Source organism: Mytilus galloprovincialis, chromosome 4 (assembly GCF_965363235.1).
Source record: "Mytilus galloprovincialis chromosome 4, xbMytGall1.hap1.1, whole genome shotgun sequence".
NCBI classification, from domain to species: Eukaryota; Metazoa; Mollusca; class Bivalvia; order Mytilida; family Mytilidae; genus Mytilus; species Mytilus galloprovincialis.
The window spans coordinates 51,704,005-51,769,455 of NC_134841.1; the positions used below are offsets into that span (position 1 = coordinate 51,704,005).

General features: G+C 33.0%; 1 protein-coding gene across 1 annotated transcript; it reads right to left on the minus strand.

Annotated features, from left to right (window-relative positions):
• Positions 1–32,080: 32,080 nt before the first annotated feature.
• Positions 32,081–60,467, minus strand: LOC143070654 (putative G-protein coupled receptor 139). The gene is made up of 2 exons (XM_076244870.1): positions 60,020–60,467; positions 32,081–34,520 (listed from the first exon to the last, which is right to left on the minus strand). The coding sequence occupies exons 1-2, from the start codon at positions 60,053–60,055 to the stop codon at positions 33,318–33,320; spliced, it is 1,239 nt and encodes a 412-aa protein (XP_076100985.1). The 5' UTR covers positions 60,056–60,467; the 3' UTR covers positions 32,081–33,317.
• Positions 60,468–65,451: the final 4,984 nt, after the last annotated feature.

Below are 65,451 nucleotides of genomic sequence, written 5' to 3' on the forward strand. Positions count from 1 at the left end.
CGAAATCATTGTAAATTGAGCAACTATACCCCTCATATATTTAAAAACTTTTAAAAGTGACATATCATTCATTTATATGTCTCAAGTAAACAAGTAAAAATCATTTCATTTTCAAATGTGTTCTGTGTGTGTATCCGTAAAGTATATTTATGATACGATGTTGACTACCACAAACTAAGTCTATTTATCACCGAAAAGAAGAAAACGAGAAAAGGGATGATCGCTCCTTGTTTCAAAATAACAAGCTTTATAAACAAACCTGTTATAAATTGACATTACAATGTATATAAATAACAGAACTTAATAAACAGCTGCGCCACGAGCGCATGATACGCCCGTCGTCTTGTGTGTGAAGTTTTATGCGATAATCATCAATAGTTTCTGAGATACGGCGCGACATGTGACCCCCCCTTTTTTTTTTACAAAAAACTCAATAACTCTAAAATAAAATTTTGAATCATCACCAAAAAGTATACAGATCTTTATATTAATATAATTCTTTTATCATTTGCAAATTAGGGAATGCGTTGATATGATTGGTCGAGAGGACTTCCGGTAGTTGTTCTTGAAGTTGTTTATTTTTCGATATACGACGTTGACCGAACTTCTTTTCGTAACCAATGTAAACAAGATGGCGGCGATAATAACACAATCCGGATCGACGTTAAAAAAACGTTTTGCGTTAATCGTTAAATTAAATAATAAACACAAAACATTCGTTTGAATGATAATAAGAGTTTTTGCAGTTTGTTTTTTATCAGATAGCAAATTCGGAGTGGCTATTTGTCCGGCTAGCCGGACGAAGAGTGCAAGGGCTATTTGTCCGGCCATTGCAATGCGCATGTCAAAATGTGCTTTCGGAAGTGCGTGTAATATTATCTTCAGTAGCACCAGGGGGTGCGTGTAATCCGATCACTGATTTTCAATTTTGAGATCATGGCTGAAAACCGCTATATCAGTATTTGTGATAATTTTTTCTGTTTTCAGACTTTGACAATGGAATACCTTAGTATGAACTTCAAAGAATGATATAATCTTATAAAAGGGAATCAAAAATAATTGAAATCACAAGGAAAATGGGAAATAAAAGATAAATGATCCAAGGAATTGTATATTTAAATATACAATTCCTTGAATGATCGGAGAACTATAGTTTTACCAAATAATTTGACTCGCTACAACTGTATAAATAGTGGAAAAGATTTTCAAGCAAGGGTAGTTGAGAAAGGCCTTTACAATGGCATGTCTAACTTACTTTGATTATATTCCGAAATATGTTTTGCAAGTAGCCCTCGAAGTGGGATATAGGGATAGGGGACAACAAAGGTGGGATCTTGAGAGAGAAAAAAAATGGGGAAAAAAGCACACCTTCACTGACCTTGTCACCCCGACCCCCTCGCGTAAATAAAATAAAATCCCACCTGGAATTTCTGAATAACATTTTAACAGTGTTGTAAACTCTTTCTTTTTTCTTTGGGGGGGGGGGGGGGGGGGTTGATTATAGAAAAATATCCCACCTCTCACTCGAAATATAGATAACTTTATGTCAAGAGCTCGATCTATAATTTTTTTGGACAGCTACAGACATGTTATTTTGCACCTTTTTCTGCTAGACAAATTCTTAAAATGCACAAGTCAAACACGATCCAAGTTTGATTTACAATCAATTTCTTCTCTCTTCTTACAATGAATAGAATAAAATAGACTATTTTTGTATTTCCCAAATTACAGGCCCATCATGAAGGGCATCAAATCAGATATAATTGATTTAAAGCCATAATAGATGAAGTAATACATATGGAGTACTAGTATATATATGGTTTTCCCTAATTATTCGTTATCCAGAAAACAACATGTTCAATTAGCAGTAACAAGCTTTGGGCCCTATAGCTATCAATAAAGATTACAATCATTTGCTACCCCCTCGTGCTGCTGGAGATAATATTACACGCACACACAAATAGTGCCATGCGCATTACATTGGCCGGACAAATAGCAATTGCCTAGCAAATTTCATGAAGTACGTATTTTTGCGTTAACCAACAAATATATTCATGCGCCAGGCCTATTCACTAACACAAATATACAATTGTCGGACTTTTATGATATGTTTGTGAGTGACTTGGTCCAGTTTATACATCCTTTGGACTTTTATGATATGTTTGTGAGTGACTTGGTCCAGTTTATACATCCTTTGGACTTTTATGATATGTTTGTGAGTGACTTGGTCCAGTTTATACACCAATAAATTCCTTTAAAAAGGCGTTTAATACTATAATAACTAAGAAGTGTGTAAAGCTTTAAGCAATATCATAAATCGTTTTTGAGATACGGCGCGACATGTGAAAAAAAACACACCCCTGTTTTAGTTACAAAGTCCCGTAACTCAAAAAAGTTTTAATCTTATTTTCACCAAAAAGTATACAGATCGTTTGACGATCATAAGAAACAACCATGTTAAGTTTCATGAAATTTGGATGAGTTGTTCTCAAGTTACGTTGCGACATGTTTACGCCGGACAGACGGACGGACGGACGGACGCCGGACATTTGTATACCATTATATGTCCGACGGGTGTATAAAAAGGAGAAAAAAATTACATGCCCATGTTCTTGTTATTGAGATATCATCATTGAAAACTTGGCGGTAAATGATTCTCTCTAGATTTTTCTTAACATTTAACATTGGCACCTTTTCTTACAAAAATTTGGAAAAAATAACAAGGATTTTATGAAATTTTCAAAAATGGCTTTTTTAAAACAATATTTTATACAATTATGAAAAACAAAGTGGAGGTAAGTTGTCAAAATTTTTATTGACGCTACATGGATAAAACTAGAGTATTCCGAATATCTAACAAAAAAGTTAAAAACAAGACTTTCAAACATCCTCAACTACAAACATTTGTTATTTGGTTTCATGGGAAGATGCTTTATCGTGTGACGCGTTTTCAGATTCATTTCTAATCTTATCCCTGCTTTATGAATACTTGTATACTTTATTATATTCATTAACACATATTGGCTAAGTATGAAAATTTCGTCGCATTTTTCGAGAAAACTATTTTCTTATAATTCAGTGGCGAAGCCAGGGTTGAAATGATGTGGATGCCTTCGCCGAGCGTAGCGAGGCTAAATTTTTTTTGGAGTATTTAATGCAGAAAATTATATTTTTTTTCAGACATTGTTCCTGTAAGCACATGTACTCCCCTAGAATTCGACACTGGTTAGATTTTTGTTTAATTTCAAAATACCCACCAATTCATATAATTATATTTCAAACAAAATTTTAATGTTTTCTCGAAATTCTCGAAATTGAATGTAATTCATAATTTAATTATTTATTTGATGTAAAAGTTTCCCACCAATCTTATATTTGACATCTCATTAACTGTCCCATCACAGCGGCACTTAATTCTGTATAAAGGAACTGAAGTGTTCCCCTTTCCTAGCATTTCTCAAAAAACGGCCCCATCACAGCGGGACTTCGGAATATAGGCACTGAAGTGATCCCATTAACGCGTCGCAGGGGACATCGTCGAAATTCCTGGTGTCCGTCCATCCGGTCTTGTTTGCACTCTTATGTGTACAATTCTTGCCAGATTTTTAAATCATCAGAAATGACAATTTCGAAAATAAGTCCTAAGCTTTGACCTTTTGCAATATAAATCATAACGAAAATCCCATTGCATTTTCTCTGAAGCTTTTATTTCTCCATTAAAAATAAAAGGAAAAACATTATTTTTTTATTAGTTATTGCCCTTGTTTCTTGGTTACATACAATATGTGCAATGCAGGGGACATATGAACTTTGTTCTTTTATTGAAAATAAAATTAATATGTGGACCTAGATAGAAACTGGAATTTACCGATAAGCCTAGGAATGATCACACTCTATTATAGATTAGTTTTTTTTTCACGTCGTCTTTCATATCACCGGAAACGATATATCAGGATATGATGGTTTAGTTGTCAGTTATGTTGTTAGTGAGTTGTAGAAACCATCGCTCCGCTAGGCTCAATTTCAGATGAAAGATGTCCGAGGGTCTGTGCATCTTCCTCTGTACTTGCCGTAGCCAACGACGTAACCTGTTTACGAAAAAAAATCGAGAACACTTTTCTGCGATTTATCCATCTTGTTTTATTACATGAACTAAATTATCCTTAATAAAAGACCACGCATACTTCATCGGAAATAATTGGATGTTATCCTCATATCCTAACCCTTGTTACATACGGATACCTCCGAGTTTAACTGCTGCGAATATATCTTTATTTATATTTTTTTCCCTGTCAAAATGATGTGGATGCTTGAGCATCTGAGCATACATGCAAGCTACGCCACTGTAATTTGTTATCAGACCCCATTTGAACATCTTTTACCTTGTGATGCATATTCATAACCATGATTGCTCTTGAACTTCGTGTTTACCGTACATGTAAAGCAAGTATATGTTAGCGAGACAATCATGTATATTTTGCAGTGAGTTCAATAAAGACTGACAAACCACTGCCTGCTTAACTGTGTTATAATGTTGTCTCTTACTCAGAAAATCTGTTTCAATTTCAAGTATGTTTACATTTCTGTACATGTACATTTATGATTGTATAAGAATACATAACTGTGTAGTAATTTTTTTTTTCATATGAAAGCCACTTGCTTTATTGTTCGTACACAAATGTATATTATCATGTCATACTGAACAATTTAATGTGTTAGTGCTAATAAATATTGTCTTTAAAAAATTGTCTTTTTTTTACTTCGATATTATTTCCTGCGTTTTGGCTTTAAGACGAGGTAGACCTTTCATACATATAACAGTATGTATACCATAGGCGAATTCCAGTTTGACTAAAAATCTCATGTAATACCAGTATAGTTTGTATCCTTGAAATCAGCAAAATGCACCAGCTACCAAACAATATTTTGAAACTGAGACAACTATCAGACACGAAACTAACCTTCATTCATAAAATCGAAAGTCGAAGAATGCGAAACATACATGTAGGGATGCTAATTCTTGCGTCGGAGGAGGCGGCGAAAACTATTTGTACAAATCTTCATAGTTCACAAGATAGAAGACCTGGATGACACATACCTCTTTGTATATAAGCCTTATGTCACGTACTTGCCGTCTGTCATATGCCTATGGTCCTTGAACTAATTTTCTTGGGTCTTTAAACTCTAAAAAATGAGGGACATTTTACTGCTTTAAAGTAAGGGTAAAAGGTTAGTTCCTCTGCACTTATAATGTGTAATAGGATAATAGTATTTGCCATTTGGGATAATTGCAAGGTCGCGTCCGTCAAACAGGGTTCATCTGGCCATGACCTCATTTCATGGATCAGTGATTATTGTTAAAGTTACGTGATTCGGTCCGTTTTTGATATAATACATGTATAAGAAGCGGGTCAACTGTATTTTGGTGTGTAATTGTATGATGTACATGTCTATCAAGAAAGATACACCTAACCTTAAACCCAATTTCATGAATCCGGTTGGTCAATGTTAATGTGTTTTTTTTTTCAAATGCTATCAGCAATATATCGACTAATTTTAGGGTATGAAACCGACCAGACGCACATGTTCACCTAATAGTTCGTCTGGTCGGTTTCATCTGACCTTGACCTCATTTTAATAGTACATGGAACAATGTTTTAAGATTTTTGTGTTTTGTCCTGTTTCTCATATACTATAAGCAATAAGTCAACTATATTTTAAACAGAATTATTGTAAGGTTTAGGTTTACATATATGTATCAGTGGTCGTCTCATCTAGATCTCATTTTCACAGACACTGAAATACAGATTTCTGACTTAGGACAGATACAAACAGCATGTGGAGGAGTTAAACATGTTTGCGAGAGCCCAAACCTCCTAACACGTGACAGTGTTCCCCCATCTACATTATTCTGAAATGATAGCTTTCATTACCATTATTATCGCTTGATATCAATGTTCGTTATGACCAAATATGCCATTTATTACCTGGTTGACGAAATAAGCAAAATATACAGGTCAGGGGGTTCAAATTAAAGATTAGCTGCACCAATGACAACGGAAATATTTTATCCTATAAGGAAAAAACCACTGACGAGCTGATGAAGCACCCAGCATCAGAAAGAACACCATTAGCTGGCGATTCGGCACCCAAGAGAGTAAATTTGATTTGCCTCCCTTTGCACAGATGCTTGAGATTCAGAGATACTTTGGAATATGTTTTGATGAAAGAGAAACATTAACGTTTTTTTTAAATATATATTCCAGTTTCATTTCATTACTGCCATTCTAATCTTATTTCTACCCGCATTCAAGAAAAATAAGTAGTCGAGTTTTTGTGCATTTTTGCATTTTTACATTTCATTTTTGCTAAAGTTAATTGCTTTAAATCAATGTATATCCCTTATGCATAGCTCATGCAGATTCTCGGTTGTGGCCATACTTTTTTAAAATCTTTTTTTGGTTATATAAGCTGTTCATGGTCATTGTTTGTGTTGGTTTGGATATTTTTTTTAAATATTTTTACCTCGAGCATCACTGTAGAGACATTATTATCGAAATGAGCACCAGGTACAATGACATTGGTACCGTTAATACCTCTACTGGTACTGGTGGACTGTTATAATGCCCGGTCTACTGGTGGACTGTTGTAATGCCCGGTCTACTGGTGGAGTGTTATAATGCCCGGTCTACTGGTGGACTGTTATAATGCCCGATCTACTGGTGGACTGTTATAATGCCCGGTCTATGGGTGGACTGTTATAATGCCCGGACATTGTTTTAGTTAAATTTGCTGTTTAATTTTTGAAAATCATTTTAAATTGAGGAATGTACCTCCCTCCCTCGTGTATAGCTCTGATTACTTGTCAAGTTGTGGTAATACTTTTGGTCCATTTCGGTTATATACTGGCTTGCTTTTTTATATATTTTTACCTTGAGCATCATTGACGAGACATTAAACTAATGAATTGTCAAAATGAACATCTGTCGCAGTAACACTGGTACCATTTATATTGTAGAGTACGACGACTAGGGTACATGTATTTTATTGTGACGTGTTATAGACATGTAAGATATTTTTGATGTATGTTTTTATTGGTATAAATTAAGCATATACTGTTTAATATTCTGTATTTTTTATGTAAGTTATTATGTCGGAAACAGTGACTGTGTGAAATAACTTGTTTTATACTACTTGTAATGCTTGTAGTCTGGAACATATGACATTTAATAAGTATAGTAAGAACAAATACAATATTATGATTTTTGTAGAAATATTGAATTAGTCATTTGCATATATTTGATAAACAAGTTGAAGTTCATGTTATAATTTACCAGTTCATAGTAATAATCCACTGAATGATCCAACTGTATGTCTTGTATTTTTGTGATGATCCAATTGTAGAAACTGTAGTAAATTCCACGCACCTGTGCTTGAATTTTATGAATGAAATGTATTGACATGCGCAGTAGAATCCATGTGTCACTTGGGACGATTGTTCAATAAAAACACTATTTTTACGTGTTGGCAACTGTTTTCACATACTCCTTGTAATTCCTTTTAGTATTTATAGTCAACGTCTTCAATGTTTTGTAGATGTTAATGCTCACTATCCTTGATATTTATCATTTTGGTCCGCCGGTGACACACATAACTTTTTGCAATGTTGTTTACGTATTGTGACTTCCGGTGGCGCTGTATATATTGTTGTATTTTTAGTTACCATAGAAATTTGTTTAGTACCATGCAAACTTTGTTTATTATATAAAGGTTACTAAAATTGTATATTATTGTGATTTTTGTAATTTATTATAGAATTCAAATATTTGGTTGGACGGCAAGCGCGCGATCCAACAATCCAACAATCCAACGTTTTTCCAACAATCCAACAATCCAACATTGACGTAATTTCGACGCTTGGTCGTCAGTTCTGCTTAAACTTTTGGTTCTTACAGTTAGTATTTTATTTGCTCGTAAATTATTTCAGTAAAAATGGTTAATTTTTCTTAGAAACTTCATTTATTTAAAGGTTAAATTGTAAAAGAAAATAGTAAAGTTAGCGTTTTCAAAGTTTAAAAGGAATATTTCATTTTAACGGACTTTTTGAAGTTTTATTTCTAGTTTATCTTTTAAAGTTAGGATTATTGGAATTGTTCATTGAAGTTCATGTTTACTGTTAACGTTTGTCATTTTGTAATAAATAGGATTAAATAGGAAAACATTTGACAAGTAAGGGATAATTTCCTAAAGGTCTGGAAATTATAATAAACAATACAGTTTATGTATGGTATAAGCTGTATTTCATTGTTAGTTATTCAGGAAAGGTTCTGAATATAACTAATAATAATAAACATGTTTTATGTAACTGGTGAGGTATCAGTTACAACTATATACAAAAATGTCAGAAAGAGGTATTCTGATTAAATTCACTTGAAGTTAGGATTTTCTCTTAGGTAATTTATTTTCTTAGTAAGATAGCAGGACTCAGCCTTTTTATGTATTTTTCTGACACACCAACATATTATCTCTTGAGTGTAGAGATAAGTTAATAAATATCTCTTGAGTTTAGAGATAAGTTAATGAATATCTCTTGAGTGTAGAGATAACTTTGTACATGTATCATACTGAATAGATTCTTGTCATATCATTTAAATCTATAGTTTAAGTATATTACTAGTTTAAATTGTTGTTTATCTTGAATATAAATGAAAATATATGATTCTAGAAATGAATAAAAGATAGAAACTTATTTACGTGACTTTTAGCAAATGCCTATATCATACTGACCAGCTCATATCTTGTCGTACTGACTTTGTTATTTACAAACTACTCATATAATTTGAGTAAAAACTCTTGGGTCGAATCATTTCAAGCCCCTGCCCGCTACAATATTATTGATTGGGTAACATATATTACTACAGGAAGAGTCGAGTGCACTACCATAACATTATAAATCTGGAACACAAACATGGAATGTCGAATGGTTAGGTAAATATTCTTTTGATGGTGCTTACAGAATAGCTAAAAAGAAAAAGGAGAGACCAACTGTTCCATCTGTTTAACTTACTTTGTACCATGATGTAACGAACAAGTGTTGTCGAAATATACAACCTCTGGAAATAGCATACAAAAGATAAAGTCAACAACATTCAAAACCTTTAACGAACATTAATTTATGTTACAATAAACTATGTACTTAATGGGGATAATAAAACCCAAAAAAGACAAAACATTGCACAAGAATTGGGATTCATCTTCAGATTTTTTTTTCTGGTTTCTATTTGATTGGCAAAGCACTCAAAATAACTTTATCTGGTTGGCTCTCAATATTTATTTTGACTAAACGTGTTAAAGTAGAGAACATTATTACGCTTTGTACAGGTCATATGTTAAAGGACAGTTAATTCATTTATTGCAAATTTAACAAAAATATTTACACAGATCAGTTGTTTTTCTCTTTTTCAAATTCTTTCAAGTTCTTTCTTTCTTTAATAATCTTACGAACAGATGCAACTTCTCAAATATAAGTAGTATCTTGTATCAATGAAAGATTTTATTGCCTATATAATTAGCTAATAAATTAACCAAAAATTTAGGTTCAATGATACTATATGTCGATTGTCTGTCTTCATCTAGTCGTTTAGAGTTTTCACTAAGTTACAAAGTAGAGTGAAAATTATTACTTTTTGACAAATGAACGGCAGAAATTATAAGAAAGGGGTTATTTTGATACAGAACAATCTGACAGATACGAGTTACCAATTGAAACTTGCTTAAGCCTCCTGACAGATTCGTAGCCTTTTTTAAAGTAACAGTTTCTTAGTATATTGCACAACATTACCGGATCACTTTCAAGGTATTTCAATGCATATTTTTCTGTCGTAACATTTCAACGTATTTTTACCGATTTGATCTAATCGGCCGCTTTCGTATCTAGTTTTTAACCAAATAAACACTTACTTTTTACGTATGCGTATCGTATGAAAATGTTGAAATAGATCTACATTCAATGTTTATCAACTGGAAAATATTGGTGATACAACGAGACGTAAGACATACTTATTTTTTTATAATTTAAAAACATGTATAAGTGTCACTATAAAAGCAATAAAAGGACATTACTTCTAAACGAAAAAAATAAAAAATCCTTAATATCAAACTTTTATACTCAATTTTTTAAACGCATTCGGCATTTCACAAAAACGATTTACATGACATTTTCAAATCAATCAAGGAACATAACTCCTGAATTGCAAAAGTGGAAATCACGATCATTGATATTTTGTTACAATTATTTGATGCAATGGTTGCACCTATATTGTTATATGGTGCTGAAGTGTAGGGTTACGAAAACAATGATATTATTGAATCTTTGCATATAGAATTTTGCAAGTATATTTTGAAGGTTAAAAAATGTACTCCTAATTGGATTGTTTATGGAGTCGAGACCTTGGTAGAATAGCTATGTCTATTTGTATTAAAGACAGAATGGTTGATTTTTGGCAACGTATTATAAATGGTAAAAAAGAGAAAATATCTCGCACGTTATATGATATGTTATAGACTTGATGAAGGTGATGTGTATCACTCTAAATGGTTATCATGTATCAAAGAAATTTTTACTTGAATGTGGTTATAATCATTGTTGAAATAACCAAACTGTGGAAAGAAATGTTATTCTGTCAAGACAGGTAAAACAGTTTCTTCATGAAAAATTTGTTGAAAATTGGAAAGCATAAATATTTAATTCACCTAAGTGTATTAATTATAGAATTATAAGACTGAATTTAATCTTGAGAAATATCTCTCTGTTCCCCCACCTGATTTGATGTATAATATTATTAAATTTAGATGTGGAAGTCACAAGTTGTCAATTGAGGCTGGTAGATTTTTTTCTATTGATAGATCTGAAAGAATTTGTGATTTATGTGATAAGGAAGAAGTAGGTGATGAGTTTCATTACATATTTAATTGTAATTTGTTTAGTGCTGAAAGACATAAATTTATCATATCTTTAACAACAGTAACATTATTAGTCTGTATGAGCTAATGCATATTCATGATAAGTATACACTTATAGGCTTGGCCAAATTTTGCAAAATTTTTATGTCTGTATCTAAATAATCATATTTGTAATGTTCAACTCCCAGCTGCATACATGAGCTTCATATGTACATGTATATATGTTTGTTCATGCATTAATTATATTTGTTGTTAAATTTATTGTACTATTATGCCTCATGTGAGGCCTGTAGTACGGAGCCCCGCTAGGGACATGCAAAGAAAAAAAAATATATATTGTGCGCACAAAATAATATTTTGTGCGCACAACTTAATTATATTGTGTGCACAAAATAATATATTGTGCGCACAACTTAAATATATTGTGCGCACAACTTAAACATATTGTGTGCTCCCAAAATTAGAACAGTTTTCACTTGACCATGAACTCATTTTATTGATCATTCAACAAGGTTAAATGTTCGTGGTTTAGAAGAAATCTCAGATACCAAATGCAATAGTTTTTCTTTATTTGGTTGTATGAAACGATTTTAATGTCTAAATGTCAACTTGACAGGTGTCACCTGACCTTGACCTCATTTTCAGGACTAAGTGGTCCGGCAAAGTATTTTTTTGTGTTTTGGTGTATTTCTCGGATACTATAAGCATTTGGCTAGATATATTTGGTGTACGGAATGTTTGTATGGTGTAATTGTCTATCTTGCAGTAATATTAATCTGACCTTGATTTTATATTCATGGTTCGTGTTATTTGATTCTTGTTTGGTCTGTTTTTCAGATACTATAAGGAATAAGTGAACTTTATTTGTTTTATGGAATGATTGTAATGTATATATATTTGTCTGACCTTGACTTTATTTTCATGGTTTATTGGTCAATTTTAAATATCTCAGAATTGGTCTATTTTTTAGATACGATAATAAAGGTTTAGTTTAACTGTATTTAATGTACAAAATAATTATAAGGCGCCCATGTTTTATAAGGTTTGTTTCTCAGATACATTTGGTTCTTCAATACAGCAAGAAAATCTCGCATCCAAAGGCGCGCTTCAGCTGGACCATAAACAAAAATATGTACTAGTTCAGCGATAATGGACGTCATACTAAACTTGTTAAGTATTTCTCGTTTTTTATATAGATAAAGCCGTTCGTTTTCCGGTTTGAATGGTTTTACACTAGTAATTTTGGGCCCTTTATAGCTTGTTGTTTGTTGTGAGCCTAAGCTACGTGTTAAAGACGGTACCTTGACCTATAATGGTTTACTTTTATAAATTGTGACTTGGACGGAGAGTTGTCTCATTGGCACTCATACCACATCTTCTTTTATCTATCCAAAATATATAAAAGAAACTAAAATTAAAATTCATAGAAGACCAACACAAAGGCCAGAGGCTCCTGACCTTGGACGGACACAAAAATGCGGCGGAGTTAAACATGTTTTGTGAGATCTCTACCCTCCTTTTGTACCTCTAGCCAATGTAGATAAAAAAAAAACCAGCAATACCGACAGTAAAACTCAGTTTAAAAGAAGTCTGTGTCCGATGTCAAAATAGGTAACAAATGAAACTTAACAAAATGACAATGATACATAAATTAACAAAGCACTACTAGCAGTTACTGACATACCAGCTCCACACCTCAATTAAACTGATTGAAAGATTATGACTGTCTTAATTATTTGAATATCAAGCACAATCCCTCCCATTAGGGGTTGCATATCATACCATCATAAAATATATGAGAAGAATATTACCCGTATTTGTATGAGCTATGGTGTATTTGTATTATGTTGTCTCATTGGTACTCGCATCGATCGCAATCAATCGGGCCGCAAGTTTTTGAATAAATGATGCCCCAAAACGGACCATATTTGGAAAAATTGAATCATAATTGTTTCGTTTGTTTTCAAAATATACCACTGAGGAATACTTTTTCATTGACTATTTCTAAATTGCTTCGTAACATTTCAGTTTCATAATGAATACGAACAATATTCTGTAAAATTGTATATTGAAATCGATCAAAAATAGATACTATCAGTGACCTCTTGCCCTCTCTTCTTTTAATCAGAATCATACTTAATCATGAACAAACATAGTCATGTTTATTACTATACTATATATAAAAATATTAATTTTCGCGAACCATTTAGGTCACGGAAATTCCAAAATATGGCATCAGTAAGGAGAGTTGTACAAACAATGTAAATACACAGAACCCCATCTAAACTTGCTTTAGCTAATAGTATTCATCTTTTTCTATTTTATATGTACTAACAACATTCCATTTTTCTATAATTTCGATTAAAAAATTCCAAAATCTGAGTTAAAATAGGTCGAATGCCCCAAATAAACGTTGCCTGATTGGTTGAAGTACTGTGGCGTCGATGATAAGCATAGAAAGCCTCGATGTAAAGCACACGCTTCACAGGAATAAGGAGAGTTTTACAAATAATGTGAATACACAGATCCTCCATCCTATTTATGTTTTGCTGAAAATGTTGCAGTGTTCATCATTTCTGTTTTGATTCTGCTAACAACATTCCATTTTTTCTATAATTCCGATTTAAAGATGTGGAAACCCGTAATAAAAATAGATGGCCTCAATGATTTAAAAAAGCAACGCAAAAAATTCCGTTATATAAACCAATTCACAAATAAACATGATAAAGATCTCCTTGCGCTCAAATGTAATTCTTAGTGAAGTATACGGGTAAATTCGTTTACGGAAATTTATACACACTTTATCATTAATATATTACCAGGCTTTTGCATATTCACGTTTTTTTATGCTCAACTTTAGTCAAATTCAATTCTATACATTTTTTTTTACTTAAAGCAATAGGAGTAAGAATATTATTTCGCGCTAATTTAACCAGCATCATCACCATCATCAAAATTATTTACCGTTATCTTTGTGAAATTTCAGTTATATAGTTTATTAATTAGAGAAATTTTGGTAAGTTTTACTTATTAATGTTAAGGTTCTACTGATGTGCTTCTCTAGACCTTTTTGACGGTCAGTTTTATCCAATTTACCTCAATATTATCCCCGATGACAGAAATGTCAACCCGACCTGTTCGTGTCAAAAGTGAAAATCGATGAACTAATTTCTTCATAAACTGTACATGCATTATTTCTGTATTATTTGATAACCAATCACATTCACGTTGCATGTTTGCATGATAATGGGTTATGTATTAGTGGATTGTAAGGGCGATGCAACATATGTGAGGTCTGCGCGATCACGTGACATTATTATTTGTAAACAAACATGCTCCCCGTGTAACACGTGTGAATTATCCTTTCAAAGTGTTATGAATCTTTCAATCACTATTTTATGATATATTTTTCTGTTTGTTTTTAGGTTTGCATATCAGTAAGTCAAAGTGAATTAGACATAGTTCTGAGAAGTGTGGTTTTTTTTTAGAATTAGAAGGTAAGTCTACATAACTTCATAATAAAATTGAAAATGGAAATGGGGAATGTGTCAAAGAGACAACAACCAGACCAAAAAAAAAAACAACAGCAGAAGGTCACCAACAGGTCTTCAATGTAGCGAGAAATTCCCGCACCCGGAGGCGTCCTTCAGCTAATCATTATTTAACTGAAGTCTAAAAAGATGACACAACTTTCCCTCCAATTCTCCCTCTATTTTTGAAACCTCCATACCAAATTAAAGGGCATTGGCTCCCCTTGGACACTATTTGGCCCCTTCCCTGTCATTTCCCTTTAAATTTGCTCAAAAGTCATACTTTTAGTCCATTTACAGTAACGACTGATTTGTGATTTTACCATCTTAACTGCAATTTGCATATACACCTTATGGCTATTTGTCCGCCATTACTGGATATCACACAGGTTCCTGTAAAATTTTGACGTCAAAAAACAAAATATCTGACGCCACAATGGAAAAGTGATTGTTGTGTAACCGGAGAGCATGTTTCTACTCTACAAATTAATATCGTCACCACCGGGATTCGAACCTCGGTCGTCTGCGTTAACCCACTGAGCCAAAGAATCGATTCTCTAGCTCAGTTGATTAAGACTGGCTTTATATGTTCTACCTGTACTGAGGGGAAGCAACCCTGCTACACTATTCCCCCACCACAAGAGTCATCATATCTTCATATATGACTCTTAACAACACAAACCCTGGCTATACTCCAGATAACCATCGTGGATTTTTTAGTTGGGCGCCAAATGTAACCGGAGAGCACGTATCTACTCTACAAATTCATATCGTCACCACCGGGATTCGACCCCGGTTGTCTGTGTGACAGTCAGTGCGTTAACCCACTGAGCCAAAGAATCGATTCCCTAGCTCAGTTGATTAAGACTGGCTTTATATGTTCTACCTGTACTGAGGGGAAGCAACCCCGCTACAGTTGTAAGCGTCAAAAGTTCAAACGGCCGGGTCAGCCGGGATTAGCGATAAGGTGTATTGAACACATTTGACCATTCAGTATGAGTTCCCATGTATTTTTGTCTTATATGAAGGAGGTTTTAGGTCATGTTTTCCTAAACACCTTATTGCTATTTGTCTGTCTGGATTGTTAAAACCACAAAATCAAATATCGATAAATATGCAAGTTTTCAACAATCCAGGAGAACTGACATCCACGAAAAATATAGGAATCCACAGTAAGATAACTCCTCTTTAGGTTTTGATAAAATTTTGGATATGACATTAGGAAGTTTTAAAACTTTATTCTTTGAATATGTTTCAAGCACATTACATGCATGCATGCTCAGCACCGCTTTTTATCAGGAATTTTATAATTTATTAGGTCCGAGACCAAACAAAGTGTTGACAGTGGGTTACTTGCCATTAATTTTTATACCCCTTCCAAATTTATTTCTCCATGTTACATGTAAATGCCTCAAATTGCAAGTAGGGGAGGGGGGGGGGGGGCGTCAAATTACACTGTAAAAAAAAATGAGTCCAGAATTTTAAAGGAAAGTAGTGATTTGGTCCAGCTGAAAAAGGTTTAAAATTAGCACTTCAGAAGCTGTCAAAAGATTTCAAGACGCCCTTAACATAAAATTGTTCATAGTTTGAGTTAGAGCCGATGAAGTTTTCTATAATTTTGATATAATTTTGCCCAAGAGTAGTACAACACACTGTAAAAGTTTCTTTGAGAAAGAGCAGGTTGGATTTTTTTTATTTTCATTTATGTTCTAAAAGAAATGCACTACGAAATAATTGTGGTCTCGGACCTTATGTCTTAAAATTCGGGTTTTATCCATTCTAATAGGTGGATTTTCAAGTTAATGAAAAAAATGCTTTGTTCACTAATTCAGCAATGCTTTAACTGTTGTGAATGTGAGCTCCCTTCGGCTATTATTAGAATCTAGATTTACATCATTCATTTTCAATGTAAGAGTTTTCCTTTCATTCAAAAGGTAGATTTCCATGTTTGCTGGTCACTTGACTAGAAACTGCATTCAGTGATATTGTTTGTCTCAATTTATACCTGAATTTCAGATTTTTCCTAATTACCAATTCACAATCACTAAAATAAATGTCATTTAATACGTAATAAATACATGTAGTATTGTATGTTACTATCATATTCATGTTTTTATTTGACATTATCAAAGTACTATTGAGATCCAGGATTCTGACTTGAATAAACAGTGTTTGTAACACACATGGTTTTATCCGTTTCTTTCCCTTCCCTTAAAAGTATCTTTCAGTTTGAAACTACCTGAGAAGTTCACACCTAATTTGAATTAGTTTAATTCACATTTGAAACAGTTTACATTAACAAACACATATAGTTCAAATGCGAATCGAATGCAAGTGAATTGTCTGTCTATCTATGGTCAACATGTTGGGGTATGACTATAAACCACTTTTACTAATTTTAAGAAACATTGTTGAATTTTATTTATGGAAGCTTACTTTTCATTTATATAAATTTAAGATTAATATTTCTGAGATGTAGGTTATGGATTGTCTCTACTTATAAAGGGGGAGGATTCCCAGTTATTTAATAGACAATAGACAATATTTTATTCGCACAAACACATTTACATTAAATGGTTATGGCATACAAAATTAAGACAATAAACTGACAGTAGTTAAATTGATTATAATTATATTAGAGTGACAGTGGTATTCACAGCGAAGAAGAAAAAATTTAATATATTTAATTAAATTGTATTCAGGCGCGTAGCTCCCTATACGCCAACACGCAGTTGCGTGCACATCAATTCAGCATACAAAAAAAAAATGTCAAAATAAAAATTTAAAGGAAACACAAATACCGTATGTTGTTTATAATAAACAAATCATTTAAAAATTGTATGTTTTTGAATATCATAAATACAGTTGTGGTGGACTATTAGTTCCCGAGGGTATCACCAACCCAGTAGCCAGTACTTCGGTACTGGCATGAAAATACGGATTTTTTTGTGTTATTAAAATTTGCTGTTACAAAATGATAGAAATTGTTATAAATTAAGGAATGTAGTTCTCCCTCATGCAAAGCTCACTTTCACTGATTTGGCTATACCTTTTGGACCTTTTGGATTATAGCAAATCCTCCTGCCCCCCCCCCCCAGAATATCAAATGGGCGACCCCTAAGTCTATATAGGATTTTTGTTCTGCAACAAGTGCCTCAAACCATGTATTAAGATTTTGGATAAAGGACCACAATAGGTAAAAGTCCAATTTAAAATTAAATGTTTAAGTTCTTAGACCACATTCATTCTGTGTCAGAAACCTATTCTGTTTTGACTATTTGATCACAATCCAAATTCAGAGCTGTATCAGGCTTTAATGTCGTGTCCATACTTGCCCCAACTGTTCAGGGTTCGACCTCTGCTGTAGTATCAAGCTGCGCCCTGTGGAGCATCTGGTTTATTTGAAGGGTAGATGTTCCCGACCTGTTTATTAGTGGAATTATGAATCAGGCCATTACTCTTCTCAATTGTATTAATGCATACTTTTCAATGTATATATGTTGGGACAGTTTCCCTCATTTTTGAAGGCTGTATGGTTGCCTATAATTGCTTTGTCATTTGAACATTTGTATATGTACTTTAAAATTTTAGTCTTGCATGTTTATAATTATGTGTACGATATATCACTGATTCAGTGGCAATGGTAAATAGACACTGACAAGTCTTAGATAACATTTTATAGTTTTGAATGTTTTTTCATCAGTTGACTAAAATTAGGTGGAGGTGTGTTCTTATTTCCAACAACCTATATCAATTTGTGCATGAAGCAAATTGATAGTTGCTAGATACTGAATGATTATACCACAAAAAAGTTTTAACCTGTGCATATATACTTAAAATACGATAAAAAAATCATGTCTTTTTCAGGACTTCTGATCCAACCATGTAGTATGGCATGTTATTGGGATATGGTTTTGGTCGATGGATGTTCGTGAAGGACCTGTAGTACAAAGTATATCACTGGATTTAGCTCTTTGTCTAAGTGTATTATTAAAGTACTTTGCTTTGAGCTCAGTTCATTGTTATGCAATTCATTCTTTGTGAAATAAAGATTTGACAGACAACTCTCATGTACAAGGATTTGTCAAATAAGTATCACCTTTATGTACAATGTAAGTAATAGGGAGATAAAAGCATTCTATTTCGATTGTTCATTGACCAAATTTAAAAAAAAAGACCAAATTTACCTGACAATACTACTCCCGCTACTAGCAATATGATGCTAGGTTGTTTTAATACATCTGTACTGCCTACTGATGACTTGGTCCTGAGTGTAAATGGTCCTTCAAGTACCCTTACAGAACTGAAATGTTTGCAGCACATCTGCTGCAAACAAAAAGCTTGCAGGAACCCTTAGAATAATGTTTACAGATGGTTTGCAGCTAGCTGCAAACCTCCTGCAAACATTGCAGCTTTTTGCTGCAAGCTTGCGGCAAGTTTGCAGAAACAAATATGTTTGCAGTAAGATTGCAGGAAAAACAAGAATATAAGGGATGTTCGCAGCTAGATTGCAGGAATCTTTGACAATTTTATATGTTTGCAAGAGCATTGCAAGAAACTACATAAAACGACTGAGCATGCCTGTTGGTAACTTCCTGGAAGATAAAGATTTGAAATTTGAAAATGTTGTTGATGTTTGCAATGTGTCATGATATATATTAGTGTTCAGGGATGCATTATAGTTTGGCAATTAACAGATTAGTTTTTTAAGACATTATTTGTAAGTACAAATTCATCGTAGAATGTAAACTTATGAAATTCATTCCCTCCACAGATATCTGCATGAAGGCTAAAATTACATTTTCAAATATGTAACCATGCAATGTACAATACTCCCTCATATGCTTAGAGATTATAACTTACAAAATATGTAAGTCTAGTTGAATTTTGTGACAATTTTAATTTAACTAGCTGTGTATATATATATATTTGAGAACGTTCTTGGAATTAATCTAACTTATTTAACATGTTGAAAGGTATAAACTTATGCTATGATAATTTTTCAAATGATAATGTAATTGAATTTTTTTATGAATGGATGTAACATAACTTTTTTAGAATTTGTTGTGTAATATAGATAAAATGGTGTGTACACAACATCACATTGGTTAATTGTATAACAGATTGATCTGAATAAAAATGTTTGCCACAGGTCTGCAGCAAACACGCAGGAGAAAGATTAATTTGCATAAATATGTTTGCAGCAGGTCTGCGGCAAACACTCATTTGCATATACATGTTTGCAGCAGGTCTGCAGCAAACACGCAGGAGAAAGATTAATTTGCATAAATATGTTTGCAGCAGGTCTGCGGCAAACACTCATTTGCATATACATGTTTGCAGCAGGTCTGCAACAAACACTCATTTGCATATAAATGTTTGCAGCAGGTCTGCAGCAAACACTCATTTGAATGGTAATTGTTTGCAGCAGACCTGCAGCGTATTTGCAGCGTGGTTTACGGACTCTGTGTTCGCTGCAAGTCTGCAGCAAGTTCGCAGCAGACTTGCAGCAAATGTTTGCAGGAGGCTGATTTTTTCAGTAAGGGTATGTTTAAAGGGGCACTAGCTAAGAGATGTATAAAAATCTAAAGTATGATTCGTTTTTGTTCAATCAATTATAAAACTGAAATAGTGAAATAATAATTCGCTTTTAGCAGCCAAAATGGTTCAATTTTGTCAAATTATGTTAAATAATATTGATAATGAAGTATTCACTTGCAAGTGATTAAGTCGACCTCATTAAATCCGTATTCATGTGAACCTCAATTTAACCTGATTTCTAAAACTATATTTTATTGTACATGTTGAACATTTTTCATTCATTTGTTTATTTCTTAATTTGTGTGAATTAACATTGATACAGTAAATGTTAATTACTACACTTTCATACCACAACACATACTGTATTGGTACATGTATCACTTATATTAGTATCCATATAACAGAAAAAAAATGAAAAGAGAATAATTTTGCATAACCTTTTGAATACTACTTCAGGCATTGTCATTACTAAAATCCAATAAATGTATTCTAATATGAGGAACATTTTAACAATTTATACTAATGATACTGATGTTCCACCACAAAATAATATAAATTCAACCATACAAATAGTAAGCAAATACATATAAAAAAAGATGTGGTATGATTGCCAATGAGACAATTCTCCACAAGAGACCAAAATGACACAGAAATTAACAACTACAAGTCACCATATGGCCATCAACAATGAGCAAAGCCAATACCCCATCATCAGCTATAAAAAGCCCCGAAATGACAATATAAAACAATTCAAACGAGAAAACCAACAGCCTTAGTTATGTACCAAAAATTATACAAAAAGCGACTATGTAACACACAAACAAACGACAACCACTGAATTACAGGCTCCTCATGTTATCAAATCTTTATATCATCTCCCATTTAGAAAAAAATGCATGCAAAAATGAACCTATTATGTGTTGCTCTCCTAGCTACAAAGTGAATCAAAAATCAAAGATGTGGAACATATTCGATCATAATCATTTGGTAACTAATGTAATTACTGTCTCTTCCATGCCCATCTTGAACATAAAAACTAAATATTGAATAAACGATACTCCTAATGCTCAGGTTGTTTGTCATCGTGCAACGCCGTTAATAACACCATATAGGAAAACATAGAACTCCCTTTTGTCATAAGTAACTGTCAAACATCAAAACATACTATCCACACTCATCTGTGTCCACACTTGTTAATGATAAAAAAAACTTATGTACGTGTATTCAGTGAATTTGAATTACTCTACACTTTTACAATGGTATGTTTAGAGAAACCACATTATTCATTTAAGTTGATGACACTAAAACTTCATCATTAACTATAACGAAAATATTTACCATAAACAGAGACGGACGGATGAACGGACGTAAAGACTTTTAAATATAATGGCCATCTCTATCGTCGACGGAGCATAACAAAATCAAAGTCGTGAATTGAGGAACATGTCAGTCGTGTGTCAATCAAAACGAAATCTTGAGATTTTCAGAAATAAAGTATAATGCATAAGTGCAAATAGTAGTTGTATATTTGTTACAAGAAAGTCTACATAGATTTGATAGTGTCCTCGCTCTATTGCCAAGTCTGTTTCAAACCGTTCCAATTAACTCTGATATAAAGTGGATGCTTCCGACGCATCTGTTGGTAAACCAAATTTCAGACGAAATAAACGTAATTTATTCAGTATTCATGTCAGGAGTCGATACAAATGCACTGATGATTTTTTGCTAGAGTATTTCCATGTAATCTAGCCCCATTTCAAAAGAAAACCTTATGCATTTCTCCATTCTGTCACTTTAAAAAGGAGACATTGAAGCCCCGTACCATGTGTAAGGTCAAAGAATTTAACGCACACTATATTATGTTGTGCGCACAATATATTTAATTGTGCGCACAATATGTTTAAGTTGTGCGCACAATATATTTAAGTTGTGAGGACAATATATTTAAATTGTGCGTACAAACATTATTTTGTGCGCACAATAAAATTTTTTTTCTTTGCATGTCCCTAGCGGGGCTCCGTACTTTAGTGAAATAAAAAGTTTCAAAGTTTCATTATCTGAGGCCGTGTTCACACCAAACGCCATGTACAGTAAACATGTTTACAATAAGTTTACCGTAATGCACACTGGTTTCACATTAAATTTGTTCACATCTATACACCTTGTTTAATTACCTGTACATAAGATTTGTTCACACTTGTAAACTATATGTCATTTAAATGTTCATAACGTAAAACCAGAGACATATAATACAGTATTATATGTCACTGGTAAAACCGATTACAAATTTCTCGGACAATTTTTCTAGCAGTTAAGAAACGATCATTTGACTTAAAAAAAAAAGGGGGATGGAGTGTTTCCTGAAAAATATTCTTATCCCCAATTTCATATAAAATATTCTGGTCATACAGATGATAAAAGATAGATCTGAATTCAGAGTTCCCCCATACATTATGGTGTTAATTATTGAATTTGTTAGCACCCCCCCCCCCCCCCCCCCAATTTGAAGTTATGTGGTTGCTCCTTTATGAAATCCATTTTGATGATGTGCGGTAGTTTAAAGATACTAAAGATGTCTCGATTACATATTAGAAAATGTAGGCTGCAGTAGCGTGCTTACAAACGAAGAAAAAAAATGTGATGTTTTAAGGATCAATATATTTCTATTTTTTCTTTTTCTTTCAAATGTTATTTCTTCTACGAGGAGTATTTTGCAACAGGGATTAGGCATTTTTTTATTATATTTCTAAGTGTGCTTTAACGGATCTGAGATACTAGACCAAAAAAAAAATTATCTCACACTTTTTTTAGTAATGCATTTAAGAATTGAATGCTTCTTTTTGTAAATTTATTGGGGTGTAAAAGCGTTGACCGAAGTACATTTTGTATGAAGCGCGGAAGCGCTTCATTCTAAAAATGTGCGCACGGTCAACGCTTTTACAACCCTATAAAGTTACAAAAAGAAGCATTCAATACTTATAATTACATTTTTTAGCTATGATCATGAAAACACGAATTTTATATATTTTTTTTATTTAATTCACCTGTGCACTTTATTGTTGGACCACGTGTTATCATGAATGAAAAGTTGTATTGAGCAATGCAACTGCTTACGGAATAACACGTGATGTGCAGTTAGCCAATCAGAATAAAGTATTATAATGAAACATACATCTAATGTAATTATTTATAAATGAATCGTTGTTTGAGTGAAGCTCAGTGGCAAATATTTCTGTGTACACTCAGTCGATTCGGGAAAACCTATTCATTTGCAATGATAATGCTTTGGGTTTTGATAAGGGGTTAATAAAGCTACGTATAGTTTTTTTTATAACAAATAAATGTATCAAGTTAAACAAATATTTCTGTAAAGAACTTTATTAATAATTGTCATAAACATCCAATTTTATTCAAAAATCGTATCTTCCTTAAATATACATGGTAAAATTATTTTTTTCAATACCTAGTTTTGTGTACACTTAACCTACACAAGGCCTACATTGAGTATCGACTGCATGTAGACAAAACATGATTTAAACTACATGTAAACATTGAGTTTTATCAATGGGAACGTAATTGTGTTTAGTGTACGTGTGAGTTACACTAACACAACACCGAGTTTAGGTCAATGTGAACACGGCCTGACTTGACCTTACTTTGATTACCAGTTACAACACATTAGAATAGAAATCTTTGGTTGAACAGTTCTCAAGGTTTTACACGGAAACGACTTAAAGAGTTTTATGAGAAAACACAAAAGGCGCAACATAAGTCTACGAGATTCATTAAAAAAACACGTTTTGTACCTATAATGGTCACATTCCAATATATATTGATATATTTGAAACTGACACTTTGGTGTGTCAGATAGTACATTTAAATAAAAGTTGTTTTTCGCTTGAAGCCGTTAATTTTGATTTTCATTGAATTTTGTTGATTTAATATCACAATTGATCGTGAAAGATCGGGCAACGCATTATCTTGATCGTGAAAGACAAGGCGTGACCAGAAGTACGCAGGACGTTTTCGTTTTTTTTTAACCTGTGAAACTATTGGACATTTGCACTTCAAACACTATGGACATTTCCGCTTTAATCTTTGATACACCTGAACAAAATTGACAAGACATTTGCGCTTTTTACCTATAATATTTTACCTGTAATCTTCAGAAAAATTACCAAGTTCATGGAAAGATGTTCACATATTCTCTGAAAGTTCTTCTAAACAAACGAAAAAAATCAGAAAAAAAAAATATTCGGTTAAACCAGACATCTTATAAAAAAAATAATATACTTTTCTGGGTAAACGATAGAGGAAAAGAAATTTGTATGGATGGAACATTTAAATTTTGACCGAAATTCTTCAATTAGCTTTCTTATAAGTGGATTAAAATTGGAAACTATATTCCTCTTGTGTTTATTCTGTTGCATGAATAGTCCGAGGAACTATACAATCATAGTTTATCTAAGCTTGTTTTAATTTGTGAAGACCGAAATTTTTATTTTTCAATCCACGGTACCTGCTGTACCTTTTGACTTTAGAAAGACTCATGGTTGTTATAAGAAATTTACTCCCATCCACCCTCTTGGATTGGTGTCGTTTTCATCTGACACAAGCATGATGGGGAAAGGTTGATGCTTTTAGCTGTGTATAAATATATGAATGTTTTGTGTGTTTTTTTTTTTTTTTTTTTTTTTTTTTTTTTTATTTCAAATGATTTTTTTATGTTATGTTGATAAAACGCAAATGTCCTATTTGAAAAAAAACACTAATGTCCGCAAATGTCCTAAACATTTAAGCGCAAATGTCCATTAAAAAAAAAGCGCAAGTTTCCTATAAAAAATATTGCAAACATCCCGCGCCGGACCAGACTCAATAACAGAAAACAATATTTTTTTTACCAATTGATTAACTTGCAACTAGTTGAAGCGTGTAATTATATTAATAAGAACGAACATTAATGCTTTCATCTTTTTTCACTTTTTTTCTAATTCAACACTTTTTTTTTTTTATTTCAAATGATTTTTTTATGTTATGTTGATAAAACGCAAATGTCCTATTTGAAAAAACACTAATGTCCGCAAATGTCCATTAAAAAAAAAGCGCAAGTTTCCTATAAAAAATATTGCAAACATCCCGCGCCGGACCAGACTCAATAACAGAAAACAATATTTTTTTTACCAATTGATTAACTTGCAACTAGTTGAAGCGTGTAATTATATTAATAAGAACGAACATTAATGCTTTCATCTTTTTTCACTTTTTTTCTAATTCAACACTTTTCCTAAAAAGTCATCAAAATAATTAAAAACGTGTCTAAATAAGTAGATTTCCAAGATAAAAGGACATACAGGAGCGTACATTTTCGAAAAGTATAAGTATATTATTAGTTACATGGTGTGTTAGTGACCTAATACGATATATATGGGGTCAGTAAGTTCCATATGGGGTGAGAGCGAAGCCATCTTTTTTGTTTTGAAAAGGAAGTAACTCCTTACTAACTCCATATGGTAACTAACCCAACCCCATATTTTTTAGGACACTCTATATCAAATATATAAAGTCACCACGTGTAGTCCTTTAACCAATCATATCCCTATAAATCTATAGGAGGTACGATAAATGTATCTATAATGCTTAATACATCCGCCCCGGAAATATATGCATGTGTACGCATTTTGTTTTGTTTGTTTGTAAAGGTTGTTACTTTCAGTTATATGGGGTGTCGTTCGTGCGTCCATAGTATGACAATATTGGTTAATTTGTTGTTAATGTCGTGGCTGCGCTGACATAAACTAAAAAGGTACCAATATAACGTTATTTTTACTTGATTGTTTGATCAGTCTGTTCACAATAGCTATACGTCATTGTACCAACTCAGTGTGGAAATTACCAATCAGCGTACCTCGCGATCGATTGTGCATGATGCCAAGCTGGAATTGTAATTTAGCCGATTTATAGGTTCTATTCTCAATCTTAATTTGTATAAGAAATCAAAACTTATGAAGGACGGACAAAAACAACTGATATTGCTATAAAGCAACTTGCCGGTGTGGTATTATAAGAAATAACAGATCCAATGGCATTGAACGATTAAAGTCCTATTCACCAACAACAGAGAACCGGAATGAGGCATGCAAATCAAATATTTGCTATACCAATTAAAAATATAAATTATCTTATAATTAAATAATGATATGAACGTTTTCGACGCATCAGATCTTTCACGATCCTTTTCACGATCTTCAAAAAGCGGTACGCAATATTTCACGATCCAAAAAATAAATTTTTTGTAAATACTTCATTTTTTGCCAAATTTCTGATTATGCTAACACAAAAAAACTTGAACCATTTGAACCATTAAAATGGAATGACATGTTTCAAAGAAAAGTTGTTTAGTCATTCGAATTGTGAATACAATCTTGTTTGTTTACATATTTATTGTCATTGAAATGTCGAGGAGCAATCTGCCTTTTGTAGTTTTATAAAAATTGTTTACTTTTAAATCTTAATTTTCCCAGATACTGATCGAAATGTTGAACCATTTTGACAGACAGTTTTATTTTTTTGGTAAATTTGTCCGTATAATTCATTAAATTAGATTAGTAATTGACCTTGCATATGTCTTCTCGATAAGATTTCCTTCACGATCCTTTACCAGAGCTTTCACGATCCAATCGCAATACTTGACCACCGTTAGGTATTCTTTAACGATCGTTTTTCTCGATATACCGAATGACATCCGTATAGTATGTATGTTAAAAACTAACATATCTAGAAATTGACAATGAGTGTTGGTTGCGAACACAACTCTGCGACATAGGAAATGATGATATCAGCTTCCCAATTGTAACTTTCCATTTCTATGCAACAACATTTAAGAAGCACGTGCATATTGAGAATATCTTGCAGTTGTTACGATATTGCAGGTTGCACTTCCTATAGTGATATAATTGCTTCTGTTTACAATGAAGCTATTGTACACATAGTTTCAAGTGGTAACAATTGAAAGTTTTACAGACACCATCAATACTCTGTTGATCGTTATAGAATACCTGTGTCAGAAATGACTACGTCTATGTTTTAATTGTCGCTATCACAATCCCGTCCCCGTTTTCTCGATTATGAAGTCATCAAATGAGACTTTTGAGGAACTGGCGCCGAATTTGATGTAGCTATGAGTTACTTTTCCTGGCCAAAGATGTGATGGTAGAACAGCTACAAGATATGTAGAAATGAGCGTTTCGCCCCTGCCAGCATAAAAGAAGTTTTAACAGATAAGTCTGTTGAAACACCAGGATGTCGACAACAATGTCCTAAAACTGCGGAATAAACCTAAAGCAAAACGATCCTTTGATCCGTTAAGTAGACAGTGCCATGGTATTGACATGATTTAAATCTCTCTCAGGTAACGTTGGCTTTTTGGGGATTTTTTGTTTAAAGACTTCTGTTTTATAACGCTTTTTTGGTTCTAAAGCCAGGTGGGATTCGTTATGCTCAGTCTTTATTTTTCTATATTGTGTTTTGTGTACTGTTGTTTTTCGGTTTGTCTTTTTCTTTTTAGCGTCAGTTTATTTGATATCTTTCGCCTCTCTTTCATTCCAGAAAAAGCGTTGTGTGAACGGAAAACAAATACGTTTTTCATAACTTACTTCCAAGGATCGTTAACCCTGATGACGGACTTTAATCTCCATCGGTTCCATCCGACAAGTAGTCAGTTCTTCGGTTTTTGAAAGATTTTATGACGCATTTAGTCACATTGTGATATTCCTGAATGAGTCTTATCACCGAATATTTTATTGTCACGAACAACATGTCGTGTGCCTCATAGAGCAAAATCTTTCCCGACAAGAAACTAGAGGATGAGAATGCTTTATCTTCTCTCCACGACAAGTATGGTGTTGTTCCAGCAGACAAAGTCTCTTACAATATTTAAAAACTAGAATCTATGACAAAAGTGATAATTTCAACTTCCATATTGTCAACTTTCCATTTCTCAGCAGTAAGATATTATCTGTACCGTCGTATGGTGTTTACATAAGCCAATTGACATGTTACACTCTTTCACGTTCGCAATATACGGAATTAATTAGCAGGAGTGCCCTTCCAACACAAAAACTGTTCCAACAGAGTTATAAGGAAGAACGACTGAAATCGACACTGCATAAGTTATACAGTCAACATGAAGATTGGTTGAGATAAACGATATTTCTATGTCTCAACTCACTAGCGACATATAACGCAGTCTAAGATCTTTTGATTTAAGAATAGTCGTCTAATCTGTAATTTTATCAATTGTTTTCCATTTCCCGAATGTGACAGTTTGGAGTATGAATTCGCATGGCGGATGATGTATGCATAGCAGGAGACGCTTACCCTGGCAATGAAACTTGTCTGTCGGGCAATTTACTCAGTTTGTGTTTGTCACCTTGATTTGTATCTTCCTAATCGATTTATGAGATTTGAACATCGGTAAACAATTGTGCCTTAATTCATCGCTCAGGAGCACATGCGATCACCCCCGGTTTTTGAACGTTCGTGTTCAATGTCTTGAATATTCTTTGTATAGGTGTTAACCTATAAACTGTTTTTTTTTTTCGTTTTTTTGTTTTACAGTGGAGTTATTCGATTTTGTTATCTTCTACCTCTTTATATTTTATTTGTTCTTATTGTAGGAGACCATGCCCGAAGACGTCACACAGATAAAACACATATTTTTTTTTATAGATTATTAAAAAAAGATAGGTTTGTCTACACATGTTCTAAAGCACATTTCTTCACTTTGTTTGCTACTCCCTCAACCAAAGTTGAATATAAAAGGTTTTAACGGCTCAGTTTATGCCTTTGATGCTTTCAGACGTTATATATTTTCGGTTTTTAAATGTCACATATTTTCTGTGCGCAAACGTTACACATTGTCTGCGTTCATGTGTTATACATTTTCTGCTTTCCAACTTTCTACATTTTCTACTTTCCAATCATTGGTCTTGGGTATAACTGGTGACATCTATTCCAGAAATCATATCATATGTTCAATTCAAAGACTTTTTGTATGGTCAACAGGAGGATTATGAGGATAAAAATATCTTGACATCCACTTTTTTTCAGTGTAAGTTGTACCGTTTTCCAGGTGCACCTTATCTGTTTACCTAATTATATAATATATATAGTTTTAAGAATTGTTTCTTATTTCTAATGCATCTCTGGTAAATTTGTATAAATAATTACATTCAGTAATATTTTGTGGATTTAAAAGTTTAGAAACTGAAAAATAATTATTATGTGAATCTTTCAAATCTAAAGCATAAGATTGGAAACAAGTTTGCCTTATATCTTTATATTTATCACAAGATATCAAAAAATATTTTTCTTTCTCTACTTCAGTGCAAAATTTGTAAAAACGTTGTTCTCTTGGAATTTTGGGTTTATTATATCTACCCCGTTCTATATTTAAACACAGAGCACTGATACGCATAGTTGTGTAATTTTACTTTTTATATTTTTGGTAAGATTGGTATATATATTTTAAAGATACTGTATGGAGCTTAGGACTAAAAAAAAACACTATTAAAGTTTCCCCGCTTAAACCAGTCAAAAACCTTTAAGAAAATAACATTATCACGCCTCATAGATAAAGGCAATTTAAAAAAAACAAAACTCTAGTCTGGCATGCATGAGAAGAAATATTCATTTATAATTTTGTCTTTATTAATAAACACACATATAAATGGATATAACGATACACCATCTATTGATAAATGCTGAAGATGAATATGTTTAATAAAGCATGATAGCAGACGATCATGAACAATGACAAATGATCTTTGTCTGAAATGATTAGGTCAATATTTATATAAAAGGATGACATGATTTATCTTACAACATCACGAAGATCATGTCAATGTGTATGTGTCGGTTGTTTGCGTGCAGAAATGATAATTTACAATAACTGACCATTTCACATGAAAAATATTTGTCTAATTTGACCAATGTCGTCAAAGTATAGCCTTCCAAATCTGATATGTATATATGGAATAGCCGAGGTGCAAGTGAAAATGGAATAAGATTTGGTTCAGAGAGTTTTGAATCACAAGATATTAAAACATTTTATTTTTTGAAATTCACAGTGGAAAAATGGACAAATCACGCATTTTGATAGTAGGGCTCTGTAGGGCTGAGACTAAAGATCATTATAGGCTAATAAACACAAAAGACATACTGTGTTTTTTCTTACGCGATATACTGAACATTATGACGCAACGTTAGATATTGCTACTACCACGAAAATAGCGTTAAGTAAATATTTGACGGGATTTTTTTTTACAGAAATGCTGAAATAAATATTTCAAATTATACATGAAAATAAAGATTGATTCTTAAATTTTCACATTATGATAGAGAAAGAATAAAAATATAATATTCATAGGCTAAGGAAGACACAGATTATCCGAAAAACGTTGACTTAGCGTTGTCCCATGTAACAAACTCGAAACATAAAACTCGAACAATTCGCGAAATTTTCACGCAACTCTTCGAAATTTTGCATGAACATTCTATGACATGATATATTTCAGTATTGGTTAACATGGCTGTCTCCATTTAAAATTTGCATACATATTTTCAAAAGAATATGATGTACGGAAATGTCCCATCGGAAATTTAATTTGGAAACTTGAAACATTTCAGTTCAAAAATAAAATTTTGACAGATAATTCATTAAATTGTAAGCACGATCGTTTTGTACTTTAGTGTAAGCTCCCAAAATTCGAATTGTAAAATAAATTGGGCTTCATATTCAAATCAAAACAATAGATTTGCAATGTCTTGCGGAAATGTCCGAGTTAAACTTTCATGCATTCACAAAACTTTTACGGCCAAAAAAACAGAGATTTGATTTCGTGAAGATTATTTTTCGGCTTTGATAACTAGACCAATAAAAAGTACTTTTAAAGTTGAAGTTGGTACACCAAATAACATTAATATTACAGGGTTATTTATAAAAAATACGGATTAATGAAAATGTCTTGCAAGTTTGTCCGTTATCATAATTTGACGTCGCCACAAGCGTAATTATATGCTAAGACGGCATGAACTGGTTCCTTCCTCCACTAAATATGAATGTCCTGCTTTCAACAAAACGAAATGATGCACAAATTTCAAAAATACACATCTATAAGACGATCAAAGAGTAAGAAAACTACAGTATCATAACTAAGCTATTGTGTGTCACCTGCTTGAATAAAATCATACTCGGTTGAATATATAATGCAGCAATATTCCTCCAAAAACACATAATTACTAGCAGTAAAATTGAATATCCTATGTTAATTATAAAATCATATTGGATTGGATTCTCACGGCATTTATACTTGTGTGTTATACTTTGCATTTACCCAAAAAGGAAAGCAGGAAGAATTAGATAGTGCGCGTTTCTAATTTATCGTCATTTTTCTGTTACACTTAATGGTAGCAATATCTGACGTTGCGTCTATATTAGATGTTTTAACGTGCAGAACTTTACTTTTTTTAATTTCGGGCCAAAGTAATACGGGATTCAGGAAAGAATGCTTTATTTTGTCGACATTCAGATGACACCCCTTCTAACCCTTTCGTACGAGGGGACATTAACCCCGCCACATATTCTATTCTCTATTCTGTTGTCTCTTTGACGTATACTCCACTTTAACTTTTATACAAATTTTAAAAGCAATACTACATTTCCTTTGTCAATTTGCTATGTATATATTTATGGCTCTGTAACATATTAGATGAAACAATATAATGTATATGAAGCAACAATCAGTTGATATAAAACACATATAAGGCGAGATGTTACTAAAGCTTCACGTGGCGTAGCTGGGTCATTTTTACGTGTACGCCCGAACCTTGGAGAGGGATATGAGGGGTGCCAACCGCTCAATGTCAAAGCACCTGTTGGTTGTGGGTTCGAAAGGGACGAAGCCCCCGAAATCTATCTAGAATGTGATACCATAATGATTCCTGTCAGTAAAAATCATTGATAACAACATACTTTTGAATCTAAATGGTTTATTTTTTTTTAAATTTTGTAATATGTTAACTTATTCATCGTGTTAAACTGGAAGCTAGGCTAATGGTCATTGGTTTTAGAGAAAACGTCCAAACCAATATTACTTTTAAATAAGGTTAAATGATACCGTGAGTGAGCATACAATCAACAAAAGCCCCTTTTAATGAACACGGAAAAAATATTTTTAAGAGGTGCAATATAATAAAAAATCTGGAACACCTAGGATTTCTTCCACAAAACGTAAATCAATCTATCATTCCTTTAAACGGATTAAAAAAAATCTACCCGTCTAAAATTTTCTATTGATATTTTTTTCTTGATCTGGAATATTTCACGACAATCTATGAAGGTTTATAAATTGACCATGTAAAACAATTAATTGCGTAAAGAAGAGTCCGGCTATCTGTCTATCAGATATCAGAAAAGAACCGAAAAATGAACGAAAACAAATGCTTTTAAAATTTTAGCTTTAGACATTAGTCATAGAAAAAGCTTCTTCGTCATTTTCATAATTTTCGATGAAGGTTCGACAAGTAGAGATCTAGTTAATGTAATTGAGAAATAACAAAATGTAAGCCCAAACTGCCAAAACTGCGACTGGCCACTTATTAATTGCAGAAAGAAATACATTTTGTTCTTAAAATGCGGCAAAAATTAAAGATAATTATTATATTGCTCTGAATACACTTTTGATCATTAACAGTTTCTGTACAACTTTCGTAAAATTTCACGAGAGTCATTCAAAAGACTTTATCCACATTCGGAACCTAAATATTGACGCCGCTTTGTCTCGTTTTGGGGACTTACATCACAGGCTCGACAAAAATACAAACAGCATATCGAATCTGAGCAGATAGTGAATTGCTTTAAATATAAGAGTACGTAGAATTCATAGTGGGTTCAGACTTTTACAAAAGATTCGAACAAAATATATTAAATTGGTCTTTTTGAGTAAATTAAGTCCCTTTTTATTCAAAATTACAATCCATTAAAAAAAGAAGCACAAGGCTGATGTGCTTTTGACCAGTTTTTCTTATTCTATGTCGATTATTTGTTTTATTTTCAAAATTCAAGTGTACGCCCGGGCGTTTTGACGTAAACGTAGCTACGTGCATGGCTTCACGTGAACTATAATACGTCATATAATGATCTCATAATGGCGTCTCTGAATCGTCAACGATCTTGTCGTTTCTGCTATGTCCATTCGGTTGACCATTTACCATGCGCACTAGCTGTTAAATGATTTGAACTCTCTGAGTCTGTACGAACATTTGTTTATTCGGTATTCCAAGACGGAATACGTTTTTATTATCGCGACGACAAATTATCCTTCGAACAAAAGATAGAAATTCCTCTCGAAAAAGTTTACCCGTTATCAAATAAATATAAAAGTTGAAAGCATAATGAGTCAAACCAATCTCTTCAATGATACTTTTCACAAGTATGTATCGAAAATGACTAGACCACTGGTGAGTCAACGCTGAGGCATCTACTAAGTTGTATGTCGAGTTGTCTGATAAATAAGGCATAGTATTGTTCACCAATACTAGTGAGTCTTCAGGCTCCACCCTGTATTGAACATACAACGCCACAGCAATAGTCACTGGGAAAGTGGTGAATATATGGTAAAATGAAACTGCAATTAACATCACTGTTGTAGCATTTCCATGAGATTTGGCATGAGATTTCAACTGATGTTTTTCAAACTTTGAGAGTCTTCTAGCCTCATTTATTACAAGGACATTAAAAAATAAAATCAACAGCGGTACTAACATAAAGACCACAGTCTCCGAAAACCAGGTCCAAACAGACCAAAGAGATTTATCGCCATTTTTTATTGCTGAAGGACGAGGAAGACACTTGTCATATTGAGAATTGTATGACCAAAAATAGCCTTGTATGAGGTTCACGCAAAGGCAAAATATCGCGAGACAGACGATCACTATCATAGCACGTGCTGTAGTGCAGAATCTTTCCCGCTTAAATGGATGGCAAATTGAAATATATCTTTCAACTGTAAAGGCTAAGACTAACAACGGCGATAAGTATTGTGATGTCATAAAAATAATAGGATAGAACTCACAAAGAAATTTAACATCAAGTGTGCTAATTTCCCAAGTATCATTCAGTTCATGAAACACTTGCAATGTAAGAAATAACAAATCCGACAAGGCTAAAGCTGCTAGGTAATATCCGGAGGAATTCGACATCCGTTTTTGTAACCATATGCATAAAGCAAATACGTTTCCAGGGAATCCAATGCAATAGGTTAATAACGTTACATATCTCCCAACTATTGTCTTCTCTGGTATATATTTAGAATAATACTGAGATGGATTAACCCACGAGATATTTTCAGCAGGAGGAGTTACTGTTGAAGGAAGAGAAAAGCCAATCTGATCCGATATATCTGAAATGTTGTATTCCATTTTGTCAGCCTGAAAAAGAACAAGAATTAATTTAATTGTCCAAGAAAAAAATTGCAGAGAGAGTCTGTTACAGATTAGTTCTTTAAGTTATATCCTGTGGGTTACAGGTATTATACAAGACAGGAGGGGAACTGCATCAAATATGCTTAAGGGTCGTATCTTGCTATTAACGTTTTACTACGTTGTAAAGTGACAAATAAACCGCTAATGAACACGACTAACAGAGGCGTAGTGTGTATATATACGTCAACGAGACAGCAACGCAGCAATGTAATAATTTGTACAAAAAAGACATGGAGTCTTTGAAATCATAAGAATGGTTTCCAACAATAGACATGTAGCCATCCTTGTCAAGCTTTAAATACCCCCGTGTCTAGGCAATTTGAAAATATAAATATATTAAGATTTGCATTAATAACAAATTCTCGAATGGACAAAAACCGAAAGATATAAACAAACATAATTACTAATGAGCTTCCTAACTTGATACATATGCATTAACGGCGTATTGGTTGTATTAGACTACAAATTAAGATGATAACTATTTCAGTTTTAATTTATATATAATTTTCTACCGCCGTTTCAGAAACTACAGTTTTTAGCATGTCAATTTCTTGTGATCCCTACAAGAACTTCCCGAAGAGGACTCAATCACACTATGATATCAATCATAAATTGGTTCATTATAGAATTATAGAATGGGTGTGTCACGTTATAGTAGATGTTCCCCCCTGAGAACTTCCGGTTACTTTTTTCAAGTTTCTCTGTATGCATTCGTCTTTCCTTATTTGCCCATTCACCTCTCTTGTTATTTTTTATTCGTCTCGTTAGTGTATTTTCCTTTAGTTTTTTTTATTTCTAGCATGCTCAAGTTTACACGAGAATAAGTAAAGGCACAAGCGTCGTGTGGGGTGGTAAACAAAGGCAAACATACACGTATTATACTTATCAATTCAAAAAATCAAAATAATTCAAGAATCAATTACCAGTTACATCTTGCAAAAGACAAAATAAAACAAAACAAAAACTGATAGGGATGTCTTTAATATCCATACTTCGGTAATAGCATTGGTTCAATATGTATATTTTACTGACATAATAACGAAGAAGAAGAAATGTATATGGAAACTCGCTTGAATCAAGATATTGAATTCGGTGTTATGACATAACATGTTAATACCTAAAATATTAAGATTAAATATAGATAGGCACATGAATAATTTGGAGGTCTCAATTGTTGAACTGGAATATGCATATCTATATCATGACCGAAATGATTTGTTCATCAAAAACTTTTACAGTAAACATTTACATTATAGACAATAACGATCTGGCCGTACCTCAGATTAAATAGTTTAATTCTGAAGGCGATACCATATGATCTTCTGCAATGTTGAATCAAAAGAAGATCGAACAACTATGATAATAAATTTTGGTTAATTATCGGTATATCATTTGTGTTACAGTAATCCAATACTCCGAGTTTGCATCGCTATATCGGCAGAAAAGCATATTCTGACCACCCAACCAAACAGAATAGATATGAGGTCAAAACCTCTTATGATATGTATTATAAGATGAAAAAAGATCAAGACTTTGTCTTTCAGCCGATTTCAATCAAAATGTTTTAAAAAAATTCCATAATTAGAAGAAAAAAACTAAACCCCTGGACAACCCGAAGATCTTACTACACTGTGAAATTGTTGACTTGTACTGAAGAATAACTTTTAAAAGAACACTACAGTTTACAAGTACGTGGAACGTTTATGAATTTACGAACTCTGTAAACAACATCACCGTAAAAATTCGGATGTGATATATCGTTAATAATAATGTTTCTACAGGTAGAGCCGAACTTCCTATACGTCTTGAATGATCTAAGAGCTGTAACCTTGAATAATTTATTGCAAATTTAACCGAAAACTGATGAGACATAAAAGCTCAAAAAACAAAATTGTATTGTATAATATCTTTAAGTCAGCGTTTGATACGACATTGTTATGTTGTTTTCTGTCATTATAATGATCACTTATATATATATATATTGTGTTGTTTTGTTTAAGCATTATGGTTGCTTCTTCAAAAAGATAAATGTATGCATTATCCCAATTAGTCTCGCTATTACAAAGATTTCAAAACCATTCAATGCACAATTTAAAAGAACATTAGAACTAGAAACACCCAAAATCGACGAAGTTGGTAAAGTCGAGTAAACCGATTATTGTTATCAAATTAAAAATAATTTTTCAACACTTGAGATAATTATTTGATACATGTAAATGGTGTGCATATTTGACCTTAACTTCAAAAGTCTCGTCTAAAAATAAACATACTGATGCATGAGACGTGACGAGTAGAGTGGCATTAAATATAATTGCCACTTAGGAATTATACATTCATCTTTTTAAAAAAAAATCACATTTACGGAACTGAATAAGCAATCGATTGCAATAAATATGCTCGTATTCTCATCTCGATATGACATGTAAATGAAATACATGTGGTAATTCTTTTGTATAATTGCGAAGTGTTCCGTAAGTGATTTATAATACAATTCGCAGCTTAATTAATGAGCATTTTGCGTTCAATCTAAGCATTTATGTCACATGCAACTGTAGAGGCTAATGACAAAAATAAAATTTATGAAGGAAGAACATTTTTTTTAATTGGCAACTAGAAAACATTCATTCCACGCATGTAGCACCGTTAAAGTCCACAATTCCTCTAAAGTCCACCACACCGCTAAAGTCCACAACGCCGTTAAAGTCCACAAACTTTCCGCTAAAGTCCACAACAATTTTCTGCTAAAGTCCACAACAATTTTCCGCTAAAGTCCACAACGCCGTTAAAGTCCACAAACTTTTCGCTAAAGTCCACAAACTTTTCGCTAAAGTCCACAACAATTTTCCGCTAAAGTCCACAACGCCGTTAAAGTCCACAAACTTTCCGCTAAAGTTCACAAAATGACCTCCGCTAAAGTCCACAAGAAAACGCCGTTAAAGTCCACAATAACAAGTTCCGCTAAAGTCCACAAAAAAAGCACCGTTAAAGTCCAAACATATTTTTTTATTATCAAAAGATCAATTCGCTATTTTTTACTCCCAGTAGTATAGATCTAATAAAAAGCATGAACTTTTGTTCTTTCAAAGTATTTCTTATGATAGCGTATTTGGGACATAGTAAACATAAAATTGGTGGTGAAACATTTTTCGAAGTCGAAATTTTGACATTCCAAATCTTAAAATTTCGACTTTATCTCGAAATTTTGACCTTTTCAAATCTTTGAATTCCGACTAATTAAAAAGTCAAAATTCTGATTTTTTTTAAAACTCTAAATTTCGACTTTTCTCAAACGCAAAATTTCGACTTTTCTCAAACTCAAAATTTCTACCTTACTTAAACTCAACTTAAACTCAAAATTTAGACTTTTCTCAAACTCCAAAATTTGTTGACTTTCTTAAACTCAAAATTTTGACTTTTCTTATGATGCGTTCACACGTAATTCGAATTTGATTCGCATTAACTAATTCCAATTAGTTTAATTCTCATTCGAAACGTTTTACGTCCAAACGTAAATTCTAAATCGAATTGCCCTGCGCGTCAAATTCGCTTTACTGTCCGAACGTCGTTAACTTTTAATTCGTATCAACAAAAACGGATTTCTAAGGCGAATTGGTTAATGCGAATCAGACAATTCGAATCAATTCAAATTAAAAAGGAAGAGTGTGTGAACGCTCTTAACGAATTCGATTGGCATTCGATTCGAATCAAATGTACTAGCTATATATAGGCATTAAACTTAACATATCGACTTTTTTAAACTAACAAATTTCAACTTTTAAAACTGAAAATTTTGTCTTTTCCTCACTATTTTTACATTCCGGTTTTGTCATCGGCCTTTGGTACCATGACTTTAAAGGTAACAGGTCTCTGAAGATAGATTAAAACTTTGCAACACATTCACAGAAGACATAGTAAACATAGCACTATTTGATGTTAGTATTCAAACACAGTTATAACAATTCAAGGAGGAGAAGACATGGACGCAACTTATTAAAGCATCCGAGGATCCACACATTTTGGCAATTTATTTTCAGAAATTCGTTTTGTTCTAAGAATATGATAAGGATAAGTATTTTATATTGAAGAGTTTCATTTGGAAAGAATATGCATGTTGACAGAAATTTTGAGTTTGAATAAATTTCAAGATTTACGAATGTCAAAATTTCATGTTAAAGTCAAAATTTCGAGATTTGAATAGTTAAAATTTCGAGTTACAGTCGAAATTTAATGATTTGAAATGTCAAATTTCGACTTTGAAAAAAAAAAGTTCACTGCCAATTTTATTTCTACTATGTCCCTAATACGCTTCCGTAATTTCTTATCACTTTGAATTATTTTTGATAAATGAAAAGATTATACATGTAGTATCTGCTTTTGATCCTCATAAATTTGATCTTTGTATTGTGATTTTCTATCAATCAAACAGACAACATTTCTGAAAAGTTATCTAGCTATGGTTCTCTTTTTTTCTTCTTTAGTAAACATTTGTTCATCCACAAGAAATTCCAACATAGCGTTCTATTTATGTATATGCTGGAGACACTGACATAATTTGGAGCCTATATTTGACATTAATAATTTCCTTTGCAAATATCTATAAAACATAAAAAAAAAAGTTTTCCATTCAGTGTCTGTTAGACTCAACAGCAGCCAAAAACGGTCCGTAAATCTCAAAAATAGTCTTTGAACTATAATGCTATATTTGTTTGAATCAAAAAAATTATAAAGAATTCCACACATTCATGCATTCTGATGTAATCAGCACATTTCCATCACTCATTGGTTTGCATGTTTGTTTTGTTTTCAAAAAGGAAAATGTATTTGTTTCAGAATAAAAGATGAATTGATTTATACGCAGATGCGGTTCTGTATTGTGTATTATCCATGAAGAGTACAAGTATAAATAAAAAAAAATTCAACAATGTTACATGTATATCTGTTCGGACAATTCGAGTATTTGGACCGTATAAGTATACTCGAACGTATGATCGTACCGTATGAGTATACTCGTACGGTCTAGTACGAGCTGGACCATACACGTACATTTGTCAAATTTATCAAGAGTCAAACAAAATTCTGATGATATAACACAAAGTTTATATTTTATCCCAAAAAATGATTTGCATCAATAGAAAAACAAACATAACCGAAGAAAGTTATGACCAATTAAACAAATATATATTCAGACAATTCTGCGTCTTTCAACAAATGGTTTGTGAAAATCCAACTGTAAATGCCGTCAATGCATTTTTTTTTACATTCACTTGTCAAAGTATTTGTGTGTTGAGAAATCCAGAACTAATAAAAATATATGTATATGAGCATTTGGAAGGTGTGGATATAGGATAAAGGCAATGATAACGTTCATCTTGCATTGAGCCCGAACAGTTGTGGAACCATCCTATTGTCATAAGATTGATAAATTGTACGTCACATCAAAGTTCACGGTATCGCTTTCAGAGTTTATTCCCTTCTTTATTCTCTTTTTAACATACTTTTTTTTAATATTTTGAAAAGGCTAAATGGAAGACTAGTATGAAGTTTGGAGCTGAATTACGAAACTTTTACGAGTTATAAACTTTCAAGGAACGTTTTTGTTCATTTCAATACAATTTCATTGGTTACTGTAGAACAGATTTAGCGTTTTGAGAGTTTATACATATTAATCTAAAGTTTGAGTAATTTAACATCTTATTAAATACACTTTACCAAGTTAGACAACTAGTGTATGTATATTTTATTCCCCATTTATGGGCATTACGTGTTCTGGTCTGTGCGTTCGTTCGTCCGTCCCGCTTCAGGTTAAAGTTTTTGGTCGAAGTAGTTTTTTATGAAGTTGAAGTCCAATCAACTTGAAACTTAGTACGATATGATCTTTTTAATTTTAATGCCAAATTAGAGTTTTTACCCCATTTTCATGGTCCACAGAACATAGAAAAAATACAATGCGGATGGGGCATCCGTGTAGCATGGACACATTCTTGTTTTTATGTTATAGTTATTGAACAAGCAAGTCGGTATATATATATGATTTATTCTGCACGGCTCGGTTGACCCTCATTAACCAGAACGAGGTAGGAGTTCGGGTTATCCTTTAAACCGAGTCATGCAGATTAAATCATTAAACACTTCAAACAGAAAGGTATATACTTACATAACAATAAACGGAAAATAATATGATATATACAGCAAAAAACGACAGCCAACGAGTTACAGGTTCCAAACTTGCGACAGGCACATACAGAATGTGGAGACGTTACACATATTGCTGGCGCCAAACCCTTTCCTACCTAGAACAGTGATAAAACATTACAGCACATACACTATTGTGCGAATGTTTGTGTCAATTTATTTGGTCAAAAACTTATCAATATTCTATTAACTGTTATTAATGTTACACAAGTATGGTGCAAGTAATATTTCTAATTTCCACTTTGGTTTCCGGGAGAGTAGTGTTAATATGTATTATTTCATATCGGTTAAAAATAAGCTTCTCTAATTGGATAAAAAGAGGCCACATGACAGTTTTTATTCTTCGGTTATTAATTCCAGCGGTCATTAACAGAACAAAACGGACCGGAAACCGGTCATTAACAACCACTTTTACATGATAAAGACCGGTGGGGCGTGGTTTGTCTATTTGAGTGACGTAACGTAATAAAACGCAATCGCGATTCAGACTTGTTTACCGTGAGTTGACTATGGAACGCCACAGCTGTCTTATGAGGAACTCTGATATTACTTTATGTTGTTTTATTATTATTACTTAATGATATTTTGTCTTTACTTAATATGGTTTTGACATTACGTAATGATGTTTTAATATAACTCAATATGGAATAGTCATTACTTAATGGCATTTCGATATTACACGATATGGTTTCGTATTGACTTGATATAGTTTTGTCATTACTCAATATGGTTTTGTCATTACTCGATGTGGTTTCACCATTATTTGATATGGTTGTGTCATTAGTCAATGTGGTTTTAACATTACTTGATGTGTATGTGACTTAACGTAATGTAGTTGTTTCATTACATGATGTGGTTTTGTTATTTCGTAATGATGGTTTGTCTATTCTTTATATGGTTTTAACATTACGTAATGATGTTTCAAAATTTGACGATTTTACACTACTTGATGTGTTTGTTTCATTAATTGATGTGGTCTTGTCATTCTTTGATGTGGTCCTGTCATTTTTTGATGTGGTTATTCCCATTACTTGATGAGGTAAAACCACGTGACCAATTCGGGAAAACCTGTTCTATTTTTAGATAGATTTCCATGTTGTATGTGCCTTGAATGCGTGTGGCCATCCATCTAATTAGTGTTCAAATTAAAGTTTGGGTTACTGTTCGAGTTATATTTGAGTTATTTTTCGAATTCAAGTCATGCTTAGAATTAAAGTTCTAGTTAGCATTGAGTTTCGAGTTGGACTTCGAGTTTAAGTCACATTTAAAGGCAGAGTTCTAGTTTCAACTTTAAATTTGAGTCACTTCTTGAGGTAGAGTTTGAGTAATATCCGAATTTAAGTCTCATTTAGATTAATTAAGATTTCGAATTGAAATTCGAGCTATTTTATATGTCAATTTTGAGTTCGTACATTTGTAATTAAATTTTCTATCGCGAAACAAGGGCTTTTGCTCGGGCTTTCGAAAAGAGGGCTCCGGGATATATGCGTACTAGATAAACAATGTTGCAGTATACAAAACGCAACATAGGAGTTGAAATAAAGTTAGATGTGGTGTGATTGCCGATGAGACATCTATCCACCAGAGTTTAAATGCAGTGGGTATAAGCAATCATATATAGGCAACTGACAGCCTTCAACACTCTGTGTAGTCAGCTACAAAAGGCCACCATGCATTATGTGAAAAAAAAAATCAAACGAAAAAACTAACGGTCTATCTTACAAAAAAAAAACAAATATGACACATATGTATACAACAACAACAATTCAACTTCATGCTCCTGACTTGGGGAAGGTACATAAAGAAAGTGCACGTGGCGGAGTTTAACATGTATTTGAGCGATAAATCCTAATCTAACATCGGACTGCAACAGTAGTGTAACAGCACAACACGAGAAAAAAAATGTAAACTAGACAAAGTGATGCCCCCGCACTCCACTCATATGAAACCTCGTTCAATCCACCATTTTCTACATTTAAAATGCCTGTACCAAGTCAGGAATATAACAGTTGTCATCCATTCGTTTGATGTGTTTGGACTTTTGATTTTGCCATTTGATTTTGGACTTTCCTTTTTGAATTTTCCTCGGAGTTCTGTATTTTTGTGTTTTTACTTTTTAAACGCTTTATACCCCAAAACGGACAAAGTTAAATTTTTCTCCCAAAAGAGGAAAAATAATAAAAAGAAAAAACCCTGACCACATGCACACTTTCAATACATGTACAAACAGCTAGCAGAGTGATAAATTGCTAGCATTCAAACTGTAGGAGGAGTTATCTGGAAACGCCCTACTTATGCAAAGTTCAACTTTCTCCCAAAAAGAGCACATATTAATAAAAATTAAACCCTGACCACATGCAGTACACCTTCAATATATGTACAAACACACAGTAAAGAGAAAACTTCCCAGGATTCAAAATGTTGGAGGGTTATATATGCGGAATAACTAAACGTCGCACGATACTGGTGTCACCTAACGTTACACACTCAAAGACGTAAGCCAAAATAAAAACGTTGGAATGCATGTTGTTCAGATTGCTTTTTACAATAAATTTTAAAGGATTATTTTTTTTTGCTAAGAAAGGATTAATTGTTTTTTCTTAGATAAAAGATGTTAAGCTTTAGTTTTTAGTTTTATTAACAAATTAAAAATTAAAAAGTAACCTGAATTGAAACCATTTGTTTTATATACATTTCAATCATAAAGGCAATCGATTACTTTTTTATGGATAAACTATGCACTGCAAATGCACTCATCTTTGCACTCCAGAATGTCAAGGCGAAGGACTAAGGCATATCTAGCATGTCAGTTCTGCACAAATATATGCAAGGGAATAAGCGGAAAAAAATATTATTGCTGGTTTTTTTTCTATTAATTTGTATTATAGCGGATCCGACTATTATAGTCCGGAAAACACTTCAGTTCCGCGAGAAAATCTCTCCCAACCCCTTCTCTATGAATCGGTAGAGATTCAACATTAAACATTAATTTTAAAGTTTTCTTATTAAGCAACAAAATAAAATAGCCGTATTCCAAATCGTCTGTGAAAACCGCAATAATGACAATTAGACGGAACGTTAGAAGTATATTTTATCAAATAACGTCAAAATCGTATGTGGGGACATTGTATCGGACATTTTAGTTTTATCTGATATCTCGTATATTAGATTTAATTTATGGGAATTTAATATCAAAATAGAGATAATTTTTTGTACTTTTATCCATTATAATTTGTTTTATGTAGAGAATGGCACTGTATTAAATAAACATCATGAAAAAAACAGAAAACGTAACCCTACGTTTAATTTGGTTTGAAGGGGACAAAATGTCGGACATTGCTATTCAACTCGAATAATAAATTTATTTTAAAAATTCCTGATTATTGTATGAGGCGAAAGTGTGATCTTTGTACAAAATACTAGTGTAAGAATTATTTACTTTCGATATGGGGATTGCTCTGGAATTCCCTTTTTTGGGACAATTTAACAAAAATTACGGCAACCTTTCGTGCATGGGACACATAATGTTTATCATCTTGATCCCTTTTTTTTATATTTCCGTCTTTTCGAGAGAAAAAAATCGACATTACGTCATCGCCCAATTATGAACTGCTTGTTCTAGACTAACTTTTATATCGTTTGGTAATACAATTTATATGTTTTTTATACGGTATTCAGAATTTCACAAAACTAAAAGTGTAACGCGGGACAAGGAAATCATATTGCAAAATAAAGGTTTTATTGAGTTTTAATTAATGAAAAGGGTCTGTTACATAGACAAAATTGCAATAATCTGAAAGAAGAGTTTAAAAGCTTTAAAATGATATACAACACTTTATAATATCAATTTTTATGTTTAAAAATTAATTAGATGAATGTGTCTTGTCCGTGATTTTACCAAAGTAACACCAGTAGCGTGCGACGTTTCTATATATTTATAACAGAGGTTTCCCGATTTGCTACGTATCAGGTCAGTGGCGGATCCAGGGGGGGGGGGGGGGGGGTTCCGGGGGTGCGCACCCCCCCCTTTATTTTTGCCGATCAATGCATTTGTATCGGGACATATGTTTTGCACCCCCCCCCTTTTGCCCTGGGTGCCCTGGGTTAGCACCCCCCCTTTCGAAAATTCCTGCATCCGCCCCTGCAGGTACGGTTGGTACGTTACACAACCGTTGGTGCAGTTTTGGAGATATCATTTAATGCATGAGATAATTGTATTCATCATGATGAAATAATTTAATTTTGGATGTAACGTGTCTTCTACGCGCGTTATTCAGTGTGCACCAAATTTTTTATGTTGTTTCTTCATAGACAGAAAAAATATTACAGTCATTTCTTAATTAAAGAAATCGAATTGCATATCAGCGATAAAAAACATAATTATACGTTAAAATGGCAAAATTGTGTTCACAATTGTGTTGACTTCTCATTAAAACCAATTATTATTAATTAAGTTATCTTTTCAATCATTGCAGCAACATTTTTCTGAAACGCAACACACTTTATACAAATATCGATATATCTTTTTCCTTATATTTTGTCACTGAACTTTCCGGGGTGGATGTAATCATCAGAAAAAAGTTGTTGATTATATTACTTATTAAGAATATAAATTTTATGACACTAACGAAATTCATTTCTTGAGTCGAAATATTCATCATTACGATGTTATTTCATCTTGTTCGTTTATTATTATATCATTAAATATTGCGAGTAAGGTTGTGTACTGCACGAGCTTGCGAGTAGTAAATATAATCTGCGAGGGATAATATGTTAACCAAAACCTTTTATCGTACAGCAATGGTAGAAAAACTGATTACGGCAATAATTTGACGCTATTTTTGCACTAATGCAATATGAACATGTTTTTTCTAACTCTTGGTATTGTTCTACGGGAAATACTATGTTGCTATACAATGTTTTTTACACCATTGACAACTGATTTCTGGACTCAAAATGAAGAATCATTTTCATCGGTTGGCCAGGTTTTCTAGATAATTTATTCAGGTTTGTATGTATCATGAATTGGATCTTACCAAAAATACTTTAACTCTAGGTTTCTTATTTTTCTCACTCGCCTTACTGCGAAAAAGATATATGAACTGTTGTGTTTTATAAAAGGACATGTTTCTAAAATGTATATAGCAATTTGCTACTCAAAGTTTCTATCAATCAAGGGCAATAACTACAATTATAACATTTGTTTTATCTTATTTCTTATTTAAGATTCAAAGGAAACAGCAGTTATTAATGGAGGAGGCTGTATATATTAAAATTTATCACCTTTGTAGTCATTGCAAAGTAAAATGCTTGAATAATTAGAACATATCATTGACTAATAATGAGCAGAATAATATAAGAAGATGTGGTATGAGTGCCAATAAGAAAACTCTCCATCTAAGTCACTATTTGTAAAATTAAACCATCATAGGCCAAAGTACGGTCTTCAACACGGGGCATTGACTCTCACCGAACAGCAAACTATAAAGGCCCCCAAAGACTATATCCATGTTACTACTAGTATATATATTACAAAGAAAATTGAGTAAATTGAGGTAATACAGAAGAAAAAAATCAACCCTGCTAATATAGCTATAACCGAATATAAATATACTTCCAAAGTAAGCTCTCGTTTAAGAACTGTGTAAAGCTGATTAGATTCAAACAAGCCACCCTTTGGCAATAAATGTATAGAATGAAGATGTTTTATTAATAAACTTATGTTCTCTCCATTCAAATTGCTACCCAAGCATCTAAAAAAGACTTCATTATATTGAACTAAAATTCAATGACTTTCTATCAAAAAATCTTTATTCTGAGATTTAAAAAAAAATGTTTCCTTATTAAAATAATTAAGTTTAAAGCAGAAAGATCATTTTGTCTATTTGACTTTGAAGTTTCACAATAGTATGACATTATTTTTGATCTTTTAATTTAGATATGCCTATATACTACACTATATCTATTTTCTTGTTAAATTATATATTTTTCTGATGCACAAATCAGTCTAGTTAATTTATTTATAATTGCACTTCAAGTATTCTATTATTCCTATGCATATTTATTATAATGATTTGGCCTTGTATGTATGTTTCTTTTTTTTTTTTATCTACAGCCAAAATGAATGACATTTATACAAAACTAAATAATTTAATTTTGGATGTAACGCGTCTTCTGATTGGCTGACGTTATTTTGTTATCAGCCCATAGACATAAATTAGTCATGTGACCGTGACGTCATCAACGTTTTTTCATGGTTTTCTACGGTTTAAAATGGAATTTAGAATTAAATTATAAGAAATGACTGTAATATTTTTTCTGTCTATTCGAAATAACATAAAAATGTGGTGCACACTGTTAAATAACCCGCTACGCGCGTTATTCAGTGTGCACCAAATTTTTTATGTTATTTCTTCATAGACAGAAAAAATAATAGTCATTCCTTAAATGAATAATTGAAATCAAGATAATTGCGTTATATCGCAAATGTTTGCATTAAAACGCAAAAGGTTTACGTTATAACGCAAAGGTAAAAAGCAAATATAGGGGGGGGGGGGTGTGGCGCTAATACGCTTCCGTAGATCTATGCAACAGGGACTATTTTTTATCTGATCAGCTATATCACTTGTTCATTTTAATCATACTTAAACACTTTTCACTTGATTATTCTTCAGAAATACAATTTCTTATTAACATGACTGAGATTATAACCGTTAAATTTATAACTATTTTTATTCATTTCTGGGCGTTTTTCAATAAAAGCGTTCCTTTCAGACCTAAAAAAAATGGAAAATCAACTAGTCTAAAATTTATTTTCAAGAGTTATTTTGAATACCTCTATTATAGACCTGTTTGTAAACAAAAAGTGCAATCTTAAATACTCTTTAAAATGATATTATTTTCATAATTTGTGTACTGTTTCGTAGGGGACTTTTGTCCCCTACAAAACTGCTTCTAAACACACATATTTTTGCAATTTTAAATGTTTCCTATAGACATTCCAGTTTGTTTACGTTATATACTAGAAAAATCTTTTTTTCTGAATTGGAGAACCATTTTTTATTGATAAAGATAAGACAGTACTTCACATATGAAGGTACAACTCATGTTACGTAGTGGACATTTTGATGCGTTTCGTAGTGGACAAAAAGTTTCGTAGTTGACATCAACCCTATTCTATGTTAGTAAAAATTACATGAAACTAACCTTTGTTATTTGCTTTGCACGAATATAATTGAAAAAAGAGTAAAAAAAGAATGCATGGTAGTGGTAGTGTCCACTACGAAACGTTTTTCTCCCAAACTTGTTTCGTAGGGGACCGTTTCGTAGGGGACGTATTCACATGTTTTATTTTTATTCTCACAACCCCAATATTGCAATAGTAACAAGACTGACTGTATTCATCAAAGCGTTATTATAAGCTGTACACTGATATTTTTTTCATAATTTTAAAACCAGTTACTGAAGGAGATTTGACCCGTTTCGTAGTGGACATTTACAAAAAAACGGTATCACTCTGGTCCATTTGATGTGCTCAATTTTTCTTACCAACAGTTTAATTGCCGTTATAAAAGCATCACTTCTTTTGTAAGACCCTAATGTTTATATATCTTGCAAACAAAAAATTACATTGATTTTATAAAACTGTTTATTAGCAAGTTTTAATGACTTCGTTTCGTAGTGGACATTGTGTTAGGGACACACCTTCTAAAATAAAAAAATCCTATGTTAAAAGCTGTTTATTAAAATATGTTGGCTCTAAACATACTTTTGAATTATTAAAGAACTTATATTAAGTAAAATTAATATGTATTTCTTCTTTTTTTTACGATATTTGAGAGTATGAATGTTGAACAGGTGGTCTAGGGACATGCCATTTTGGTTGTTTTGGACCATTCAGGAATCAATATCTTATCAATCTCTCTAAAAATAAACTGTTTCTTTGCTTAAAAATGTTACATCTAATTCAATGTACTGACTGCACAAAAAATTACTTGCAAAGATCAAACACATTTTTTTTAAAGTGGCTAGGACAAGAAAGTACGTTTTTATTGAAAAACGCCCTTCTATTATAATCACCGGACAATTAAATTTGCTTTAAATTTTATTCGTTATGTTTTTGTTATTTAGGTCAATTTATTTTATTAAAATAAGATTTATTTGTTCAACTTTTAAAAACTTATAAAAACCTACCTTAAAATACACCAGACTCAAGCTAGCGACCAATCAAGCTAGCGACCAATTCTAGCGACCGCTAAAGAACACAATGAGAATCAACTTGCCAAAGAATCATAATGTGGTATATGAGATAACCACAAAACGACATAATGAAACAACGTTCTGTTAAAAATAAAATCTAGCTACCAATACGGTTTATATTGTTTTTTAACCTTTAAATAACTAGAGATATCCATCATATCAAGTCAGATGGGACACTACAACATCAATGTCGTCTAATGTACTGACTAGTTTGGTTGCTAAATGTCAGCATCAATATAAATCAGAAAAGGGAGAACGTGCCAGAAAATCGTAATAAGTCATAATATCTAAATACGATAGAAAAACAAAGGAGATCGGGTATCTTTAATCAGCAAATGCATAGCGAAAAATACACAAAAAGCAAAGGAACAATCTTTTTTAGCGAACGATTTTTATTCCCCTACATAAACACATACTTTATGTTATTATATATGTATTTATAGAATGGAAAGTGCGCTCCTGTACGTATTTTACTCTATCGAGAAGGGCAGTTGGGAAAAAATGTAAACTATATTTTGAGGTCTTCTTTACGCTTTCTCGGTTTTCCAAACTCTTAACCGAGATCGTAAACAAAAAACAAGGATTGCAAATAAAATATTAAAAACGGATCGTCTATCCCCCAATCACATAATAGTTATATACGAGTAATTTACGGATACGAAATGAGAATAAAAAGTAAACGAATGGTATTAGAAAAAAAAACCAACAGTGTTTGTCTATGATGATTTGCTCGCACAATTATTTTTCATATTCAGAGAACCGTAAATAATTTTAAAAAGAACATATTTTAATAAACATGTGTACCTAGTTTCAACTTGATCTGACTACAACGTCACCTTAGATTCAATCTAATACAGTATAAATGGATGGATACACGGACAAACGAAAGAACGAACGAACAAACCTACAGACCAGATAATATTCTGGTCTTTACTGTTGTAGACGGAGCATAGAATAACTATTTAATGTGAGTTGACTTAAACTCGTTCCTGTATACAATGTATAAGCTTTCAAATAAACGAAATAAGAAATACATTATGTTCGAAAGAATTACTATCTACTGGCTTTCTATACATTCGGCATCCTCAAATGGTCCGAGTACACAGTTATCGTCCTTTGATTTTTGGTATAGTCCTTAGTGTGTACAGTGTGTTACTTGCAATTTTTTTTTATACCCCTTCCAAATGTATTTCTTCATGTTTAATGCCTCAAATAGCAAGAAGGGGGATTAAAGCACACTGTAAACAAATTTGGGTCATGAATTTTAAAGTAAAGTAGTGATTTGGTCCGGTTAATAAGAAAAGGTTAAAAAAATAGCACATCGAAAGCTTTCAAAAGATTTTAGGACCCTCTTATCATAAAATTGTCCATATTTGGAGTTAGAGCCAGACTTTGGATGGCCAGTGAATTCTTCAGGTGCATTTTCCCACCCAGGGACTAATACGAGTTAAAGATATGGATAATAGCTTTCAATCTAACCACCTGCGGTCAAGAACTTTGCCGTAGGGGGTGGGAGTAAAGCGACTGCTGCCACCACCCGTAATGATCCAAAATGAGAAATTGAGTATGTTGTTGTCAGCTTCCGGTGCACTTTACCACCTGGTCATTTTCATGAATAAAAGGGTCTGGGCCAAGCTTTCAATCCAACTAGGTGTGGGAAAAAACTTTGCCGTAGGGAATTGTACAGAAAGACTGAAAAATGAGCCCATACCCATAAATGTTTAGGTACCTCAGACTTTGGATGGCCAGTGAAGTCTTCAGGTGCACTTTCCCACCCAGGGACTAATACGAGTTGAAGATATGGATAATAGCTTTCAATCTAACCACCTGCGGTCAAGAACTTTGCCGTAGGGGGATGGGAGTAAAGCGACTGCTGCCACCACCCGTAATGATTCAAAATGAGAAATTGAGTATGTTGTTGTCAGCTTCCAATGCACTTTCCCACCTGGGCATTTTCATGAATAAAAGGGTCTGGGCCAAGCTTTCAATCCCACTAGGTGTGGTAAAAAACTTTGCCGTTGGGAACTGTACAGAAAGACTGAAAAATGAGCCCATACCCATAACTGTATAGGTACCTCAGACTTTGGATGGCCAGTGAAGTCTTCAGGTGCACTTTCCCACCCAGAGACTAATACGAGTTAAAGATATGGATAATCTAACCACCTACAGTCAAGAACTTTGCCGTAGGGGGGTGGGAGTAAAGCGACTGCTGCCACCACCCGTAATGATCCAAAATGAGAAATTGAGTATGTTGTTGTCAGCTTCCGGTCCACTTTCCCACCTGGGCATTTTCATGAATAGAAAGGTCTGGGCCAACCTTTCAATCCCACTAGGTGTGGGAAAAAACTTTGCCGTAGGGAACTGTACAGAAAAACTGAAAAATGAGCCCATACCCATAACTGTATAGGTACCTCAGACTTTGGATGGCCTGTGAAGTCTTCAGGTGCACTTTCCCACCCAGGGACTAATACGAGTTAAAGATATGGATAATAGCTTTCAATCTAACCACCTGCGGTCAAGAACTTTGCCGTAGGGGGATGGGAGTAAAGCGACTGCTGCCACCACCCGTAATGATCCAAAATGAGAAATTGAGTATGTTGTTGTCAGCTTCCGGTGTACTTTCCCACCTGGGCATTTTCATGAATAAAAGGGTCTGGGCCAAGCTTTCAATCCCACTAGGTGTGGGAAAAAACTTTCCCGTAGGGAACTGTACAGAAAGACTGAAAAATGAGCCCATACCCATAAATGTTTAGGTACCTCAGATTTTGGATGGCCAGTGAAGTAGTCAGGTGCACTTTCCCACCCAAAGACTAATACGAGTTGAAGATATGGATAATAGCTTTCAATCTAACCACCTGCGGTCAAGAACTTTGCCGTAGGGGGTGGGAGTAAAGCGACTGCTGCCACCACCCGTAATGATCCAAAATGAGAAATTGAGTATGTTGTTGTCAGCTTCCGGTGCACTTTACCACCTGGTCATTTTCATGAATAAAAGGGTCTGGGCCAAGCTTTCAATCCAACTAGGTGTGGGAAAAAACTTTGCCGTAGGGAATTGTACAGAAAGACTGAAAAATGAGCCCATACCCATAAATGTTTAGGTACCTTAGACTTTGGATGGCCAGTGAAGTCTTCAGGTGCACTTTCCCACCCAGGGACTAATACGAGTTGAAGATATGGATAATAGCTTTCAATCTAACCACCTGCGGTCAAGAACTTTGCCGTAGGGGGATGGGAGTAAAGCGACTGCTGCCACCACCCGTAATGATTCAAAATGAGAAATTGAGTATGTTGTTGTCAGCTTCCGGTGTACTTTCCCACCTGGGCATTTTCATGAATAAAAGGGTCTGGGCCAAGCTTTCAATCCCACTAGGTGTGGGAAAAAACTTTCCCGTAGGGAACTGTACAGAAAGACTGAAAAATGAGCCCATACCCAAAACTGTATAAGTACCTCAGACTTTGGATGGCCAGTGGTGTCTTCAGTTGCACTTTCCCACCCAGGGACTAATACAAGTTGAAGATATGGATAATAGCTTTCAATCTAACCACCTGCGGTCAAGAACCTCCGTAAACATAGAAGTTTATCCAAATTCATTTAAGTCACGTTTTATCTTTATATGAACTAATTATCTGCATAGTATTGGGAAGATTGAGAGATCAGGGATCTTACCATCGCCTTATGCCCTTTAACCTGAATTTTGGACAGTTTTAAGCTGAAAAGTGACAATTTAAGCCCTCTGTAGATACTACAAATGACATCAGTTTTGAAATACATTTTTATTGCATCTTTATATATATGTTACAGTGAATTTGTATAATCAGGGATTATGTAGAATCCCTGATTTTTCAGGGATTATGTAGAATCACTAAAATAATTAGTGATTATTAAGATTCCCTGAAAATGATCAGTGATTTTATATAATCACTGATAATTTTAATTATTATTCTACAAATTTCTTATATGATTTCAGGGATTATCAATAATTAAAGCTTCAAAAGATTATGAAACAAATTAACATAGACAAATTATCATTTTTCTTTTCTTATTCCTTGAAACTATTTTAAGTAAACAGTTTTCATTTCTGATCTACATATATGTGAATCTTAAGTGATGAGTTTTCCCCTTTATACTTCAAATGTTGAACCTCATTATGTTGGGTTGAAGGAAACGTATACTCAAAAGTTAAAGCAAATTGCAGAGGAAAAACAAAATGCAACATATGCATATCTCAAACCAATTACACTAGTGGTTCCAGGAAAGGGAGATCCCAAAAACTAATGGTCATTATTCACGAAAAAAACTGAAGAAGGATATCGCCTTGCCATATATCATGGAATCCTGCTCGGATCTTTAATACAAGAAATCAGTTTGCGGTTGCTGATTTCAATTCATTGGTACCTTCAGATTTTTGTGCTGAAAACTCTATTTCTCTGAGACGTGCCGTAAAATCTGATTTGATATGGCGGACAAGTTTTTTTTCAATGTTGATATCGTGATAAAAACAGATGTGAATTTGATAGATATGCCTGTAAAAAGCAGGGCAAATGTGTAATAGTAGATGCAATCCAAATTTAGTTTGCTAATAAAATGTTTATTTTTAAAACATTGTGCATAACATTAACAATTGTCATAATGATTGTACGCGTAGAAATAGATTTGATAACAATTTCATTTTATTTCATATTCTCAACCTAAAAACAAATACTAAAACAATACAATAAAAAGAATAATCATTATGCCATTTAATATTTTCATACTGACTTTATCAAATCAAATCAAATATTTTATTGTCATATAAACTTTACAGTTTGTGACCAACATATATTAATACAATAAACACAATAAACATATATACATACATATTAAACATACAAAATATCAACAGCATTAAAATTTATAACAACAAACAAGTTGTTAAGAGTCCCCTGCCCTCAGTTCTAATGACTTTTTCAAGAAGGATCCTAACTTATTTGTTTGTAAAGGCGATGATGGATTTAGTAAATAATGAATTTTTTCTTCTTCATTTAAATTATTAAAGTTATTATTTTCTGTACATATGTGATGAAAAAATTCATTTCTTAGAGTTTTATTATACTCACAATATAGTAAAAAATGTTTCTCATCCTCTAGTATTTTACATTTATGGCAAAGACGTTCCTCTCTTGGGATTTTAAAATATCAACCCGCCCGTGTGGGCTCGCTTCAAATTATTTATACTGATACAGTCAGTATGAAAAAGGGCTCGCTTGATATTATTACTGATAAAGTCAGTATTAAAAACAAAACATCAATTATTCTATATATATTTTGCATATCACTTAATTATATTGTGCTTATCATTTAATTATATTGTGTTTGCCATTTCAATATTTTTGTGTCTTTCATATTAATAAATTATGCCTAACGTTTTAAAATATTAAGGTTATTATTTGGATATATTACAGTTAACTTTTTATAAATATATTTCAATATGTTATATATTTTAGTATCATTTCAGTTATTCTGTATAATCCCTCACGTTTTTTCTAGTAATTATACATTATCCCTGAAAATTTTAGGGATTCTACATAATCCCTGATTATACAGATTTACTGTAACATATACAAACTATAGTAGTCGAATTTTATGAACATTGAAAGACCAGGTGTGTCTCACTGTCATTTAAGAGGTCTCCAGTAGGTTTTCGCTTAAAATGTCTTTTATGTTTGTCTTTCCATAACTATTTCTGAATGTTTCTAGCGTGATCGGGTTTTGTTTTTGTTTTAAGAAATAATATATCTAAAGTTACATCTTTGTTGTCGTTTTATTGATAAAGATCTATATTTCATAAACACAAATCTCGACTCACAAAAGGGTTTTTATTTGAGGACAACGAGAGTTTGCAACAGCTTGAAGGGGTCATTAAACAATTTCTTACATATCTGTTGACTCCTCTCATATATGACAATCATGCTTTTAAAGTTTTTTTAACCAAATTTCAATATCAAACCGACTGCTAGCAGCCGGTTGGATATAAAATATCGAATGACGAATAACGAAACGGCCGCTAACTTCACATATATCCCATAGAACTAACTATGCCCTAGACCAATACAATATTTTGTCAGCATGAAGTGGGGTACTGATTATGTCAAATAGTCAAACTTTACTTCATCCGGCTGACCAAACTAACAGATTTTGCACATGGGCCATTAAACCAGAGGAAGAGGTAACTAAGGACTCTAAAGTGGACAATAACACTTATGCCAAGACCAAGTAAGAGTTGGTCAGCATTTGGTGGGATGAACCCAGTATGTCGCATACTTAAAGTCCAACTTAACGATTGACGGCTGACCGATCTAAGAGATTCTCCACGTGAGCCATTATTTCAGTGGTAGAGGAAGGGATGGATTTTGAAATGGCAAATAGTCACTTCGCAAAATAATTTTCAGCGGATTTGATTTTAGTTTCTCGGCACAATGGTATTCAAATTCGACTTTATCTATTGAATAACAATTTCCACTTGTGTACATACACACTCATCAGCACTCACTTTCACCCCCGATTTGGATTTAATAAAGTTTGCATACGACATCGATAGCAAACTTCTCTCCGCTCATCTATCATGTCCTTGGTATGACGATATTCTTTTTCATCTTTTTTTCATTCATCGGAAGTTATATTCCGTTGAGCGCTTATTAAACCTATTATTCCAAGCTGTGCTGCATATGTATTCTAGATGTTGCATCTATCTCTAATTTAGATTCAGAGTATTCATTTACATTTTTATGTAAATCAGCCAAATAATTTCTTTAGTTCTGACTGGCGAGATTAATGGTGGCATAACCATGTGGTTCTGACCAACACCGATAGCACAGCAGACATGAACTCTGGTCTTGTGATATCACGACAGTGTTCTCGATACATAAACTCATCATAGATACCAGGATTAAGATTTTATATATACGCCAGACGCGCGTTTCGTCTACAAAAGAGTCATCAGTGACGCTCGAATCAAAAAATGTTTAAAGGCTAACAAAAGTACGAAGTTGAAGATCATTGGACCAAAAATTCCTAAAAGTTTTGCCAAATACAGCTAAGGTAATCTATTCCTGAGGTAGAAAAGCGTTAGTATTTCAAAAATTTGATGTTTTGTTAACAGTTAGTTTATTATTATGCACATATCAATGATAACTCAAGTCAACACAAAAGTGCTGACTACTGGGCTAGTGATACCCTCGGGGAAATAAATCTCCACCAGCAGTGGCATCGACCCAGTGGTTGTAAATAAACTCATCATAGATACCAGGATTAAGATTTTATATATACGCCAGACGCGCGTTTCGTCTACAAAAGACTTATCAGTGACGCTCGAATCAAAAATTGTTTAAAAAGCCAAATAAAGTACCAAGTTGAAGAGCATTGAGGACCGAAGATTCCTAAAAGTTTTGCCAAATACAGCTAAGGTAATCTATTCCTGAGGTAGAAAAGCCTTTGATAACCATGATAATCAAAAACTTTTTCAAAATCACTTTGTACTTTTTGTTAACTATACTCTTTGTTGAACGTTTAGTTCTCATTTGATAAGGGACTTTCCGTTTTGAATTTCCTTGGAAATCTGTATTTTTGTTATTTTACTTTTTATCCTGTACAGTGCCATAATGTTGATATGCTAAAAGACAATATGTGCAACAAGTATATATAATAAGACCATAATAACAGCTTTTATCATATATTTAGTACAAAATACAGCTATTTTGTATATGTAATAAAGATTCGTTTTTCCAGTCTGTATCACCTACCCTGTATCGCATACCCCGTATCGCATGGTAAAACCCGTATCGCATACCTTTTTTTTTTTTTTTTACATGAAGTCAGTTTTTTTGTTGTTTTTTTTTTTGGCTTAAGAAAAAATTTCCTCAAAATATTTTTTTTTAATGACGTCATTGTTTTGTATGTAACGTCACGAACGTCAAGTTTTCATATTGTATGTGACGTCACGAACATCAAGTTTTCACAACATATTTTTAGGCACACTAAGTGCAACTATAAAAAATACAAAACACTCAAATAAATACAATAATAAACAAAATATTTTTAAAACAACAGATTGTTAGGTAACCCAGGTGCTTCGTATAATTAACTGAGCAGTTATTTTAAGGCTTTGAAACAAGACAAAAGCAGGACTGATGGTAACCCAGTGCTATGGATCAGAAAACAGTTCATAAAATATAATACTCTTCTGTTGAAATATATGATAAAGCGTATAATACATGGCAAAATCCGTATCACATGCCGTATCACCCTCGACCAATATCATCCCTCGGGCCTAAAGGCCCTTGGGCTGATATTGATGTCTCGGGATAATACGACATATGATACGGATTTTGCCATGTATTATTCTCTATTTATCTGACAGATTACATCCACATTTTATTCGTTCCCATGCTTTTTTATTTTTACAAAACACAATTATTGTAATTTCAATGAAGGAAAAAAGAAGTCAAAAATATGCATTTGCGCATGTTATAATCGAAAATGGATTAATTATGGCTTTATATATTGAAGTTTTTATGAAGTCCTTTACAGCGCATATTATGAAGGTATATGACAGTTACTGTAGTACATAAGGAATATGACCGTTGTTTAAAATAACTTCCTTTTGGGTGATCTTTCCATATTGGTCGGGTGTTGTTTGTTGGTTTGGTCAGTTGTACTGTCCAGTATTTTTAGTAATACCTGCATACTATCCGTTTTATACACTATTCATTCCCGTCTTTATTCTATTTTATCATATACTTAGCATTGATATGATAGCTTTTGCATATGTGTAATGAGCGGAAGTACACAAGCCATAATTTCCCACCCGGGCTGATAACCCATATCAGGTGCATCTCGTGCACAAAACCCATAATAGTGCCTCTCGTGCAAGTTACTTCCGGTGTTTCCGGTATGGGTTGTTTACTTTTCCATTGTGACGTCAGATAATTTTCATGACGACGTCAAAATTTACGGGAACTTTTGTGGGGATAGTTTAGTACATGCTAACAAAATCATGCAAGTGCCATTGACAATTATGAATCATTTTATAGTACAACAAACATGGAATAATAATGTTCATAACACTCTTTCAAATTTTCAATGTTTCAAAATGCCTTTTTAGGAAATGTTACAATAAATATATATATGGAGGTAGTGATGCAGTTATTGGACAATTATAGTATATTTGCATACCCGTAGCCAGGGGGGGGTTCGGGGGGTTCGGACGAACCCCCCCCCCCCCCCTTGAAATCAAATAAGCACTGTTAAAGTCAACGTTTTGTTCAAATTGTGACTGTTAAAGTCGAGTTCATGAGTCCAACGAACCCCCCCATTGGAAATTCCTGGCTACGGGCCTGATTTGATTCATAATTTAACTTCTTTATAAAGTTTAAGACTGTTTTAGTGATTGCATTTGTTTATTTGCCATACATAAAACTGTTGTCGGAAGTATACGATAAAGCGATTAATACATGGCCTTTTCCATATCAGCCTGGGTATCATCCCTCGACCCATATCAGCACCTCGACTCCGTCTCGGGCTGATATGGGGGTCTCGGGATGATACCCAGGCTGATATGGAAAAGGCCATGTATAAATCTCTATATAAAGAGAGCCGTGGTGTAGTCGTTAGTGCATCGGACTACTAACACAAAGGTTCCTGGTTCGATTCCCGTTTGGGATGAAAATTTCAGAAACTCAATTTTCGGTTCTCCCTTGACACCATCTGCGAGTATGTTCTTGAGGAAACAATGATAGTCCGTCGGAAGGGGACGATAAATGGCTGGCCCGTGTTAAGAGAGAGACAGATCTCTTGCACGTTAAAGACACCCTTGTATATAGATTTCGAAAAAGAGTAGGCTAATGCCGCTACAAGGCAGCACTCGCACCCGCAAAGTGGAAAGGGATTAATATAAGTTGCAAAACTTGTTTCCCAATCCACTATAAATAAATATGTTTAAACTATTCTATTATTTAAAAAAATGCTAGATGGTTTGGAAAAATACCTGTGATGAACAGGTAGTTAGTAGTATTATGTTAGAACAGTGAAAGTGTTTTTTTTATCATTTTGAAAATTATTGTACAATTCTCTGACCATTTGTTGAATTAACCAACATCATTTGTGTTACATCAGATAAAAATATGGCAATGCATTTTTTGTTATCTCATGACAATCTCGTTTTCCTTCCAACAGCAAATTTACACTACAATTATTTTTTCAACAGAATTACAAATGCCTTTGCAACAATGAATCAATTGGCATGTATGAAGTTATCTTTATTTTGTACAGTGTTGATAAGACGCAAGAAGTTCACTTGAATTCCTGTAATGTATGTACTGTATTCAACTATTTCATTTAGGTTTTAAATTAATGTAAATAAATCTATAAATCGATGCAAGACGGAAGGAGAGCAAGTCGGGTACCAATTGGTTCTAATTACATCAGTTTACAATATCGTAAAATATGAAGGTGAATGTCGTGCTTCAAGAAATTACTTATATTATCAGGAAAATCAAAATAATTATATTAGGATAAGTGATAAAGAATGAGTTTCCTTTTATCAAGTAGAGGGGAGATTAAAAGAGTCAAAACTAATGTACAGCAAAAAACACAAAGACTTTAAATGAAGTAAATTAAAGTTAACTCCAAAAAACGGAAAACTATCATTTCAAAAAACTTTTAGCTTGAAAGTGTTTTTCAAGTATGCTTCGAATTCAGACAATTATTTTCTAGTATACAATATATAAAATAAAATAAAACTATACAATTAAAAACATATCTTGAAATAAACCAAATACCAAACTACGTTGTATTAGTATGATATTAACAAACAGATGCAGTGTTACAGACAATGGTAGCAAACGGTTAAGCTTTTAACCCCTCTCCCCTCAACACAAACCAATTAAGAGAAAAATAAAATAAAATAAAACAGCAAAAAATATAATCCTTAATTAAAAATGGAAAAAAATACACATACCTCTATGTAATCAAAGTCCGGGAACTTGTACGCCATGATTAACGTTAAAAAGAAAACCTCTACGAATGGCAAAACTAAACGGGCATATATTTACAGATATCAGTTTATATAATCAAGTGTCCATTGTTTGAGGCAAAACTAAATGCTAATGATTGTTTTGAAGACAAAACCTATTAGTTCCGTCTCCTTCTAGTACATGGAAGCGTCAGTGTCAACAATAACCAATTTATGTCGTCCATGATTTATTTCTTGTAGAAACTTTATCTTGGGAATATTTGAATAATTTGAAAATGCTCAAGCTTTCTATTGATTCGAGTAGATAATTTTATACGAATTATCCAGAGTGTTCCGAATGTGTTTCTGACCAAGACGATTTCCGTTCAGTGTTTTTTTACTCGAGATTAACTTGCGAAAAATTTACATTGGTTGAAACGTTGACATATAACACATTTTTCTTAAGAACGTTTAAGTAAATTCTTCTTTATACTGTACTCGAAGTTGTAATCGGTCAAGTTTCAACACTTGTAACAATTATAAACTGATCTTCTAATACCATTAGTTTTATAGATAAGCTGTTTAATTTGTCCCTGGCGATACTCTCCGCAGTAATTTCCAACTAAAAGAAAAATATATAGGAACAAATGATCCAAAACAAGACACGGTGATCCAATTCTCTTTGCAAAGTTAAGTCGTTCGAAGTTACAATGTATTTATATACTCGACACTCGCACGTGGAAAATAAAACATTCAAAATTATGTAAGAGCAAACAATTATCGAATGCATAGCTGTCATGTACTTCATTGGTAAGTGATTTTCAGATAGGGCGTTTTTTGAAATTGTAATTACTTTTGTTGAAATGAGACTTGACCATTAAGATTTCTTCGACCTAGAATGTGTTTAGTACTAGATTGTTAATCGATAAGAATTTTTTACATTTTTCACTTAACTGTTTTATTAGACAATTGAAATGTTGAATTATTTATTCATTCTTTGGTTTCTCCGACTGTGATTTAAATGGATTGGTTAATACAAAGCAGTGTAAAGTTTTGCAAATCTCATATGCGGAAAACAGATCAAGATTTGTTTTCTACTTTTATTTCTCTAAGTACATTTACGATGGACACTGTCCCAAATTTCTAATGTGGCTGAAAGCTTTTTTTTTAGATGTATACAATACAAAAATAGGAAGATTTGGTAACAATGAAATGAGACAACTTTCCACCAGAAACCAAATGACGTAGACGTTAGACGTTACGGCGATTACCGATTATTTGGGATAAGTTTTGTATTTCGCTTGCAATTTTTGTTTTGCACATCAATATGGATACTTCTTATAATGTTTTGTTGTACTGAAAATGCATTGAATATTTCCCAATGAAAGTAACGTAAACAACAAACAACAAAATATATCGTATTTGGGTAATGCATAAGCTATATGAAATGAGAAGATATATACGGTATGATGAGTGCCAATGAGACAAAACTCTACCAGAGATCACTTGACATAACGTAATAAAGTGCAATGTTTTCCCGTTTAGATCCGAAAAGGAGGAGAATATATATTTTGCTTTAATATAAAAAGTTTGTCGGAAATTACGAGTTAAACGGGACTTGCTTATAAAATTCACTATACTTTCTTTAATAGCGGTACAATTAGATTATGAAATGAAGCGATTGTCAGAAAAGAAAGGTTAATTACAGTTCATCTCATATGTTTACAAGCTTTGTATGATGTGAAGAGGTATATAGCCACGCTTTAGGCCCCTTTTTTTCACTTTCAATTCTATACACATGAATCTTATTGCAGAGAAATAAAAAAAAATCGCAGTCAGTTTACGCTTCCCAAATTTGAAAATTTGATAAAGATGATTTATTATCCTCTTGTGATACAAAACTTTTTCACAACTTAAGAACCTCATCTAAACGAACAAACACAGTCATCGGAATTTTTTTAATACTTTGTGGTCTTGTTGATAGTATCTGACTATTAAGAAAATTCTATCTGAGGAACTATATACAGATGATCCACCATAAATAGCGTACCCCAAATCGACAACGTTGAAAACGTACGAAAATCGTCCAGTGGACAAACTTGCAAAACATTTCATTTCTTTGAAAACGAAGTCGTTTTGACTACGCAAGTTATCAAAAAGTGTGTAGCTGATTGTAAAGTTAAAGCACAATTACGGAAAAGCACTATTTAGAATGCAACTAATCTAGATTTTCAATAAATAACGCCGCAATGACAATTTATTTGTAAAAAACGGCGAAATCCGACATTGGACATCTTGCAAGACATTTGCCAGAAGCCGTTGCATTTTTATATGTAGTGTGAGTGCTGCAAAAATTCGATTTTGTTATGGTCTATGTATGTACTTATGTGAGCCGAATTTACACAAACGAAATATCATATAATCTTATATTTTAAAACCTATAAATTTTGATCGCTTAACATTTTCATAAATCTGACCATAATGAACACTATTTGTTTTTGCCAAACAATAGAGTTGGTCGTATCAGAAACACATATCCAGTAATATTGTTATACTTGATATATAAAGCATATCATTCATTCGAATTTTCGTGGATATAACACTATTTTGAAGAACACAAACACCCCTGCTAAAGTGATTATGCGTGTAGTCTGTTACGTTTGACACGCATATTTTTGACGTTTTGTCAATATGTTGTCCTTATTTTAGACTAAAGTAAAATATGATAAAACAATTTGTACTTTTTTTCGGAATAGTATTTACCTGTCTAGTCTATGGATATAAGTTTTATATAACTTAACTGTTATGATTTTATAGAAAAGCTGTTTATTAGTGTGGACTGGTTGATTACACGGTATTGACGCAATAACGTGCGTAACGTCACAGAAATTTTACGTCACCGTACGGACTTCAACAATGAGCAAAATCCATACCGCATAACTAGCTTTAAAAAGCCCCGACATGACAAATGTAAAACAATTCAAACAAGAAAGACTAGGTGTTAGTGTACAGCAGCATGATTTCCTTATCAACACTTCAAGTTTGATTTTAAAATCCGTGATACTCTTTTCGTTAATTTAGTTTTTCATAAATCTTTGAAATCATCCGAAAGATTACGATTTTTTTTGCCCCTGACAGGCATAGACTACCTAAGCCAGATTTGGCACAATTTTGGGGAATTTTGGGTTTTAAATGCTCTTCAACTTCCTAACTGATTTGGCCTGCCAACTGTTTTGATTCGAGCGCCACATATATGTCGCTTGTTTAGACGAAACGCGTGCTTGGCGTAGTAAGTTATAAGCCTGGTATCTTCGATGAGTTTTTAAATTGTGTTACGTAACGGAATGATAAAGAATCCTATGTCAGCCTTTCTAAACTGACCTATATTCTAAAAGAACATACATCGAATATCACGGCCGACACTCGGCTAACCGAGAGATTGGTCGGTTAATCTATATTGAGTATGCGGCTATATCGGCAGTGGGTCTGTTAATCGGGTTGGCTATACGTCTGTTAAGAGTAAAACGCACAATTTAATGTTAAACTCGATCAAATATACAGATTTTTGGCATATTATAAGAATTAAATCAAAAAAAGAAAAGTGTCTGACAAAATGATATCTATCAAAGAACATTTTCCACCTTTAAAAACATTTCATAGTCTGCGCAGTTTTCAGTAAAAGTAAAAGGCGTCGCGCAAGTATGTAGTATTTATGATTACACGCATAGCAATTTTTTAATAAAAGGCGAAACAAACAATTTTAGATATCATTTAAAAGACACAAAATACTACTTTGGTTCTTAAATATAAATTGACATTAGTAAATATTTCATAATTGTAATATAACGTGAGTAATACCACGTTTTAGTGAAAATTATGTAAATAAAGTCTGTTAATGGGTTGGACAATTGAAATTGTGTCAGTTAAGAGTTATTTAGCCACGAAAATAGTTGTGCTACCTTATATTTTCCCATTGAAAATGTTAAAAATGAGATGTTCTTGAGTAAAAAAAAAATATTGTAAGGGTTCCGCGGAACCCAGTGTCTCGCCTACTTTTGCTGTAAATCGCAGGCTCAACAAAAATGAGGAAAAAAATCAATAAAAATATTCCTCTTGATACTATCTTATGATTGTAAGAAGCTTCTGTCCAAGTTTAGTAAAAATTTAGGATAGTGAATGAATCTAATAAATGTTTTGAAAACTTTAACTGCAGACTGTATGTAATGTTAACTGGAAGAAAATCTAAGTCCATTTAAAAGTAAAATACAGAATAAATGGAGTTATCTTTTTACAATATTTACTTCTGGATACTATCTTATGATCATAAATAAGCTTTTGTCCAAGTTTGGTACAAACCCAGGATAGTTTAAGAAAGTTATTAAAACTTTAAAAACTTTAACCACAGAGTGAATGTAATGTTTCCCCGCAGAACAAACTAAGTCCATAATTTATAAGTAAAATACGGAAAAAATGGAATTTTATTTTTACAAAATTTACTTCTGGATACTATCTTAATATGATCATAAACAAGCTTCTGTCCAAGGTTGTTAGAAATCCAGTATAGTTCAAGAAAGTTATTAAAATTTCAAAAACTTTAACCACAGAGTGAATATTTGTGGACGCCGCCGACGACGACGACACCGACGATGACGGAATGTAGGATTGCTTAGTCTCGCTTTTTCGACTAAAGTCGAAGGCTCGACAAAAAATAATAATACGATGCAACACTATCCTTCCAGTAAAAGCATTTCTATTTTGACTTTCTTTGCATTTTACTCAAGAGTGTGTCACTTCAATATAGCGTGATCTGGGTTGGTCGCTGGAATATGCATGAATTTACTATTAACGATTTCAATCAGCCTTAATTTTTGTGTCTGCTCAAAGTAGCATGTTCTCAAATCCGATTGAACGTGTCTTTCTAATACAAGACAGGGTACATATATAACGTGTTGTCGTTTTCAAGTGCACATGACATTTGTCACTGGACGTTTAGGTGGTACCCAACACTACAGGGAGATAACTCTGTAAAGTCAGTGATACGTTTTAATTACGTTGTGTTGTAAGGGGAATAATAAGCTTCTCGAAGATCAAAATTGGTGTTTGTCAAACTGCTATATAACCAGTTAATTTGTCTGACAAAACGGTTGGTTCAATTTTTTTGAAATTTTTATATTTCTGTTAAAGGTTCAAATTAAATACTTTGTCAAAATGTTATCCAAATTAAACGAACCACATTGGTTTTAGTGAAAGTGTTTGGTACCACCTTAATCCTAATTCCTCAGCATCATCCAATTGTTTTTTTTTCATGTATTACTTAATCATCTGTTGTTTACAAATCATTCTAAAGAAGTAAATGGAAAGGAGCGAATGCAGCTACATTTGGTTAATGGTTGTATTAAAATTTAATTCATTTTATTCCGTTTAGTTCCTTTTCTACA

Excerpts from the sequence above, each read along its gene's own strand:
- LOC143070654 (XM_076244870.1), bottom strand. The coding sequence starts at position 60,055 with ATGGCGTACAAGTTCCCGGACTTTGATTACATAGAG. Across the intron at positions 34,521-60,019 it reads CGGACTTTGATTACATAGAG|GCTGACAAAATGGAATACAA; the intron begins GTATGTGTATTT and ends GTTCTTTTTCAG.